Source organism: Acomys minous, assembly GCF_964271855.1.
Source record: "Acomys minous genome assembly, chromosome: 6".
Taxonomy (NCBI): domain Eukaryota; kingdom Metazoa; phylum Chordata; class Mammalia; order Rodentia; family Muridae; genus Acomys; species Acomys minous.
The window spans coordinates 96,455,237-96,516,184 of record NC_140487.1 but is presented as its reverse complement, the minus strand read 5'-3'; the positions used below and the strand labels follow the sequence as shown (position 1 = coordinate 96,516,184).

Here is a 60,948-nt window from a genome sequence, read left to right as displayed (position 1 = left end):
ATCCTAACAGCAAAAGAGATCGATGGCAGAGAAGAAGAAATGCAATTGAGAAAAATAACATGAGGGGTGTTGGGAGCAACCTGACCCCCGCGAAAGTCCACAGCTGAGGTGAGCCCTGGCAGGGGCAGTGGGAGCGGGAGGAAAGGCTGTACTAGTTGCTTTAAAGAAGCAGGGCTGGATGTGAGCAGTTTCCATCCCTCATCCAGCAGGAGGCCAGGAGGGTCTTGCCTGAGCTAGCAGCAATGGAGGGTGAGGTGCCAGACTGTGTCATTGTACAGTGGACTTCCTCTGTGTTGGTAGCTCTGGAATCTGAGTGTTCCTAAAAGTCATTGGCCAGTCACTTTGTTTTCTTGGGAGGTTAGTATGTGCACATGTGCAGGTGGCCGCAGAGGCCAGAGGTGTTAGATTATTCAATGCCAGGGCAGCAAGGTGTCTGCATGGCTGAGTCCTCTCTCTAGTGCCCCGCTGGTTTTGTTTTCCCCTTTTCCCCTTTGTGTAACAGTAACAGTTGTGTAGCAGTGCTGTGGCTTACAGGGAGCAGCATCTGATTTGATGGTGGGTAGCATTTGCAAGTTTGATAGACCCGTCACCCCGCTTGTCAGCTAATAAAATGTGAGGAGATGAACGAGAGGAGGAAATCTTAAGTAGTTCCTGAATTTCTGCCTCAAGTGTGTTGATACACTCAGCAAATTTGGAGGAGAAAGACATTGTTGCTGGTGTTCACCAGATTAAACTGCTCAGACATGGATTTAAGCCAATAGAAAGTCTTTATTAGCTGGCTGGCGACTTGGTGTTTGGGACCCCGGTGTAGCACTGAGCCTTTCTAAGGGTGAGCTTTTAAGTACAAAAGCATGTCCTGGGTTGACATACTTGAGTTAATAAGAACAGTTAGCCAGAAGCAGATCTATAGAAGCCAAAAAGCAGGGTTAGTACATTTAGAGATTTTCCCCAGAACTATGGACTTTGAAGGATTAGGCCTTTGGTTTAGTTGTAGCAGATGGTGCTGTCTGAATGCTGAGGTTTACAGCCTGAATGTACCTCCCCCGCGGAGTCAGCTGTGCTAAGGTCTCAGGCCTACTGAGGTCTGGGCCCGGTTACAGACATTCTGCTGTTTTCTAACATAATTAGTGATCTATATTTGCTTCAGGAATCTACCTTGCTGGTTCTGCCCAGGCTAATGGGGTATGAGCACCGGCTGAGCCCCCTCTCCACCCAGGGGTCTGGAAGAAGGCCTTTCTTGTGTTCTTACCTTCCCAAGTTACTAGTTGGTCCCCAAACATGGATGGTGTTGGGGTCATAGGTGAAGAGCTGACACTGACTAGGGAACTTTTATTCTATCAATATTCCCTTTATATGATTTTAATGTTCATGTGGCCCTACACCCATGAGGTCTGAGAGGGAGCATTTCCAGTTCAGAAAGTGGCTTGTGGCTATCCAGATAGCAATGACCAGTTTTAAACAAGACTGTGTTTGCTTTGAGTCCAGCCATAACTACTTCGGTCGTGTTAACCACACTCATGTTACCTCAGTTTTGTCTTAGCAGGTAGTTCTACAGAGGTGACATACAAAGTGAATGTGGTCAGTGTGGGTGCGAGTCTCTAGTGCACACCTGTACTCCAGCACCTGGAGAGCTTGGCAGGTGTCTGGATGCTCGTTAATACCAGCTTGGCTAGACTGTGTCTCAAAAAAATTGAAAAGAGAGTTAAGTGGCTGGAGAGATAGGCAGAAAATACTTGTTGCATAAACAGGACCTGATTTTGATCCTCAGCATCCATATTTAAAAATCTGGGCATGGTTGCACATGCTTGTAATCTCAATGTTGGCAGGGTGGAGTTCACCGGCTGGCCTAGACTAGTTGGTGAGCCCCAGGCCCCAGAGACTCTGTTTTTAAAAAACAAGGCGGACAGCCTTTCTGAGAATGTGCGCGCACACTCAGCCTCCATGAAACAAGGTGAGGATGTGAGCTACTATGGGGGCAAGTAGAGGAGGTTGGCCAAGGCAGGGAAGTAGCTGCCCTGACATTACACTGCCTTAAGCAAGAGAACCCGTGTCTCCGCCGTTGAAGCCCGTGTGCAAACTTGTGTGCCCAAGGTAAGGCGTGTTACCACAGCTGGCCGGGAGCAAGGAGCCACCAGGAGCCTGGTACGGTTGGTCATGAGCAGATGATTCAGTGGGTCACTCGCTACTCAAAAGCGCTTGTCCTCGTCTTGGTTGCGACAGTGTCCTGGCCTCATCTCCTTCTTCACCTTTCCTGAACCTAAACCTCCTCTGGGGCCTCTCCCTCCTGCATGCTCTAACCCGTCCCCAGGGCTTTAGTGCCCTGAACTACAACTTGCACGTATTCCTAGCTCTGCTCTGTATTCAGGTTCATGCATGGTTGGCCTGCTGCTGTGCTTGACAGCTCTGCTTGACTCAATCATTACAAACTCATGTTTCTAAAGCAACGGAATGCACCCCCAAACCCTTTCACCTCCTCTGCATGCCCATGATCACCTATCTCGCTTTTATTTATTTGGTTTTTTTGAGACAGGGTTTCTCTGTGTAGCGTTGGCTGTCCTGGACTCATTTTGTAGATCAGGCTGGTCTCGAACTCACATCGATCCACCTGCCTCTGCCTCCCAAGTGCTGGGATTAAAGGTATGAGCCACCATGCCTGGCTGTTATTTGGTTAAAAAAAAGCTAAGCCATCCTTGATTCCATTTCTCCTGTATCCCATATTCTCCCATGCCAGTCAGCTCTGCCTTCAAAATTATAGCCCCATATCTGACCCCTCTCATCACTTCCACCCTTGCCTCTTGGTCCAAGCCACCCATGTCTTTAGCCTAAGGCAGTGACTTCCTGGTGGATCCCCATGGAGTCAGCCATGGTTTCAGCCTAACGCCTGTTTCAGAGCATCCCATGACTGTGTGACTCTCCCCAAAGGCAGAAGCAGTGGCGTGGTGGCCCCAGCCAGTTCTTTTGGTTTTCAGACACCTGACTTTAGTGTCAGATTCTTCTCAGGGCTCAGCTCTGTAAGTTGTCCACCCCATCCCCCCACCCTGTTTTCCTGTGTAGCCTTGGCTTCCCGGAACTTGCTCTGTAGACCAGGCTGGCCTCGAACTCAGAGATCCACCTGCCTCTGCCTCCTGAGTCCTGGGATTAAAGGTGTGCGCCACCACTACCACCTGGCGTAAGTTCTTACTTTAATGCCAGGCACTGGGGATTAAGTCTAGGGCCTTTGAACATCCTGAGCAGATGCTTACAATAAAGCCATATCCCCAACCCAGGTCCACTGATGGCTAATGGTGGAGTTGACAGTAAATGAGCTATTTGACCCACCATTTCCTTGAGATGAACAAGACTATGGATACAGTGGCAGGGCCAGGCCAAGTCCCAGGGAGACACTTGCATACAGCCTCCAGCCCAGTGTCTGCCAGATGGCCTCGGCTCCTGCTAGCTGCCCTCCCTTCCTGATTGTGGTGTCACATGGCCTCTCAGCCCCACCCTATCGCATATTCTCTGGGCCCTGGTTACTCTTGTTGCTGCAATTCAGCCTTAGTGAGGTGTGGATGTGGGACAGGTGGAGGGGGACCCTACCTTAGAGAATTACTCAGCACTGCTTCAGTCCAAGGCTGTGGGTGCCTCACACCTGTATTCTCAGTACTTGGATACTGAGGCAGGAGGATCCCGGGATTCAAGGCTACCCTCAGCTACACAGTTTGAGCCAGCCTAGTCTACAGTGTGAGACAGTTTTTGGTTTGGTTTTGGTTTTTCGAGACAGGGTTTCTCTATGTAGCCTTGATTGTCCTGGACTCACATTGTAGACCAGGCTGGCCACGAACTCAGAGATCCACCTGCCCCTGCTTCCCGAGTGCTGGGATTAAAGGTGTGCGCCACCACTGCCCGGCATGAGACAGTGTCTTTAAAACAAAAATGGAAAAGGAAAAAAAAAATTTTTTTTTACTGCCCCATGTGGTGGCCTACCTACATCTTTAATTGCAGCACTTGGGGTGTCAGAGACAGATGGATCTCGAGTTTGAGGTAGGCCTGATCTACAGAATAAGTTTCAGGACAGCCAGGGCTACAAAGAAAAATCTGTCTCGAACACCCCCAAAAGTTTCTTTCCACAGCACACTATCCATCCTACTGCTGCATCCAGAACCTGTCTGGAAAGCTTTCTTCCTTGCTCTCGACCTCCCTCACACTCTTGGAATTTCTCTCACACTGACTGCCTCTCTATTTCCCGACACAGCTTCCGTCTTACTACTTCCTTTACAGTGACTGCCTTCAGAACCACCTTTCGGAAAGAACCTGATCTAAAAATATTTTCTTTATTTTTGGGTCCCAATTCCTCAAGTTCTCATCCCCCTGAGAAATGTTACTATATGTTTACACCACCAAGGTCATACCTGCGTGGAGCTGATATCCATGAGACTCTTCACGATGTGGACCGTAGCCTGCTTTTACAGTCTTCAACTCACTCCTAACCTATCTGTAGCCCCAGGCACCCAACAACGGGGTCTCTGTACTGAGCCCAGGTTCAAGGGGAGGGAAAAGGGAGAATCCTCCAGGCCCCGCCCCTCGCCCCCCACTCAAGAGTTGTAAATTGAAACCGTGGTGCCTCTGTCCAACTGCTCTGCAGCCCCTCCCCTGTCCTCTGAATTGTGAGCTAAGAGCCAGGTTAGGAGGCTGGACCACCATAAATACACTCTGGCTTGGGCTGGACCCTCGGCCTCAACAGCAGCGGGAAAGGGGGGGGTGAGGGGTGCGGGGTGGGCCCAACCCCATCCAGAAATGTTTGGTCCCCAGGTAAGCCTTCCCTACTGATACGGAGCAGGCGCGGCAGGAAAGAGAGACAGGTTCATTTCTGCCAGCCAGCCCCTCCCCTCGTCATCTGACAGACTTGGGTTTAACCGGGTTACCTGGACAACCCATGGGAGGCTGGCGAGAGACCAGTGCTGTGTCCTGTTCTCAAGAGGCCGGGTCTCTGCAGGAGATAGCCTCTGGCCTCCGGGGAAGGGGCAGCAGTGTGCGCGATGAGGACCGACAGGAGACACCACTGTTGCAAAGTGAACCTCCGTTCTCACCGGCCACTGCCTGGTGAGGGAGCCCTCATCGTCACTCAGTCCTCTTTCTAGAAACCCACAGGCATGTGAGCTCTGCGCTGCCGGCAGGGCGGGGTGTTCTCACACTCGCCATCGCTTTCCATTCCTCAGTCCATTTCGCTCCCAAATAGCACAGTTCTGACCCCGCCCCCCAACGGCACCCCCCCCCCCCCCCAGTCACCTGGGGAGGGCCCCAGCTCCGACTTTACCAACTTCACCTCCAATCATCCGTGTCTTGGAAGCCAGGACCTTACTGTATTTTTAATTCTCTTTAGCAACCTTCCCCACCACACCCCCATCCTTAGAGACCCTGTTGAATGTCACCACGTGGGCGAAATTCTCCTTTGCCCTAGGCTTAGATTTTGCTTCCTGGTATGCCCAGGGCCATTGGGACATGCCCTAGGTCACATGTGTCTTCTCAAGCTCCTGAGCATTTCATTGAGACTGTATCTTCCGAGGGTAGCACATGAATCTTTTTCTATTTACCACACAGGGAGGTATCTGGAAAGATGGGGTGACTGAAAGATAAAGATTGGGCTGTGGCCTCCTGTGCTGAAGCGGGTTTCACAAAAAAAAAAAAAAAAAAAAAAAAAGACTCTTCAGAGGCCTCAGTGAAGAGGGCTGCATTCTGGGTATATTAGAGGCAGCGCTCGAGAGGACCTGACTGGTCAACTGTACAACTAACATCGGGTACTTTTATTGTCAGGCCTCATACTTGGCACAGGGGACCCCAGTCTGCAGTCAAGTTGCGTCCCTTCTAGGAAAAAAGGAAGACAAGGTAGGCGAAGCCAGTACAGAATGCCAGGTGTTACATGGGGAGCACAAAGAAGCCTTCCAAGACAGGCACTTAACAAACGCTGCTCCTCAGGGAGGGCCAATCCGAGACCCAAGGAAGGCCCTGAGGGCGTGGGAGCTGGAGAGCTAGGTAGGGCTGCTGTGGGCCTGGATTCGAGAAGCCGGCATATGGCTTCTTCAGGGCAGAGCACAAGCCAGCTTCGGCTCTACGCCTCCTCTGGAAAGCCTCCAGAGGCAAGCCAGCCCCTCTCGTGCTCACATGGCCATGCCTCTTTCTTCTTCCGTGCTGGGTTGCATCCTCTGCGGGACTGCTCCTTGAGAGATCAATTCAGTCATCTCTGTGTCGGCAGTACCAAGCATCAGACTGACCCCTAAGCAAGCATCTGCAGGAGTGAGGAGGTTGCTCTCCATTTCTGTGGACTCGAACAGCCTTTCCTCTCATCCCCGTCCTTTTGCTCCTGGGACCTGTGTGTGCATTTTTTTCCCCCTTTTCTTCCCAAATAGCATCTAGCTGAGAAAGAGGAGACTTAATTCAAGTCCTGACTCTACCATTTCTGGAGACAAGCCCTTTCCCATTTGGAAGCCTTGCTTTCCCATCTGTAAAATAAGGGGCCACTATGAATATAGGGACACCGTGTATGCTCGTGTCTTGTTTCTCTAGACCAGCCGTTCTCAACCTTCCTAATGCTGCAGCTCTTTAATACAGTTAGCTCATATTGTAGTGACCCCCAGCCATAAAAGTATTTTCCTTGCTACTCCATTAACTGTAATATTGCTGCTGTAATGAGCTGTAATATAAATATCTGATATACAGGATCACTGATGTGCGACCCCTGTGAAAGGATTATTCAATCCCAAAGGGCTTGCAACCCATGGGTTTGAGAACCACTGTTCTACCCAGGTAGACTGGCTGTACATTCTTTGAAGGCAACGAGGATTCTCTCAAACTAAGCATAGAGCCCGGCACAATATCCTGGCCTGTTTGTTGGTAGATGGCAGAGTACAGAGGAAAGAAATACTCAAGGCAGAGCCAAGTCTCATTCTGTAATTTCAGAGAGACCTCTTCCGAGGCTCCCCTCTCCGTTGCTTGCCTTGTTTGGGATGTACAAGCAAGGATGAGAACCCTTGCCCGACTGAGCTCACAGGGCCCCTGGGAAGCCCAGTGTCCACGTGCTTTGTGAACAGGTAGACAGTGTAGCAGGTGATTAATCATTAAGACTAAACCATCTGTGATGAGGTAGCATCTGCTTGTTGGGAGCCTGAGCATCTGCTGATCTGCGCTGAGAGGCAGAGACTCGGGGATGCTGTTCTTCTAGGAGATGGTAGATGGGTTGGCAGGTGAGCAGGTACCTGGTCAGGAGCTGAGGTATCTGGTCCCACTGGCCACCTTGACACAGGCGAGATGGCCGTGCGGGTTCATGGAGTGGGATGGTGAAGCCAGCTCTTCTCTTCCACCCCAGCTTTGCCAGGCTTTCATTATTTCCTATCTTAGGTGTTAATCCTGATGGCTTTGGTCACACGGCTACTGATTCTTTAGGCGAACTGCCTATGGGAACAGCAAACCCTGCAGTGATGCCTTGGGGTACTCCAGTGCCTAACCCAAGTACAGTCTTCCAGTCTTGGACATCTTGGCGGCAGGATTTCTTGAAAAAAACATACTTTGACTCGATCCTTTCAAAAAAATTTTTTTGTTGGTTATTTTTGCTTTTGAGACAGGCTTTTACTATGTAGCTCTGGCTGTCCTGGATGTTCACTATGTAGATCAGGCTAGCCTTGAACTCACAGAGTTCCACCTACTTCTGCCTCCCAGGTGCTGGGATTAAAGATGTGCACTGCCATGTAGGAGCTGTCTGGAGGCCGAGCCCGAGCCTCAACATGAATGAAGGGTTTAAAGAGAACGAGAATTTACTCACATCACTCAAGGCAAGGGTTACATGTGTGGCTGATGTGGTGTCTTTACCCCTATTCGTGGGGATTGTCTGTCTCAGAGAGGACGCAAACAGTTATGTGTAAGGAGCACATGTGTTCATGTGTTCGGACATGGTGTGAAAAGAGTCAAGACTGCTTGTGAAGGTGGGTAGACCAGCTGGCTCCCTCCTGTTGTGAGAGATATCATGGATGGTCAAAGGCCTGGACATGGCTGCCCCAGCATGCAGAGGCTGTCTGGCAAGGCCAGCCCAGTGAACCCCTTAGTCCTAGCCCCTGCCTCCTCCTGCTGGGTCTTGACTCGAAGCAGGAACAGCAGCAGATTGAGGACCAAGCAGCTGGCATTTAGTTCTGTTCACTTAGTGCGCGACTTTGAACAGATGTCTCCCATCTGCCAAACTTGCATTTCCTCATTCATAAAATGGGGGAAGAAAGAGTACACGCTCTGAGCTGGCCCAGCCCACGGGTGGGAACACAGCAGAAGTGCTGGGGGAACCACTGGGTGTTGTCACACCCATTCTGTGAGGTTGATTTCCTTCTCTGTTGGAGATGGGACAGTGTTGTGGTATTCCCTGAGGTCCCTGAGGGAGTGAGCCATTGGTCTATGACAAGGCTCCGTCTCCCAGATGGAGGCCTTTGAGGCATCAGGGCTCTTGAGAGAATGTCTGTGCTGTGTGGCCAGGGTAAGGTGAAGGGGATGGCCATGCGAGGTCATCTGCCCCACTGCTAAGCTTTCCCGAACCTTGTCTTTAACTCTAGTGTCTCCCTGCTGACTTGTCTTCTCAATCTAGTGGGTGAGACAGAGCGTGGGGAAGGTGCAGATCTGGGATGGGGTCTCTGGGAGCCTCTTTGGAGACCCCTTGAGCTTGGGAGCCATGTTCACCTCTCTCCTGGGCCACAGGTCAGATCACCATGGACCCTGAGCAGACCATTTCTCAGACGGCTGAATTTTCCTGGAAAGATTTTATTAATGCCCTGGCCCTGGCCCACATGGTCCTGGGGCTCTTCTCCATCTTCTGCAGCTTCAGCAGGTAGGTTTGGGGCACAGCCTGCTCTTAGCCTAAAGCCGGAGCCTATGGCATGAGCAAGCAGGGCCAGGATCCAGAGACCTAGCCACTGTGGCAAAGGACCAGTTCAGGGATGGGGACAGTATAGTGACCTCAAAGTCAGGGACCAGGACACTGGCCTCCATGTTGCTACAATCTGATATGTGACTTCAGCTAGCTTATATTTGAGCCTCGGTCTCTATGTAGTATGAGGAATTTGTGTTATGATTTCTCTTTTCCCTTTAGCCATGGCAAATCAGAATGGCTTGTAGGAGGGAAAAGAAAAGATGCACACTCTCTGTCTCTGTCTCTGTCTCTCTCTCTCTCTCCCTCCTTTCCTCTCATCCTCTTCTCCCTTTCCCTTCCCCCTCCCTCTCCCCTTCTCTTTCCCACCATGTAGCCCAGGCCTTGAACTCATTATGTAGCTTAGACGGTCCTTGAACTTAAGATCCTTTCGCCGCAGCCTCCAAGTGCTGGGACTGTAGGTGTGAGCCACCCCACTTGGCTTTGTTTATGTTTTCTGGTTCTTGAATCAGGACATACGATTTGTCTGACTCTCAGACATGAGCACTGTTTTGGAAATCCTGTCACACGTACAGGTGCCACCAAGAAAGCTGAAACAAGTTATGTTACTATAAGTTGGGTTCTATTTCAAGGCCTTTGGCAAATCCGCTTTTTATTTTAATTAATGTATGTATATATGTATGTATGTATTATGTATGTATGTATACAGTGCTCTGCCTGCATGTACACCTGCAGGCCAGAAAAGGGCATCAGATCTCATTATAGATGGTTGTGAGCCACCATGTGGTTGCTGGGAATTGAACTCAGGACCTCTGGAAGAGCAGTCAGTGCTCTTAACCTCTGAGCCATCTCTCCAGGCCCCAAGTCAGCTTTTTAAAGAAAACCCTTTGTAATGCCTCCTGGTGTGCTTGCTTCTCCATGACCAACATAGGACTTCCTTCTGTTTCTGTTTCTCATCCATAAATATGGAGTTTTAGAGTCTAACAAAGTGGGAGAATGCACATCTGTGGCAGGAAAAACTCAGTTAAACAAATCCTCTGGGAGGGTAGTTTTATGCTACAATTATAGCATAGTCTGTTATTTTCATGTAGCCTCAGGCCCCTTTTGGTCCTCTGGTGTGGTCTACACAAATGCTGGAGCCATTTGGGGAGGTTAGGCTCTCTGCTTCTGCTGGGTCATCTAAGCATTGTAATCCAGTGCAGAGTTGGCAGTGGCCTCTGAGGCCAGGTTTGCTTTGGACTGTGTGTCTGTTCACAGAGGGCCCTGGGAGCACGTGATGGACAAGGTGCAATGGAGAATGTGAGGCCAGAGGAACTCTGGGAAATCACTTAGAGTAGAGGCAGCATCAAATTCCAGAAAATGTGGGAGGCACTGACAGATTCTAACCACACTTCAAACTCCAGAGAACTTGGGGAGACACTGGTGGATCCATACCACAGTTGGAGCTGCCAACACCTCGCGCTAATCCCCAGAAAGTCAGCAAGCATGTTACGCTGGGCAGCACCATCCAGTGTCTGGATGTCATTGACACCTGTGGATGCTTCGCCCAAGAACAGCAGAAGGCATGCTATTTTCAGGCTGTCTTGGAGATGTCACCAAAACAAACTGCATTCTGGGCATATAAAAGACTAGAAGTCATAAAGAAGGCAGTCTCATGTCAAATGGAATTAAACTAAGCTCAGAAACAGAAAGAATGTACAAACTCTGAACTGAGATAGCTCATGGCAGAGTGCTTGCCTATGCTGTGGGAGACCCAAGCTTCAGTCTTCAGTACTGGGGGGGGAAAGTCCTGTACTATAACAAAGGCAGCTTATAAAAGAAAGCATTTAGTTGGGCTAAGGTTTCATAGGATTAGAGGTCATGGCTAAAGTATAAACGTTAGAATTTAGCCAAGTATGGTGGCATAAGCATGCAACCCCAGCCATTAGGAGGCAGAGGCTCAGAGCCCAAGGCCAGGGCTTGGGGAGATAGCTCAGTTGATAAAGGGTTTGTGGGACAATTGTGAGGGTTTGGGTTCCGTTCTCGTAAGAAAGCTGAGGTAGTGTGCACTCAGGGAGGCAGAGGAGGAGTATCTGTGGGGCTCACTGACCATCCAGCCTTGCCAAACCACTGAGCCCCAGGTCCCAGGGAGAGTCCCTGTCTCAAAAAATTGGGTGGACAGATTGTCTTAGTTACTTTTAATATTGCTATGATAAAACTCCATGACAAAACATAAAAGAAAGCGTTTAGTTGGGCTTACAGTTTTATAGGCACAGAGTTCATGACTGCAGAGCAAAGGCATGCAGTAGAAATAGCCGAGAACTTACATCTTGATCTGAAAGCTGGAGAGGGGAACGGGGAACACTGGCAATGGCAGAAGTCTTTTGCAACCTCAGAGTTTGTCCTTGTGACAACCTTGTCCAGCAAGGCCACACCTCCTAAGCCTTCCCAAACATTTTCATCAACTGGGGACCAAGTATTTGGACACATGAGCTTATGGGGCCATTCTTCCCCGCCCCGCCCCCCTGAGACAGGGTTTCTCTGTGTAGCTTTGGCTATCCTGGATTCACTTTGTAGACCAGGCTGGCCTCAACTCACAAAGATCCCTGTCTACCTCTGTCTGCCCAGTGCTGGGACTAAAGGCATGTGCCACCATCGCCAGCTGGGGAACATTCTTTTTTTTTTTTTTTTTTTGGTTTTTCGAGACAGGGTCTCTCTGTGTTATCCTTGGCTATCCTGGACTCGCTCTGTAGACCAGGCTGGCCTCGAACTCACAGCGATCCACCTGCCTCTGCCTCCCGAGTGCTGGGATTAAAGGCATGCGCCACCATGCCTGGCTCTGGGGAACATTCTTATTCAAAGCACCACAGAATAAAAGAAAGGAAAGGAGAGAGGAGGGGGGAAAAGAGAAGAAATAAGAGGAAATCACTTAGAATAAATTCTTCACTTCACAAGTGGGAGAAAAAAGCCTAGAGGGACAAGAAGCATTTTATCTGGAAAGTCACAGTGAGATGGTGGTAGAGGCTGCACCTGGAACTAGGAAGGAACCTGTGCTACCAAACATATCTGGGCCTTAAGAGCTAGAAGGGACCTTGGTGATTACTTGCGAGTGGGGTCAGGAAATTGGCATGTGTTGGGAGTTTGGGAGGAATAAAGTCACATATGAGGGTGTGTCTAAAACAAAGCAGTTTATACCATAAGGGATGTGAATGCAGAGAGTGCACTTGGGTGTGCTTGTGGGGCGGGGGGTGTAGGAATTTGTGAAGGGTGGGTATCGAGTGGGGGACCTGTCCAGCGGATACTACAAGAATCCTGGCCTGCGCTCTAGGAAATCCCACTGTGCTTCCTGGATTCTTCTGATCAGCTTCCTGTTAGACATGGCAATAGGGACAATGACCAGATACCTCCACATCTGCCACAAAGTGGGTGAGTCCAGACCTCAGGCCCCTCTAATCCCTACCTTGCGGAGCATCCGTCTCAGGCTACCTCAGTCACTCCCCATAGCTCGCACGCCCACGGGGGTAGCAGAAGCAGCCATGCCCCGGCGGGAGTCAGGCTGTCTGCAGCCAGGGCTTCGCTGGGTCCTCGCCCCGGTGTTTAGTTCCTGTCTTCCTCGTCTCTCCGTTTTAATTCCCTTTACTCTTCTTTTGATTTATGCCATTTTGCTAAAGGTTTTGTTCTTGTGCTTCTACTCCGTCGTGCACTAGTGTGATCATCTCGAGTGTCAGGAGCTCTGGCTCACTTTCACTCCCTCAGGCGATGTCCTGCTTACCACGTGTTCATTGGGATGGCCTTCATTCTAAGTGAAGAATGTCCTCTGTAGCTTTAATAGTGAAGAGGAGAGGATGGCGAGGGTCCATGAGGAGATGAGAAACAACCCCAGGCAAAGCAGCTGGCTCAGGATACCTTGAAATGTTTCCATAGAAGCTTTTGCCTGAAAAAGGTCCCGAGGCTTGTGAACATGCGTGCTAAGTCTTGCATGTTGAGTGACGAGGACCAGCAGAAGCAGAGCTGGGGTTTGCTCCACAGGCCACCTTTGGGGAGCAGCTGCTGCTCTCCTAGACCCCGGCACCCCAACAGTCACTGCTCCAGGCTGGGCTCGGGTGCAGGACACGCGCTTACGGATTACTCTTGGCCTCTGAAGCAGGACTGGAGCTGAACGACCTGGCTGTCTTCACCACCTTTGGCCTGGCCTCGGCGCTGCTCCTCGGCGTGGACGGGCCTATGAATGGGTTCCTGGCCATCATCTATGTGCTAACTGCTTCTTTCCGCCTGTGTTTTTGTCAGACTGGTGAGTGGAACTCAGTTCATCTTAGGACTGAGGCAGGGAATCAAGGGGCAGGAGAAAGTGCTGGAAGCCAGAAGCCAGGGCTCACTGGGGGACTCCTCTTCTTCTTCCTCAGGAGCCCTGCACTGTTGGGGGTTGAGGGCTGTACTGGCAGGGCCCTGGGCTGGGAGACTGCCTTGCTTCGGCAGCAGCTATGTCTCTCTTGTGATATCTTTGTATGGAGCATTGCTTCATGCCAGTCCCCCTAAACAAAAGAAACTGTGCTAGAGTGAAGGCAGATGCTTTCCTAAGACCACACAGAAAGGAGGTACAGTCCCACCACTGAGCTCAGACTGGCCTTCCAAGGACCCTTTAAGGCGTGGCACTCCTGGTCTACTCTGGGTACCCACTGTGCCCCAGAAACCAGAACTCAAACCTATACAACATCTGCTGTGGACAACCAGATACCTCCACACCCCTGGGCAAAGGGAATGTGACAGCTCAGGGAGAGAGGAGACCCAAAGTGACAGGTGTCCTTAGGGCCAGGAAGCAGCTGGTGCCATGGTCTTTCCCTAGGAGGAGCTCCCTCTGCATACAAGGGCCTGCCCTGCCCCTACGCCTCCTGTGTTTTGGCCTCCACCTGCCTTCTGACCAAGGGCAACACTTTCGTTCTCTGTTGCATGGCTTCCCTCATGATTCTGTTCATGATTGACCAGAGCTGCTACCCACACGATGAAATCCTGGAGTCGGAGAACTGGAAAAAAGGAGTTTACCTGGGAGGTGAGTTGAAGTACCTGCCACCATGTGTATGGCCACACTGCGTCTCACTGTAGCGTTGCCAATGAGCTTTGCTGTCAGGCACTTTTCACCATCGAATTCTGTTGTTATCCAACAGTACGTAGTTGCTGTGTTTTCAATGTCCAAAGACACTAAATGCACTCACCTGCATAGAGGACTGTTTTCTTCATGCTCTGATTTCCAGTACACAGAATTAGGCAGTGCTCAGTAGATCTCTACCTGCCGTTAATGAGTTCAGTAGATGTTAGGGAGTGCGTGTGCTGGGTACTGGGAGTCAGTCTGGTAAAGTAGACATAGCCCTTGTCTACTTTTGGTTACTGAAAACCAAAACAAACTAACAAATAAAAATGGCAAAAATAATTGCAAACAAAGCTGGGGATACGGCTTATGTATATAATCCTGCTTTTTAGAATGCTGAGGCTGAAGGATCATTGCAAGTTCAAAATACAGTGAGTTCCAGGCAAGCCTGAGCCATAGAGTGAGGCTCCGTGACAAAAATAAATAAGAACTACAAATGCCTCTGATGCCCTGGGAAGGCACAGGGTACTCTCCGACCATGAGTCATTTAGACTGTGATGACGTGAGAGGAGCAAATACTCCTAAAGGAGGGATGTTTACGTGAGCTCTGAGAGATGAGCAGGAAGGGTGGTTCAGGCCGAGGATACAGCTTTGTGGTGACTGGAGGCCGAGAAGGTGTTGGAAGCATTAGTGGAGCAATGTGGCTGGAACTTGTGTGGAAAGCCAGTGGCAAAAGCTTAGGCAAGTGAAGTGGGCAGACTGGGCAGATTGGGCAGGATTTGAGATCTGACGGGCAGACTGGGCAGGATTTGAGATCTGATCGTAAAGGCAGGTGGAACCCAGGCAGGAGTGGTATGGTCAGGGCAGCAGCTTCCAGGCATCTCTAGGTCTGCAGTGTGGAGAACAGACAACAGAGTACCAGGAGGGTTCAGGTGGGAGATGGCGGCGTGATGGATAAGAGAAGCAACTGCGTTTGAGAGGTGTTGGCGCTGGACTTGATACTGGGGTGGGGTGGGGCGGGGAACGTTCAAGCATGAGCAGCTGAGTGGAGGTTCCAGCCTTAGGAGAGATCCCAGAGTTCGCCCTGAGGTAGGGCTTCCTTCCAGGAGGATTAGTTTTTCTTTTATAATGTGTGCACATGAACAAGACAAGCATCCCTGGGGACTGGAGGTTCCTCCATTATTCCTTTGCTGTGAATCCACTCTGGGTTGTCACAGTCTGTTTCAGATTTATATCTTAGGTGGCATTAGTACAACATCCATGCCCAAGTTCTGGGAGCTGGCTCTCCTGTGCCCAAATGGCAGAGGTAGAACGGGAGTCTGGGTCTGCAGCTAAGTGTACCTCAGTGAAGCTCTGACCTCTGCACACGACTGCTATATAAACTTGGGCTAATAGCTCACCATTTTGAGCTCAGTTTTCATCATGTATAATTATAGCCCCAAATTCCTTGCAGGTTTACTAGGATTTTTTGTTTTGTTTTGTTTTTTTGTTTTTTTGAGACAGGATTTCTCTGTGTAGCCTTGGCTGTCCTGGACTCACCAGGCTGGCCTCAAACTCACAGTGATCCACCTGCCTCTGCCTCCCGAGTGCTGGGATTAAAGGCCTGGCTGGTTCATTAGGATTGAATGAAGCAATGAGGTGATTCTTTGGTAGGCTTCTGGCCTGTAAGTGGCAATTCCTGGCTCCATCTTTTCCACCTCCCCCCTCCTAACCCATAGCAAGTGTTTCTCTCAGAAGTCATTGCTACTACAGTTGATCCCTTTGCTCAAAATAAACCACGCACTTAGCATGAGACCCCAGGGTTTCTTTGCTGTATGAAACTGCACCTCATAGACGGACCCGTTAATGGCAGGATTGTGCACACTTCAAAGGTGATACTGTTGGTGGTCTGCTTGCCTGGGGAGCAGCGGGTCACCTTAGACCAAAGCCTCTTCCCTGCAGAGCTCCAGGCTTTGAGAAGCTGGCCCATGGCCCTCTATTTTTTAGGATGCTTCTGGCTTTAAGCATCACCCCCTCGCCTCAGCAGATCACTGACTAGTCTTCAGGTGCAGTATCCCAAAAGTCTAGCACATCTCCTTAACTCATTCTTTTCCCCGGAAGTGGCCTTTTGTTAGGTCACCTGTCGTGATCTAACGGGCTCTCACAGAACACATGGTGGTCAGGCTGGGGATGTGGCCCAGTTGGTAGAGTTCTTGCTTAGCTTGCATGGATCCCTGGGGGTTGATCTTTAGTACTGCACACACTGTCTGTGGTGGTGCACACCTGCAACCTCAGCACTTGGGGGGTGGAGGCAGAAGGATCAGAAGTTCAAAGTCATCCTCAGCTACATAGTAAGTTTGAGGCCAGCCTGGGCTACATGAGATCCTGTCATGAGACTATTGATGCACTATATTCTTGTTAACTGAGGCAGAATGTCTCGTTTTTAAAGGTCAGGCCGACTTGGACTTGAATCAGGCCTTTGTGCAGGCTACTTCCCCTCTGTCTCCTATGAGAAAATAGATGTAATCTAAGTCATGGGTGTGTTGTGAAACAACTTGTACTACCTAGCAGAGTACCTAGTACCGAGTAGATGGCACCCAGTAGAGTACCTAGTACTGAGTAGATGTGCCACTGTCTTTGGAGTCCCTGTGCCTGACAGTGTTCATCTGAAATTCAGGCTACCTTGGGAGTACCTGAGACTACATTCAGGCTCAGTGATTTGCTAGGAGGGGCCTCAGGGCTCAGTGCATTGTTGTATTCATAGCTAAGACTGGTTAGAACACAAGCATATGACTGAGTGTGGTGGCGCACACCTTTAGTCCCAGCACTCAGGAGGCAGAGGCGGGCAGATCTTTGAGTTCTAGTCTAGTCTGGTCTACACAGCTAGTTCCAGCACAGCCAGGGCTATACAGAGAAACGTTCTTGAAAAACTAACAAAACAAAACAAAAAACACAAACCAACCAAACCCCAAACAAAAAGCAAACCAACCAACCAAGGATGTGGTTCGAAATCAGCAGAGGGAAATGCTAGCTCCCCAGAGTCCTCTCCAGGTGCGTGAGAGAGTCACACTTAAGTCCTCAGGCCCTGAGCTGTGGTCACTCACAAGAAGCACTGTCTTCCAGGGACGGTCATCAGAGACTCACGTGGACACCCTGTGCCCAGCAGGGACCAAATTCCAAACTAGAGAAGGAAAGAGGTGTCATCACAGACTGGACTTGCACAGTCTGGGCACAGTGAGGCACTATGACCACTCGGTCATTGGTGGGGGAGCTAAGGCCACTCTGTAAGCTGTCTTAGACATTATAAACTCACAATTAGGGAGTTTGTTTTTTTTGTTTTTTTGTTTTTTTGTAGTTGTTTTGTTTTGTTTCCCATTGAAAAGGCTCTGATCTCTGAATTTAGTCTTGGCCAGGACTTGGCTTCTAGTCAGAGATACCAGAATGGACCTGAGATTGCATTAGCTTCCAACTGGGGACTTACATATACTTACTAAACTGAACTTCAACACGAGGCTCCTGCCTCTCTGTGGCTGTTTCCTCAGTTCTGTGAGTGGCCTGTGAGGGACAGCGTTGGGTAGGAACATGTGCAGCCCCACGTGAAGCTGAGTATCTGCTTTTCTCTTGACAGGTATCATCTTGCTGGTTTTCTCCCCATTCTCGCTCACCGCCTTTTACTGCCTGACTTGGTCACTTTCCTACATCTTCTTCCCAGATGCCCTGTGGGGGAAGGAATGTGTATTAAGCTCTTGCACGGGGAAACCATAGCTTCACCCTCTGAGGGTGCTACGCTTACCAAGCTGGACCAAGACCTGCTTACCCTAACTAAAGCTCTTCTGGTGCCTGTATTATCATATGCTTGGTGCACGCCCTCTCTTGCCTGGTATCTTATCGACCCACAGTGGGCCCATAAGCCTTTGCTTCTTTCTCCTTATTAAGGGTTCAGACTACCTTTTGGGTAATACTTGAATCAGTAATGTAGGATAGACTTTTGTTTCCAAGGTAAGTCTTGGGCTGAAGCTCAAACCCAGCCTTGGACACACGAGACTCTATCTCAAAAATATTGATTGATTGTATCAAGTGGTGTATTAGTCAGGAGCAGAGGTGATAGGACGAATCTCTATCAATCATCTATCTGTCCCTCTCTCTGTAATTTATATCATCTATATACCTCTATATTAATATAGTATTTATATAATAAATGTATATCTGTAAGCCTGTAATCCACTCTAATAAATCTCATATATGTACATGTATGTGTATATGTATATGTGATTTATCAGGATGGCTTACAGGCTGTGGTCCAGCTAGTCCAACAATTGCTGTCTACCAACAGAAAGCCCAGGAATCTGGCTTCTAAGATCTATTATGTATATTTTCTAAATTCTCAAACACTAAACTCAGATTTTACCTTTTAAAACACAAACAAGACAGAAATACTGCACACTGTTTTATTGTATAAAGTTGTGACTTATGGAGAAGAACCAGGGAACCCCAGTAGCACTATGGATTCTGCCTTTAGGTGGGACATCCAAAGGACTGTTGGATAATTCTGCCACCTCCCCCACGATGGCACCTGAGCTCCTCTGCAATGTCTGCTTTGAAGGTTTTTTGTTTTTGTTTGTTTTCTTTAAGACAGGGTCTCTCTGTGTAGCCTTAACTGTCCTGGACTCGCTTTGTAGACCAGGCTGGCCTGGAACTCACAGCGATCCACCTGCCTCTGTCTCCCAAGTGCTGGGATTAAAGGCGTGCACCACCTTGCCCGGCTCTGCATTTTAAGTTTTAAGAGAGGTGTATGTGGTACAGCTCAGGGCTCGGTTGCCAGCTCACCATTCAGCGTCTTTATTTCCTGGAAAGCAGCGTTTGAGACTCTTCCTGGGCTTTCAGGTAAGCACAGAGGTAAAGATGACGTGAGAGCACTTTAAGCACAGGAATGAAGGCAGGGAGTCTCGACGGCTTTCTGTCTAAACCCAGAAGGTGGCGCTTCTGCTCCTAAAGCACTGCTCCACGCCTGAGTGGGGTCCCATGAGGAATCCTGCTTTTCAAGGTGTGGTCCCAAGGGCAGTGTTTAGTCTCTACAAAGCCATCTCCTCATGTGTAGCATGGAAGAGCAGCACACAAGCTACGGCGGCTCCACTGGGTTCTCTTGAAGTAAGAACTGGAATGTGCCTGTCACTTTGAGACATCCTGGTCCTGGGGCAGGGATGGAGGAGTGTACTTCTGGGGGGTGGGGGGGGGTGGGGGGGTGGGGGGGGGCTGGAGAGACAGCTCAGCAGTTAAGAGCCTGGGCTCCTTTTGCAGAGGACCTAGGTTGTTTCTGGCATCAACATGTCAGTGCACCCCAGCTTTGGGGAATCTCGTGCCCTCTTTGGCCTCTCTGGACTCATACATGCATGCATTTTTTTTAAAATGTGGGATTTCATATGAAAACCACAATTTTGGAAAACTCAGGTCTACAGCTGTGAGCTTAATTCTTTGCTAATGCTGAGGCATATTCCAGTGGGATCAGCAGGGTATAAAGTACTATGTAATTTTCTCTAGGTTTTTGTTTTGTTTTAGGGAGCCATGTTCAACTTTATTATCAGGAACACCACTTATGTCCTCCAGGTTGTCCGGCTTCATAGGCAAAAATGGTTTGTGTATATGTGTGTGTGATCCTTTTATTGACTTATTTATTTCTATTTCATGTGAATTAATGTTTTGCCTACCTGTATGACTGTGCCAGGTCATCAGATATTGGAGTTAATGTTGTGAACTGTTATGTGAATACTAGGAATTGAACTGGGGACCTTTGGAAGAACAAACAGTCAGTGCTTTTAACTGCTGAGCCATCTCTGCAGCCCCAAGCTGATTTTTTTTGGGGGGGGCGGGGACCAACTTTTCCCTCCTGGATTCTTGAATTTATCATTTAATTGGATCTATATTATGAAGGATGGGTAAAAGGAATAATTTAACAACTTCAAACTTTAAAATACTTAAAAAAAAAAAAAAGATTTCGTTTTAGCTACGCCTGGTAGCACACACCCTATTCCTAGCACTTGCTCAGCATTGCAATAACCCTGCTGCCCTCATGTTGGCATGCATACACTCCGGAAGCATGTCTGAGGCAGAGAACTCTATGCCTCTACCCCTAAAGGAGGCCACTGGGAGATGGGTGTTTGGTGCCTAAAGGCGCAGTCTGAACATTCCGTTCACACACCTTACTCTAGGCCCCAAGATAGAAACCAGAAGGTATCTGGGCTGCCCTCCCAGGGCTGCTGTTGGCGCACTGCAGTCATCCCTCAACCCTAGCTAGTAGCTCAAATGGGAGCAAAGGGTCACACTTACCCGTGTGTAACTGGACACCTGTGGTCAGCAGGTCCTACAACGCTGGAGGCTGCATGTCCTTTTATTTTTTCCTACTATCTGCTCACGTAGGAGGGGATATGCTTTCTGCTTTTTTGAAAGGGAGGGAAGGGAAGAAAAGAAGGGAGGGGGGAGGGAAGGAAGAGAGGTGGAAAGGTCTAGTCTTTCCTGTCCATTGTCACATAGAACAGCACTAACAGAGGGCGGCTCCCAGTGCACAGATTACCTTGTTGCTACCACAGCTACTAATGTTACATTGACTAGAGAGTAAGGGCACCTTTTAATGTGTATAGGGTTTCGGGTCTGAGTCACCGCATAGCTGTGCAGTTTGCCCAGCTCTTAGCGTCTGGGGCAAAAGAAGCAGAAACAGTAACATCCTCAAGACATGAAGACTGCGGCACTAGAAGCCAAGTGACTTGCCCAAGGTCACCTGACAAATCCTGAGATGGCTGGTTCTTTTTTTGTTTGTTTGTTTTGTTTTGTTTTTTTTCAAGACAGGGTTTCTCTGTGTGACTTTGGCTGTCCTGGACCCACTTTGTAGACCAGGCTGGCTTCAAACTTACAGAGATCTGCCTGCTTCTGCCTCCCGAGTGCTGGGATTACTGGATGGTTCTTGAAGATGACTGTCCCAGTATTCTGGCTTCCCAGCCCTTCAGCAATTGACTCCAAAGATCTCTGGTCGTCCATCCTGCCTCGGCCTTCCATAGTAATTCCCCGGGCTGTTATTACCTGTAAGAGCGGCCTCTCTCAGCTCTGTCCCCAGCCTTCTACTCTCTAATTGCTCCCACTATACTTCTGGAAGCTCAATTTCAACCACAGAAACGCTAACCCAGTTGCCTTAGATGCCTTTCAAAGTCGCTAACCCTCTGCCAGTTCTCACTGACTCTGAGTCAGGATCAGTCTGAGGCCCAGGTTGACCTCAGCCTCCCAAGTGCTGGGATTACCTTTTCACACAGCTTGAAGCCAGGCCAGTCACTATAATCTGTGCGCTGGGACCTGGAACCTCCCGCCCTTCTTTGCCTCCACTTTAGCTGCTGAGCAAAGCCCTGGCCCATTTAACTGCAACTCTCCACCTCCTGGGCCTCGGCCAGAAGCCACCCAGGGCTGGCGAACATGTGGTCAAGTGCTGCTTGCAGTCGGGTGTCTGTCCCCAGTGAAGCCTCACTGCCGCCCAGCTGTTGCCCGGCATGCCCCTGGCAACGTCAGTTTCCATCCTCTGGGGAACTAGACTACTATTTCAAACCCATTCCCCTCAAGCCTCCATCGCCTGCGCTTTTCACTTATCGCCCTTTCTTGCTCCCCAAAGAACTCCCACACTTAGCAAACCCACCAACTCGAGACAAATAACGAGCTGTCCTTATCCCCAAGGCAAAGCCACCGTCACTATCTCCATGGACACTGGCTCTCATTCGTCCTTCTCTCGTGTGTGTGTGTGTGTGTGTGTGTGTGTGTGTGTGTGTATTCGAGACAGGGTCTTAGTATGGAGCTTTGGCTAGCCTGGAACTTGCTATGTAGAGCAGGTTGATGTCAAACTCAGAGGTATCTGCTTGCCTCTGTCTCCTGAGTGCTGGGATTAAAGGTATGTGTCACCATGCCCTGCTTTTTGTTTTTGTTTGTTTTTTGAGACAGGGTTTCTCTGTATAGCCTTGGCTGACCTAGACCAGGCTGAGCTCAAACTCACATTGACCCACCTGCCTCTGCCTCCTGAGTGCTGGGATGCTGGGATGCTGGGATTAAAGGTGTGTACCACCACACCTGGCTTTTTTTTTTTAAGACCTATTTTATTATTAATTATGTGTATATTTACACGTATTTATGCCAATGTCTGTCTTTGTGTGGGTGTGTGTATGAGTGCAGTGCCTACAGAGGCCAGAAAATGGTGAGCCTGGAGCTGGAGTTTCAGGTGGTTGTGAACTGGGTACTGGGAACTGAGCCTGGGTCCTGTGCAAGAGCAGCCAGTGCTCCTAACAGCTGGGTCATTCCTCTAGTCCTCACCTCCTCCATCTTTGTTCCATTTCCTGTGAGCAGGCACTCCACTAAAGAACAAATGAACGTTTTGTATTTTATTATTTTTAGGGAAGAGACACAGTTTCACAAGAAACAATGATTGTTCTCAAACAATAGAAAAAAGGTCTTTTAAAAATCTGCTGTCCTAGATGAAAAGTCTACCCAGCAAGCACTGGGCCAGTTCTGAGAGGAGAAACCAGTGTGGAAGTTACCTACAGGAAGTTCGCTACAGAGTCCTCCACAAGTCCTGTCTACTTCTGTAAGGCTCCAGTGGGTCAGCTCAGCGTAACAGTGGGAACAGGCTCACAGACAAAGGCCCCAGGTCCACTGACTGGGATGCAGGCTGGCTCACTCCACAGGTCCACTGATGGTCTGCAGGCTGGTCACTCCACAGGCGGCTGCATCTGCTTACAGAACTCATCGAATTGCTGCTGCTCCAGCTCTGTCATGACTCTGTTGAGAGCATAGATCTGAAAGGAGAAACAGATACATTAGCAATGGAGGCATCTGCTGGGAAATGGAATGGCACCAGGAGGGGCCTGGGAGCCAGTGCCTAGGGCAGGGTGGCAACTTCCGTCTGGGGAATGAAGAGAGCGCAGTAAGGCAAGGGGCCCGGTCTCTAGAGGATGGTACCTGACGGATGTGAGGGGTCAGACAGCACAGGATCAGTTCTGGGAACTTTAAGTGTGCTAATGTGGAGTATGCACGGGGAGGGGGGGTTGGGGGGAGCTGGGGAGCTGGAGAAAGACAACAGTGCCAGGCCAGGGAGTCACTAGAGAGCAACAGACATTGGTATGCAGGGACAACTTGACTCTATCTGTGCTTTGGAAAACATGACTGGCGGCCTTTTCAGGTGGTGGTACAAACAGGGATTATCAGCTACTGAGGAGGCATTTGTAGAAGCCCAGGGAGGAAGCCGTGTGCTACAGAGAAAATATTGAAAACATTCTAAGCTGGTGGAAGTTGTCCTCTGATCCCTACACATGCGTCATAACACACACATAAATGTAGTAAGAAAAAAAAACATGCAGGTGAGAGAGCCAGTCACAGAATATAGTGTCTGCCACCAATTTAAGAACTAGAACGTGGGGCCAGAGAGATGGCTCAGCGGTTAAGAGCACTTGTGGCTCTTGCAGAGGATCCAGATTTGTTCCCAGCACACACATGGCCACTCACAACTGTCTTTAACTTCAGTTCCAGGGGATTCTATGCCCTCTTCTGACCTCTGTGGGCACCATGCACTTACACTGCGCACAGGCATGCATGCAGGCAAAACTCCTAAGAATAAAGATATGAGAGGCACTTGGGACAGAGGCAGGTGGACCTCTATGAATTTGAGGCCAGTTACAGAACAGCCAGGACTACATAATAGAGACCTTGTTTCAGCAAAACACAACAAAAATCTGAGAGGCAAAAGACAGAACTTGGGGCCAGAGAGATGGCTCAGGGTTAAGAGTGCTGCTATTCTTACAGTGGGACTGTGAAGGAGAGATAAACCTGATTTTTAGGATTCCAAGTGGGGGATCGGAACGGTCTCGTGAGAGAACAGGTGAGGTTAATTCACTAAAAGAGCAACCACCTCGTGCAGGAGCTTGATTGTTGCCAGCTGAAAAGATCCCGTGAACAGACTCTGGGAGGAGATATATAAATGAGCCAGAACTGGAGGCGGGGGCGTTTTGGAGACTTGGGATAGATTTGGCTGTTCATGGCTGCACTTCAAGACGCTCCTAGAGAGAACCACTGGAGGGAAGGCTTCAGGGCTCCGACTCCTGCTGAAGTTCTGGGTTCTGGTTACCCCAGGTTCCAGCAGAAGAAATCCTGAGGCTCACACCCAGAGAATTGTTCCTCGGAACAGATATCCTTAAGGTTTTGTTATTGTGTCCATTAATCCTCATTTCTTACTGTTTTGGCTAGTCGGGTTATAAGTGACATATGCTCGGTCACTAAGTTGTTAATAAAATATATTGGTTAAGAAAATTGAGCCTACAGGACTGGGGCTCAGTTCCCAGCACCCATCCTCTGAGGGTACACATACACAAACACAAATAATCATTTAAAAAAAAAAAGGGCCGGGCGTGGTGGCACACACCTTTAATCCCAGCACTCAGGAGGCGGAGGCAGGTGGATTGCTGTGAGTTCGAGGCCAGCCTGGTCTACAAAGTGAGTCTAGAACAGCCAAGGCTACACAGAGAAACCTTGTCTCGAAAAAACAAAACCAAAAACCAAAAAACAAAAGGCTGGGGGTGGCAGCTCACACCTTTAATCACAGGACTCAGGAGACAGAGGCAGGCAGATCTCTGTGAGTTTGAGGCCAGCTTGTCCGACATGAGGAGTTCCAGTCTAGTCAGGGCTATAGAGAAATCACATCTCAAAACAAACCAAAAAGAACCTGCAGCCAGACCCAGTGGCAAACTGAAGTGATTTGCTTTGCTGTGAAATACTATTCAGGACTACATACTTCAGACGCAGTGAGTTCATACAGAACAGTGGCAGAACGATTAGCACAACAATTAAAGTAGCTTATGGTGAACAGGCACATGACCAGAAGTGGGTATTGGAGCCTTCAAGGTCTATTCTCCCCAAGCCTGCCCCTTTGCCTGTCGGTCTGTCTTCCTTCCTTCCTTCACTCCCAACCCCCTTGTTTAAGACAAGGCCTCGCTAAGTTACTCAGGCTGATCTTGAACTCATGTATACTCACTGATCTACTTCAGTCTCCTTAGGACTTCAGGTGTGTGCCACTGGGCTTGGCTCCAAGTTGAATTTCTTAGGCTGAGTGGCAGATATGAGGATGTTTATTATTCTTTAAACTATACATGATTACACATATTTTATAATATATTTAAAAAGAAGAAACGTCTCTTCTGTGTATGTTTGATACCTGCCAGCCTTTTATGATCTGTATATTCCTTTCTGATCTAGGACTGGCAGGATACTAAGTAACATTCTGGAGACTTCCCAGTCAGAGGCAGACTGTAGGAGAAAGCAGAAAATAAACAGGGCAAGAAAAAAATGTAAATGTCTAGGGTGCCTGAGCCAAGCAGTGAGACTTCTGGTCTGCAAGTCTTCGGGTCCCAGCGGTGCTAGGATAAGCAGACAAGCTGCTTCAACTGTGAAATGAGCCTCTATGGCCACGTGTCCCTCTCAAGTCTCCTTCATGGCTAACTTTCTGGAATATGGCATCTTTATCCCTTCCTCCCTGTGAAGGTGCTGGCACATTCCTATGGAAGATTCCATTTCATTCCAGGAACACAGACAAAATAGCAAGACAGCTGTGGGGAAGCAAATGGCAGGCTGGGGCTGGGGGTATGGCTCGGTGGTAAAGCCCAGGCACACACATGCTCTGGGTTCAAGCCCAATACCACAAAAACAAAACCAAGAAGCCACGAACTAGAAAACACTGTTCTGACCGCAGGCCTGCCCTCATTCATGGCTGGACTCTGGTCACATCACTTCTTATTCCAGAAGGTTTCACAAACGGTAAGTGGGAAATGGTGACACCTACCTCAGTGTTTGCTCACACGTGTGCAGGCCCAGCTGAGGCTGGCATGGTAGGAGCTAACAGGTGCCGGCTGCTACCAGCATGCACACCCAGTCTGACACCTCAGCAAGAAAATATGGACACAACCAGCTGGTCTCTCTTAAGTCCACATGATAAAAGCACAGCAGCTGCTTGGAAGCATGGGTGACTCCAGACCGCGGCCACTGCTGGTTAGCAGACACCTGTGGTGTGCTAGGCACTTGTGCAATTCATATTCCTTGTAACGCTGTGAGGCAGAGCCCACCACCCGCATTTTACCAAAGAGGCATCTCGGAAGTGACGTTCCCAAGTGCACAACACATGGAAAGAAGAGTGCCTGCCAGTACGACAGGAACAATGCCGTCCACATCTATCAGTGTGCACAGAGCAACTGAGGGGCGGGGGCTCGCTCTTATAGCATTCCTCCAGCTGCCGGCTCAAGTACAAAGCAATTAAGGTCTCTGGCTTGGGTCTGGGTAAAGAAAGGGCACATGTATTCATAGGATGGAGGAACACAGCTTTCAGATGACCTCTGAAATTACTATGGTTACGGGAATGCATCTTCTGTGAAGGCAGAACTGTTCTCTGCCTTGTCCAGTCACTGGTCCACAAACTGGTGCTTGGTCACAGTGGCAGCTGGATATTTGTTTAATAAACGGACCTGATAAACAAACCTGGACACTATCAACTGTCAGGCCAAGAGGAACAAGGAAGTGTCTCACACTGTCAACTGGAGTGCACGCTGGAGGAATCCCTCCGAAAGCTCTTTGGCAATGTCTAGGAAAATGGAAATAGCACCTGGTAATTCCTCTGGCCAAATGCCTGACAGAAATTCTAGCACAGGTGACAAGGAAGTGCCTAAGAGACACCCCCCCCCCCAACACATACCACAGATGTGTGTAAAAAGCAAAACTGTAAGTAATTACATAAGAGGAATGATCCAGAACCCTAAACAAGGTGGTTCGGGGGCTGGAGGAAGGGCGCAGTGGTTAAGAGCCTTTGCTGCTCTCTCAAGGGACCCTGGTTCGATTCCCAGCACCAATGTCAGGTGGCTCATAGCCACCTGTAACTCCAGCTCCAGGGCATCTGATGCACTCTTATGGCCTCTATGGGCACCAGAGCTCATGTGCACATACCCACCGCACACACATGTAAGAACAAATCTTTTAAAAAAGGTCTCTAAGGCAGACAATATAACAGACAAAGGAAACAGAGTCTTAGAGTAACACGGCTATCTCTAAAGGGCCCTTTAAACAAGAAGTAAACGCACAGATAATGTATTCATCCATTTGAATGAAAACGCATCAGACAAAAGAGCTCACCCAGAGGGGGAGAAAAGGTGTAAGACAAGAAACAGTCAAAGGGGGCATCAGACATATACGTGACTTTAGGAAAATTCTAGGAAAATGCGACAACAGTGCTAAGCAATCTGAGAAGCCAAATATCTGTACTTTAAAATGTCAAAAAAAAAACAAAACCCAAAAAACAAAAAACAAAAAAAAAACAAAAACAAAAACAAAACAACTCAACGAAGAGGCAGAAACCACCAGCAGGCTTTTTACTGACACTAAATACTAAAATACTCACGTTTGGATGTGGTTCACCAGCCATGTCAACATTCTAAAGCTTTTTATTCTTAACATGATTAGAAGTGTGGAGAGAAGAAAGAAACCCATTGGTGGGCTCCAAGCTTGGGCCTTCACACCGTTACAGGCAGACGCTTAAAATAATTGCTGCTGATGCTGGTAGTGGTGGTGGTGTGTGTGTGTGTGTGTGTGTGTGTGTGTTGTGTGTGCATGCCACAGCAAGTGTGGAGGACAGAGGGCGGGTTTGTATGGTCCTTCCCTTCTTCCATCTGCATATGGATTCTGAGGCATAGGCTCTGGTCGTCACGGTTCTGCAGCAAAGCACTTTCCCCATCCCACCCACCAACTAGCTACTTTTTGCACCAAAACCACACATGTGTACTGGGTCACGGGGACACACTGGCTCTTCACGCACGTTCGTTCATTCATTTATTCATATTCTCCTCCCCTCTCTGATCTCTCCCGTATCCACAGCTGCCTTTCCTCTTTTCATGCGTCCCTCAGATCCTTAGCACAAACGCTCGCTCGGTGCCAGGAGTCATCTGGAGACCTGGAACAGGCTGGAATTCTGACACTAAGCTGGCGAGAGACTCTGGGCTTCCAGCCGGGACCCCTAGTAAAGTTTTCTCTGTTGTTTTTCCTTCCAGCACCTTCTCCAGCTGGCTCAGGCAGGCATACATACTGAGCCCCCTTCCTCATCCTCACCTCTGCTCTTTGTCTTTGTTTCAGCTCCTGCTGGGCAGATTTCTGCTTAGCCTTCTCCACTCTGAAGGAGGGTTCTTTAACTTTGGATTTGTCTTTCCGGGCAGGTGGATCCATGGTTTGGCTTCTGAATGTTTCTTGGTTAGCTCTGACCTGATGGTACAAAAAAAGAGAACCGCTTGCTAGTCTTCCTCCCAAACTCGCTAGCTTGGCAGATGAGGCAGAGTGCCCTGGGGTCCCCTGCCAGCACCTCGCTGTGCGCTCCTAGCCGAGTCTCCTCACTTCTGAGTCTCAGTTTCCTGCACAATGGGACAGCAGTCATTTCCTGGGCCTTTCCCTACCAACGCCGAGTGAGCAGCAGATGAGAAGGCCCGAGAAAGCAGCTCCAACCCGGGGGCTTACGGTACGGACCGGGTCTCAGAGGCCGAGGGGCAAGCCTCTCGGTCCGCGGCAGCGCCCTCTGCCAGCCCCGCCCTCCCGGCCCCTCCGCAGCAAGATGGCGGCTCGGGGGTCCGCGCCCTTTCCTACCCGGCCTCGGGCTCCTGGCCTCCGCCACGTCGCAGACCAGCCCCCACGCGGGGCTCACCCTGGCCTTCCCCTTCCGCGGGACCGGAGCGCCCAGCCCGCCGGCCTAGGACTGGGCGGGCCGCGCCGGGGAGGGCGGGGCCGCGGCCTGGGGTGTCCCTCCTGCAGAAGGCACTGCGCGCGCGCAGAAAGCACGCCTGGGCGTGGCAGGACCGGAAGGGCGGGGTTTGAGGCGGGCAGGGGGCGTGGTCTGAAGCCGGAGGGGCGGGGCCTGGTGCCGGGACGTTCTTACAAGTAACCAAAGCTTTTCCTGGCTTCTAGTTTCTGGGACAACTGCGAGGCTTTGAAAGGCAAAATCTGATTCCTGGGGTTGGAATTGCTTAGCACTAGAATTGTGAGCATCAGGTTCTAAACGCAAAAAGTCATTGCTGATTGCTTTCTTCCTGATTTACGGATCTATAAGGAAAATCAAATGTGGTATCCTGTTTTGCCACTTGCTTTGACAGCTTTGAAGTGTGTGTGTGTGTGTGTGTGTGTGTGTGTGTGTGTGTGTGTGTGTGTGTGTTAATGCAAGGCCCCTACCATGGCTTGCATGCCTTTAATCCTAGCACTAGGGAGGCAGAGGCACAAGATCTCTAAGAGTTGGAGACCAACCTGGTCTACATAATGAGTTCCAAGCAAGCCAAAGCTACACCTGATTCACAAAAACAAAACACACAAAACAAATCCAGGGCCCCAGGCATGTGCTAGGAAAGCCCTATATTTCTGAGCTCTACCCTCAGCTGACAGAAATCATGACAGAACTATATACAGCCAATATACAGAGAGAAGAAGAGAGAAGGGGGCGCGGCTGGAGAGATGACTCACAAGTTAAGAGCACTGACTGCTCCTCCAAAGGTCCTGAGTTCAATTCCCAGCAACCACACGGCGGCTCACAACCACCTATAATGCGACCTGATGCCCTCTTCTGGCCTGCAGGCGAAGTGAAGTTAGAGAAGAGGGCATCAGAGCACATTGTAGATGGTTGTGAGCCACCGTGTGGTTGCTGGGAATTAAACTCATGACCGCTGGAACAGCAGTCAGTGCTCTTAACCACTGAGCCATCTCTCCACCCCCTCCAGGCACGATTCTTAGAGCATTACATTATTAAGCCCACTATTCCTGATAATAAGGATGTGTTATGCAAACATGTATAACGATAAGATATAATGCATATTCTATACAGGAACAGGCATTGAAAAGTTAACTGACAGCTAGGCAGTGGTGGTGCACGCCTTTAATCCCAGCACTTGGGAGGCGGAGGCAGGTGGACTTCTGTGAGTTCGAGGCCAGCCTGGTCTACTTAGCAAATTATAGACCTGTCAGAGCTACGTATTGAGCATCCGGTGGGAATCCTACATGGATACTCAGGAGCTTTCAGTCCAAGTGTGAATTGTGATACTCTTTTGGGAGGCCAGTTCTGCACTAGATCTCAAAAACCTTAAAAATGGGCATAATCACATGAGTGCACGCACACACACACACACACATACACACACACACACACACACACACACACTCATGCTTCCATTTATACAAGGTATCAAAATTAGTTGAACTTTAAGAAACATAAAGTGGCTGCCAGGACCAGTGGGAAAGGGGAGTTATTGTTCAATGGATATCAGAGTTCATTTTGCAAGACAAAACTTTAGAGATATGATGCACAGCAATGTTAACGCTTTTGTAGATAGATTTTTTTAAATGACTAAGGTTGCTGTGTCTCTAATCTCATTTACTGGAAAAGCTGAGGCAGGAGAATCTCAAATTGAATGCCAGCCTGGGCTACATATAGAGTGCTTTCAAGATCAGCCTAGGACAACTCACGGCGGCGGCGCTGTCTCAGGAAAGTAAGGAGAGGGTTAGGGGTGTAGCTCAGTGGCAGGGCGCATGCCAAAGTGTGTGTAAAACTGTAAGTTCAAAACAAAGCAAGAGCAAAAACAAAAAAATGGACGAAAGGGTAGCTATGATAGATTTCAACACAAGCATTAAAATAGCACAGAAGACAGTTCCACGATGTAATAAAATGCCTTTTAGACAGACAGCTCCCCAGAGCATGACAACAACCAGGCAACCTAAGCACTTCAGTGGACCCAGGCTCAGTAAGAGACTCTCCCTCAAAATACAATTGAGGAAGACATTTGACATCAACCTCTGGCCTCTACACACACACACACACACACACACACACACACACACACACACACACACACCCCAGTGCTTTAGTATATTAAAATTCAAAAAGCCATGGGGTTGGAGATTTAGCTCAGTGGTGGAGCGCTTGCTTAGCAAGCTTTTGGTCCTCAGCTCTGGGAAAAAAAAAAAAAGACAAAATAAAATTCAAAAAGCCACAAAGAACATATATTGTCCAGCCTCAGTGTCTGTTTTATAGTTTCAAGACAGAAAACGGGAGAAAGCACACCCCAAATGACTAATACATCATGTTTTATTATCAGGGATTATATTTGTCTTGTTTAAATTTTTTGGTATTTTGTGAAATTTATACAGTGGATATTTATACTTCAACAACCAGGATCCAGGCACTGGGATGAGCGTTGGACTCACAGCACTCAGGAGGACCTCAAATGTGAGGCCAACTTGGACTACACAAGCAGACTCTGCCTCACGCCAAGGAGGAAAGACAATAAATGTTCCCTAAAAAGTCTAGCATTGGGGCTGGAGAGATGGCTCAGTGGTTAAGAGCACTGTCTGCTCACCCAAAGGACCTGGGTTCAATTCCCAGCACCCACATGGCATCTCACAGCTGTCTGTAACTCCAGTTCCAATGGATCTGACACCCTCACACCAATGCATATAAAATTAATTATTTTTTAAAAGTCTAGCATCTAGGGGCCTGGGGAGGTGTTCAGGAAACCATATTTAGTTAGCTGAAAGTTGGCTTCTGTTCACTTCCCAATTAAAGTGAACGTGGTGGGGGCTGGAGAGATGGCTCAGAGGTTAAGAGCACTGACTGCTCTTCCAGAAGGCCCAGCAACCACATGGTGGCTCACAGCCATCTATAATGTGATCTAATGCCCTCTTCTACCATGTACTGTATACATAATAAATAAATCTTTTTTTAAAAAGTGAAACATGGTGGGGCCTGGTTTTGTAAATGGCTGTAATCCCATCACTCAAGAGGAGGATTATAAATTTTGTTTTGTTTTTTAAAAGATTTATTTATTTATTTATTACATATACAGTATTCTGCCTACATGTACACCTGAAGGTCAGAAGAGGGCACCAGAACTCATTATAGATGGTTGTGAGCCACCATGTGGCTGTTGGGATTTGAACTCAGGACCTCTGGAAGAGCAGGCTGTGCTCTTAACCGCTGAGCCATCCCTTCAGCCCAGGATTATAAGTTTGAGGTGAACCTAGACTCTGTAGTAAGATGCTATCTGAAAACAAAACTATTAAAACTCAGGGGAAGAGCCGGGCGTGATGACACACACCTTTAATCCCAGCACTCGAGAGGCAGAGGCAGGCTGATCTCTGTGAGTTCGAGGCCAGCCTGGTCTACAAATTGAGTCCAGGACAGCTAAGGCTACACAGAGAAACCCTGTCTCGAAAAAACAAAAAACAAAAAACAAAAAACCAACAAACCAACCAAACAAACAAAAAACACCTCAGGGGAAGACACAGAGACATAGCTGAATTATGACTGTCAGCATACAGTTAGTCAGGAGAGGTAAGCTCTAGCATTCTAAAGTGAGCACATTTATGATACTGTGTATTCAGGATAACTAGGAGAGAGGGGAGTAGGAGGTTGCCTAAAACAAATAAGTGATGATGGTGATGGTGATGATGGAGTGTGTGTGTGTGTGTGCATGCATGTGTGTGTGTGTGTGTGTGTGTGTGTGTGTGTGCTGGAGATGAAACCCAGGGTCTTGCCAGGTGCGTGGATTAGTACAACTCCACACCTAAAGCAAAGTGTGAAACAAGCCCTTCTGTGCAACAGGTTTCAGGAGGAGACCCAGGACAAGTAAAGGGTTTCTGGCATCCGGGAACCAGTGGGAAATCTTGGAGGAGCCATGTAGTAAAGATGGCTCAGAACTGTAGTAAAGATGGCTCAGAATTGCTTGTGCGATGCCTTAGGGATGGCCCCAGCTGAGAAGACTGTTGGGCCTTTGCCCTAGACTCTCAGTCAGTAAGCAAAGAGCTGCTGACAAGTGCTACAGATTGCTGACAAGTCTTGGCTACACTGAAACTGGGTGACAGCTCAGTGGTCAACAGGGAGGCAGTGCAGGCCACCACTAGAATCTGCTAGATTGAAGAAAAAAAAAAGAAAAAGAAAAAAAAAAAAAAGAAGGAAACCACAGGGGCAGTTCTGTATGAGGAGCACATCTTCATGAAAGTCACGATGAGCTATTGTTATAGTCACGGGTAGTAAGTATGAAGGCAAGTCGGTTGGGAAGGGTGTAACGTAAGAGGGGGGTGCGCGCAGAAGCAAGCTTGCGAGTCTGAAAGCAAGCATCAAGGTGTAGCTGGAGATAAAAACTGTGTGGCTTAAAGAATGTGGCTCCTTGGCGGGTGTCTTGAAACCAACCTCCTAATATGTTAAAAGTTACCATGCAAAGTGATGGGTTTCTGCATAGCCTTTTCATATGTATATGCCATTACATTTTTTTCTTATTCACTCCCACCCCCAGTGCCTTCTCGCACACTCCCCAGCCCCTTCCTTCTGTCTCCCTCCTCCCCAGTAGTCCTCCCTTCTGCTTTCACACTGCCTCCTGTACTACCTTACTCTCCCCCTACCTTTTATGATTTCATGGTTTCTTTCTCTTCTTTAACGGTCTCTTTTCATAACACACACACACACACACACACCCTCTAAATGTAAATCCTGCATATAGGAAAAAACATGCACTATTGTCCTCCTGAGTCGGCCTTATTTCCCTTAACATACGGGCTACAGTTCTATTTACGAATCTCCTAATTTGTGCTAGTTGAGAAGTGAGGGACAGCGAGCCTTTAGCACAGGGGCGATGGGATCAAATTGCAGGAGTTGGCACCAAGCCCTGGGAAGGAAAGAGAGTTAGGGGAAAGGCCCTTTCTTTGCCTGGCAGTAGACAGTTCCCTCGCTTTTGGGGAACCTCCTTTCGGTACTCTTGCTTTATCAGGGATGGGCAGACAGGGCGTTGCTTGTTTGTTTGTAGGGAGAGCTGGAGGCCATCTGGGAGGCCGAGGGAGCCCTTGGCTTTGAGACTCTGGTCATTAGACTAGAATATGAACTTTTCGCAGATCCGTCGTCTCTTGGGGTCGTCTTGCCTGTGGGGAGCAGATGTTCCCAGCTAGGAGGCTCCGGCTCTGCCACTAAAGGACAAAGGTGGTAAGTTCTCTCCCGTCTCCCTTCTTTTCTTAATCTGTTTAGTTCTTTAAATTTCTCAGGATCCTCAAGTTCAGTAGGGGAACCATCTTTCTTTTTACAAAGAACATCTTGAAGGACAGAACAGGACAATGGTTAGCTGTCATTAAGGAGCCCCAAATAGAAAATGTGGTGAGAGGGCTGGGCGGGCACTGTCTAAAGACCCTTACTTAATGTTATAGTGATGACTGTTAATGTTACAGGGGGCATACAGTTTGTCCTCGCCATCTGCTGGATCCTGAGCTAATCATTTATAGATGTGTATGGTCTTCTTAAATTGCTTGAGATTGGAAAAAAATGTCTTTTGGAATCTTTAAAAAATATATATATATATTATATATACAAATATACATAATATATTATATATATTTAGATGCTTCAAAAATCAAACTAGCTCAAACTTAAAATGTAACTGACTATCACTTAGGCAAACACTTCCAACTTGTGTCATGGGGAAAAATTGGTTCCTATATGAAGAATTATACGAAGCCATTAAGAGACAAATAAATCAACGAGAAAAGCCAGCAAAATACAGAAGTCAAAGACAGGGACCAAATAAGTGAATAATCAAAGAAATACCAATTAGCTAGAGGACCATCAAATTCTAAGAAATATCATTTTGTTATCAAATTGATAAAAACTTCAAAAACCTGATACATTCCACTTAAGGCAAGGCTGTGGGGAAACAGGAAATTAATTAATTAATTTAGTCTTCCCTTGGGACAATTTGGTGGTGAAATTTTAAAACATTCCCGTTTTATATTTTTGGTGGTAAGCCATCTCTCCAGCCTAAAACATTCCTGTTTTAAAATTAGGACGCTTAAGGCCTAAGAGTTCCAGCAGCTTGCTGTAACTTACAGTCTCACTTAGTTGGAGACTATACTATGACCCCAAGACTAAGCTCCTAGTTCCAGCTGCCAACCACTGTCACTTGTAGCAGTGTTCAAACAGCCTACCATATGGAGTTATTTCTAAAAAATTCTCACAGGTCTGTGTTGGAACACTGAAAGCCGTCAGGAGGATTATGTGGTGACATGGAAAATGTGTGTAATGCCACACTCGCGGAAGACATCAGGTCCCAAAGCAGCACCTGCCTTACATTAAAAAAAAAAAAAAAGATGTATTTGTTTTTATTTTATGTGTGTGCGTGTTTGTCTGCATGGATGTATGCATGTCAGGTGCATGCCTAGTGCCTCTGGAGGTCAGAAGAGGGCGTCGGATCCCCTGGAACTGGAGTTACTGATGCTGGTGAGCTGCCGTGTGGGTGCTGGGAACTGAGCTGAGGTCTTCTGGAAGAGCAGGCAGTGCTCCTAACAGCTGAGCCGTCTCTCCAGAACTCCCGGATTTGTTTTCCCGATAACCAAGGTGATGCAAAGGATGGGAAATGCTGGAGAGACATTGAGAGCTTTCTCTCTTCCAAAAGTGTTGCCTTCTCAGCTTCCCCCTCAGTGTGGCATGAGAGCAAGTGGGTGGGCAGAGCTTCGTTAGGCAACCCTCTGGGGTCCCCCACTTCTGGAGCAACCCTCTGGGGTCCCCCACTTCTGGAGCACTCAGTGGTTTGCACTGCTGAGCTATGACTATCCCTTCTGAGTTTAGTACACATTTGTCAAGCACTTGTCCTCCCACCTACCTGGGAAGAAGCTCCGCCCCCATAGATTAAGGATGTGGCAGGACCGATATTTACACAACTTAGCAAGAGAGATGTGGCCAGAAAATAGGACTAGGTAAGACCTGAACCCTGGTCTAGTCAAAGCCTGTTTGAAGTGTTGCTGCTTTCATGATGGCGCATGATGAGGACCTTGCAGCCGTGGGTGGTTATATGTAAACTTGAAAGGCTGTCAGGAGGCCGGGCGTGGTGGTGCATGCCTTTAATCCCAGCATTTGGGAGGCAGAGGCAGGTGGATCTCTTGAGTTCGAGGCCAGCCTGGTCTACAAAGTGAGTTCAGGACAGCCAAGGCTACACAGAGAAACCCTGTCTCGGGGAAAAAAAAGAAAAAGAAAAAGAAAAAAAGAAAAAAAGAAAAAGAAAAAGAAATGAAAAGGCGTCAGGGAGGCTGGAGAGGTGGCCCAGCAGTTAAGAGCCCTTGCTGCTCTTGCAGGGGGCTCTTCTAAGTAGCCAAAGTAGGCTTTCTCACAACCACCAGCATCCCTAGTTAACAGGGGAACCCACACCCTCTTCCAGCCTCTGAGGGCACCTGTGCTCACATGGTGCTGTGCCTCCCCCCCAACCCCTCCACATAGACATATAACTAAAACAGTATTTAAAGATGAGGAAAAAGCCGGGCGTGGTGACACATGCCTTTAATCCCAGTACTCGGAGGAGGCAGAGGCAGGCGGATCACTGTGAGTTCGAGGCCAGCCTGGTCTACAAAGCGAGTCTAGGACAGCCAAGGCTACACAGAGAAACCTTGTCTCAAAAAAAAAAAAAAATGAGGAAAAGAGTTCACATTGTCACATGAGGGTAAGGGTTGTGTCACAAGGGAGAGGCTAGTGGCACTGGGTTGAGCAGCTCAGGCCCTTGCTCCTCAGGTAGGGCCATGTGACCTGGGTCTCAGCCCCAGTCCCTAGCTTCCTCAGCCCAAGCCCATCAGCCCTCTTCCGGTGTCTCTCCTAGTTCACATGGAGAGACGGAGTCCCTGTGGTTCCTGGCTTCTCGGCGGTCTCCTCACTCTAGCCTTCTTCCAGCTGCCTGCTCAGGCATCAGGTAGGAGTTTGGGATCTTTCTTATTTATTTATTTATTTATTTATTCATTCATTCATTCATTCATTCATTCATTTATTCACCTTAGTCGTGGCCCCATCCCTCCTCACTGCCCAGTCCCACCTTCCTTCCCTCTCCCCCCTCCCCTTCCCCTACTCCTCAGAAAAGGGGAGCCCCATGTCCAATTCACCCCAGCTCATCAAGTTGTATCAGGACTGAGCGGGTTCTCTTCCCCCTTAGCCCTGGCAAGGCAGTCCCACCAGGGGGAAGTGATCAAAAAGCTGGCAACAGAGTCCACGTCAGAGAAAATGCCCGCTCCCCTTACTGGGGGACCCACACGAAGGCTGAGCTGCCCATTGGCGACATCTTTGTAGGGGGCTTAGGTCCAGTCCATGCGTGGTCCTTGGGTGATGCTTAAGTCTCAGCAAGCCCCTCTGGGGCCTGGTTAGTTGGATCTTTTGGTCTTCTTGTGGAGCTCCTGTCTCCTCCAGGTCCTTTAACCCTTCCCTCCACTTTTTCACAACACTCCCTACATATTGTTTGGCTGTGAGTCTCAGCATCTTTTGGATTTTTTTTTTGTTTGGGGGATTTTTGTTTATTTGTTTGTTTGGCTTTGGTTTTTCGAGACAAGGCTTCTCTGTGTAGCCTTGGCTTTCCTGGACTTGCTTTGTAGACCAGGCTGGCCTCGAACTCACAGAGATCTGCCCACCTCTGCCTCCCTGAATGCTGGGATTACAGGCGGGCGTCACCGCTCCCCTCTGGGATCTTTTATGCGTGTAGATCTAACGAGGTGAGGCATGATGCTGGACCTTGGTTCTTCTTGGCTTCTGTTTTCCATGGTCCTTCCCAGGTTCTGCCCTTCCCTAAGAACCCCTCCCCCACCTCCATTCCTCCTTCCTAAGTCGTCTCTTCAGCATCTTTCTCCCCTCTTGGTCTTTGTCCACACAGGGGGTGCTGGCAACTTCTACCTGGCCCCACTCGGGGGCACAGCCGAGCTGCCCTGCCCTCTCTTGTTCTGGCCCAGCATGGTGGTCAGCGAGGTGAAGTGGCATCGGCTGTCACGCCCGCCTCACACCCAGGCTGTCCACGTGCTCCGGGATGGGCAGGACCGTGATGAAGACTTGATGCCGGAATATAAGGGCAGGACGGCGCTGGTGAGAGATGCCCACCAGGGAAGCTACACTTTGCATATCAGTAAAGTGAGGTTCGAGGACCGAGGGCCATACCAATGCCTAGTCCGGGTCGGAAACTGGAGCCGAGAGGGCAACGTGACCCTGCAAGTGGCAGGTTAGCATGGGTCGGAGGGCCTGCGTCGTTTGTGGCAGTCACTTTGTCAGCTCTGTCTTGTCTTCTCCAGTCTGGTCTGCTCTTCTCAACAAAGCCCTAACTTTTCATTTTGAGGGGGGCAAGGAACCTGGACCTTGGGAGACACGGTCTAGTTCAGGACCTGGATAAATTCAGTTGGTGACCTGTAAAGCTTATTGGCTCGGACAACAAAGGCAGCTTTCTCTTCTCCTTTACCAAGAAACTCATCACCAGGGCTGCAAGGAAAAGTCCCCAAGGCCCAGAATTCCCAGTGTGACAAGGATTTGTTGCACAGTCCTTTCCCACGTTCTTGAGTATATAAAGGGCCAGAGGCGGATGCCGCTTCTCAAACTAGCTTCGGTGTCTTTAGAAAAAATCAGTCTACTTCAGACCCAACTCAGCTCCACGTGATCACCATTCATCACCTTTTTAAAGGTGTATTTATTTCTATTTTATCTATATGGGTGTTTTACCTGCCAGTATGTCCGTTTGTACACCATATGGTATGTGGGGCCCACAGACCCTGGAAGGAGAGTGTCCGGTCTCCTGTGGCTAGACTTACAGACAGTTGTGAGTTGCCATGTGGGTGCCGGGGAATCAAACCTGGGCCCCTCTGGAAGAGCAGCCAGTGCTCTTAACCCCTAAGCCATCTTTCTGGCCCCTGATCATCTTCCGATTACCATTTAGTTGCATACCCCCAGAGAGATGCTTTCCTTTAAAACACGCAATAGTTGGTAGATGCTTTCCAATCATGGAGTCCTGGGGGCGGGGGGGGGGGGCAAGTCAATTTCAAGTGGGGACTGGGGTGCCCAGAGAAATCAGGTTAGTGCGATACTCGGACTGTCGTGACTGTTTTATCCCGTTGTGGTTGATGGAGCAGCCGTGGGTAATGTAAAAAGGCAGATGCTCTGGTTCTGGTAACAGCTGTAGCTGTTCATCAGAGGAAGCCGGGGGACGGAGGACAGGACGTTGGCTAGGACCGTGCCCTTGCCCTGCTGGTGAACCAGGCAATCTGTCCTCCTCAGTTTTAGGTTCTGATCCCTACATTCACGTGAAGGGCTATGATGCTGGGTGGATCCAGCTGGTGTGCCAATCAATGGGATGGTTCCCAAAGCCATGGACGGAGTGGAGAGACACGGATGGTAGAGTGCTACCATCCCTTTCGGAGACCCACTCCCTGGATGAAAGTGGGTTATTCCGAACAGTGGTGTCCAGCAGAGTCAGGGACAGCGCTCTGGGAAATGTGTCCTGCACTGTCCGAAATGAGGTCCTTGGCCAAGAGAAGACCACAGCCATGGCTATTGGAGGTAATGCTGGGGTGCTAATCAGCTTGATGCTCCTGAAAGGTCTGGAGGAACTGCCTACCTCAGCAGAAACTGGCTCAACAGCTGGGGCACCAGGCGCACACATGATACACAGACATTCATGCAATTAAAACACTCATATACAACTACAATTTTAAAACTATTTTTCTATTTTCCACAAATTATATCATATTATAGCTCTAGGAATGTATATTATTTTTTAAAACTTGAAAAAAATTGAGCATTTTAGAGAAATAAAGACAATGGTATAGAATCTCATAAATTATAGAGAAATAAAAATAACGGCATAGAATCTCATAAATTATAGAGAAACAAAGACAATGGTATAGAATCTCATAAATTATAGAGCAATAAAGACAATGACATAGAATTACATAAATTATAGAGAAATAAAAATAATGACATAGGATCTCATAAGTTATAGAAAAATAAAAACAATGGCGTGGAATTTTATAAAATATAGAGAAATTTAAAAATAGCATAAAATCTCATAAATTATAGAGAAATAAAAACAATGGCATAGAATTTCATAAAGCATAGAGAACTGCTGCTAACATTTGGGGGGTTTGGCTCTCAAGATTTCCATGCTCATACCTCTGAGGTGTGTGTACATGCATATGTATACGTATGCATATTTATACCTCATTTCTTTTCTCACTTCCCAAGTCAAAGTTTGTTTGTTTGTTTGGTTGGTTGGTTTTTCAAGACAAGGTTTCTGTGTGTAACAGCCCTGGCTGTCCTGGAACTCTCTTTGTAGACCAGGCTGGCCTCAAACTCACAGAGATCTGTCTGTCTCTGCCTTCCAAGTGCTGGGATTAAAGGTGTGCGCCACCACTGCCCAGCACAACATCCTTTTCTTTATTCCTCTATGTCTCTTCCCTCTTACCTCTGCCATTGCCTCTCCTTAGCTGATAAGAGTTTAAGGCGACTGACTTAAGTCCTTCTCCTTCCCTGCCCCAGGGAATTAGGACTCCTACCCCCTCGGTTTCACTAATGAGTTAAACCAGGTTGGGAGAGGCTAGGTCTCTTGCCTGGAGCCACCTAGTGGCTGAACAAGGACATACAGCCAGCAGGGACTCCTCACTCTACGCCTTTCCTGCCTCCTGGCATCACAGCCTTGGAGTGCCACACTGTGCACTCTTCTTTTCCTGCCTGGGCTTTCTGCCTGCTGCTGTGGTCCATAGACTTTGTAATGCCACTGCTGATGATGGAGCAGAGAGGCTGGTCTGGAACACACTGTTGTAGCCGAGCCTGCGGTTGCACAGCAGAAAAAGTTTGAGACGGCAGGCAGGACTCATAAGGGACTGTAGGTAATTAATTTTTTTGTTTTTGTTTTTTTTTTTTGGTTTTTTGAGACAGGGTTTCTCTGTGTAGCCTTGGCTGTCCTGGACTCCCTTTGTAGTCCAGGCTGGCCTCGAACTCCCAGCAATCCGCCTGCCTCTGCCTCTGCCTCTGCCTCTGCCTCCCGAGTGCTGGGATTAAAGGCGTGCTCTACCACGCCCGGCTGGTAATTAATTATTAAGGAGCACACATTCAGAACTATGAGGTCCCTGGGGTATTTGTGAGAACAGGGTAAGCTTGTGGTTGAGGAGCCTTCATGAGTTATGAACACCTCATTTCTCTTTGTCACCCCAGAGTTTGAATTCCCAAGAGAAGCAAAGAGCCTCGTCAGTCTTGCCAGGGTTCTCCCTAGGGCCAATGGAGACAGTTGGGTGTGCCTGAGCCATCTACCCTCCGAGGCAGGGGGCTGCCCTCAGGTGTCTTCCTGAGGGTGGGTCACTGGTCTCTGTTTCAGACCCAGACCCAGGAAGTCTGTCCTCTCCAGAAGTGGCTCTTTCCGTGGTCTTGCCTATCTTGGGGCTCCTCATCCTTCTCGGCATTTGGCTCATCTGTAAACAAAAAAAATCAAAAGGTAAGTTGGTGGTAAAGGAGGCGTGGGCACAGGGGTGTGGGGGTGTGGGGGACTGTGATCACTCTAGGGTGTGTAGGGGTGGGTGTGGGGGTGTGGGGGACTGTGATCACTCTAGGGTGTGTAGGGGTGGGTGTGGGGGTGTGGGGGACTGTGATCGCTCTGGGGTGTGTAGGGGTGGGTGTGGGAGTGTGGGGGGACTGTGATCGCTCTGGGGTGTGTAGGGGTGGGTGTGGGGGTGTGGGGGACTGTGACCACTCTGGGGTGTGTAGGGGTGGGTGTGGGGGTGTGGGGGACTGTGATAGCTCTGGGGTGTGTAGGGGTGGGTGTGGGGGTGTGGGGGGACTGTGATCACTCTGGGGTGTGTAGGGGAGGGTATGGGGGGTGTGGGGACTGTGATCGCTCTGGGGTGTGTAGGGGTGGGTGTGGGGGTGTGGGGGGACTGTGATCACTCTAGGGTGTGTAGGGGAGGGTATGGGGGGTGTGGGGGACTGTGATCACTCTGGAGACAGACCCACAGAAATAGATGTGGACGTGGCATTGGCTCCAGGTGGGAGGCTCTGCATTGAAAGCTGGGGGAACCAGCCATTTACCAGGGACTCACATGGCAGAGGGAATGGAGTAAACTGTGGAGAGGCTGTGAGTGGAGCTGGGAAGTCTCAGCCCTTAGAGGAATCGGACTGGAGCCGCCCTGGCAGCTCTCTAATTCACTAAGAAATCAGAGCCTTCGAATCAGGAAATCCAGTTACATTAATCTGGATAAAACCCTCATTTAAAATGGTCACATTTCTCGGGCTCCTAATTGCAAAGGATTTGGGGAGTTACACAAGCTAAGCCTGCCCCCCCCCCCCCCCCCCCCCCCCCCGTCTCATGGTGGGAAGGCTGTGCTCTTTTCAGATGGCCATACACATGTATTGGCAAGAGGGTCAGTCCTACGCTGACAGCTTAGACCATGTTTGGGTGACAACATCTGTTAGCTGTTAGAAAAAGCACTTCTTGAGCCAGGAGTGGTGGCTTGCATCTTTAATCCCAGCACTTGGGAGGCAGAGGCAGGCAGATCTGTGAGTTCGAGACCAGCCTGGTCTATACAAAATGAGTCCAGGACAGCCAAGGCTACACAGAGAAATCCTGTCTCGAAAAACCAACAACAACAAGAGAGAGAGAGAGAGAGAGAGAGAGAGAGAGAAGAAAAAGCACTTCTCTTCCCTCCCCCAACCCTACCCCCACGACAGGGTCTCTTTGTGTTCGTCTTGGCTGTCCTGGACTTACTTTGTAGACCAGGCTGGCCTCGAACTCACAGCGATCTTCCTGCCTCTGCCTCCTGAGTCCTGGGATTAAAGGCGTTCGCCACCAAGCCCAGCGCCCAGCGTTTGAAAAAGCACTTCTTAAACTGAGCTCTCTCTCCCCTCTCCCCGCAGAGAAGCTGCTCTATGAACAGGCAATGGAGGTAGGTAAGTGTCCTGGGCAGGGATGGGGTGGGGGGCTTTTGTTTTGTTGTGCCCACAGAGCTAAACTCTGGCCCTGAATGTTCCATCACCCTCTGTTTGTGTGGACGGAGGAACCCAGTCTTTCTCCAAAAAGAGATGGCAGGGCGCTGAATGGGGACATCCTGCTCGGGACCATGCTTTGACATGTGCTCTTTGGCTACTGTGTGGTGAAGGGACCAGAGGAGTAAGACAGGACATGGGGGGGAGGGTGACAAATTGGCTTCCCATTCTTGTTGTTCAGAAGAATGACAAGGACAGGCTGGATCAGGTTGGGTGGAGCTGAAGATGGCGGAGCTGGGCAGCTCAAGGGCTGATGAAACCAATGGGGACTCAGCACCCTCCACAGAATGGCTGAGAATCTCATGTGCTTTCCCTTTTCTTTCCCTAGAAAATCTTCTGGAAGATCACGCCAAAGAAAAAGGTATGTTCAAAGCGTGCTCTCGCGACAGGAAAAAAAAATGACATTCTACTGGCAGTTCTAGTCCAGAGTACTAGAATTTAGCTTCCAGCGTCAGGGGGTGATGGAGTTGGTGACGGAGGATGAGGAGACGCCACTGCCCCACATGCATGCATCCGGGCTGTCATGTGCTCCCTCCATCAGTCTTCCTACCAGTCATGTTAAAAGGAGGCCTGCATGTGACCGAAACATATATGAACACGAATCTCGGGAATCTGCATGACCTTGCCATGGAGAGCGATGGTGTGGTGCCATGCGAGGACCGCAGGCTCTGGGCTCAGCAGCACTTGACCCGACTTGCTGCTCTGCCACAGCTTGGCCTTGCGTAATCCAGTCTTGTCCAGAGCTCTGGACTCCTCATCTCTAATATGGGTGTAGTAAGTTCTCCGTGTTAAAAGATCTGTCTGTCACAGGGTCTGGGACACCTTTTCCTCAATGCCACACCACCATTGTTAATTGAAGGATGGGTGCTGGGGCCCTCCCAGGGCAAATGTCAAAAAGACGACGAGCTTTCGAAATCTTGCTTGATGGCTCCTAGCTCAGTGATGTTGGGATCTGTGCATCACCCCCTACACTGCCATCACCCCGGCTGTTCCGCTCGAGAGCGCAAGGAGACAGTGCTGTGTTGCGGCAAGGGACGCTGTCTCAGAACTCAGACAGCCTGGAGCCAGAATCCTGCCTTCTTGGTCACTTACTGGCTAGATGACCTTGAGCACTTTGCGTGTCCTTCTGAGCCCCAACTGCTCTCTGCAAAGCAGGACTGATAATTCCATGCGTGTCACTGTTAAGAGGTGGTGCGGCACACTCTGCGAAAGGGCAGGGCATGGAGAATGGGAGCAGTTAGCCGTGGAAGTGACAGCCATAAATCCTAAGCTCCTGAGGGACCTGTGACATATTCTCCTGTGTCTAGCCCTTAGCTGGCTGGGGCCTCTTGGATGCATAACTTCGGTTCTCTGGCGGGGATAGTGCTAGGTGGGGAACGTATGGGCCAGGTGGGCTCTCTAGAGAAACCTGAAGCAGCCCTGCAAAGCATAGGAATCCTAACTTCCGGGGATCCCGAATTCTGGAAACAGAGACTTTGGAGAATTGTGAAGTCATGCCAGTGACTCAGTGCGGGCCTTTAGCTACGTTTACACCTTAGGTACCGTAAATAGGAGGCTAAAGAAAGGCTTAAGGCACACACATGCGCACATGCACTGGTATTACAAATATGGAAACAGACAGGGGAAGTGAGATCAGGACAGATACAAAGGGATAGGAGAACCAAGGTGGTGGGGGGCAGCTGGCCATCAAGGAAGTGCCACAAGCTCCCTTGGACACCTGAGTCTGACCTTTGGAACAAGGTGTTGGATTAGAGACTGGAAGCGGCCCCACCCCTCCTTTTGTCGGGTAGTGGAGTGATGGGCCTTCTAGGGCCCAGGGATGAAGGGGGACAGGCTCTGGTCGCTCACTCCTCTCTCTGTCTCTCTCTGGTTTTCAGGAAGACTCCACAAAGCCCTCAGTAAGTTTGTTGAGTTCTATTGCACTACTTTCTTTATGCTGCCATTTTCTGCTTCTGGCTGAGTGATTCATTTTCACTCTCTGGGTAGGGGGTATAGAATAATTCAACCCACAGTGACTGGGGGTTTCCTGGCTCTTGACAGCCCCTTTGAGAATGTGCACTTTCTCTTTGCTGCATCACACTTACGTAGCCTCTAAGTGGGAAGTGTTTTACCAAGATACGTATCTCTTACAGGTGGAGGAATCTGGGTGGTCTTTATACCCAGGCATTGCATTTCTTTAGGTAGAGTCTATGACAGATCTCTACTTGAATGTGACACAGTCCCTTGAATTCACAGTCACTTCAACCATGGGAACCAATTTTTTTTTCCTTTTTTCTTTTGGTTTTTCAGACAGGGTTTCTCTGTTTAGCCTTGGCTGTCCTGGACTCGCTTTGTAGACCAGGCTGACCTCGAACTCACAGCGATCCTCCTGCCTCTGCCTCCCTAGTGCTGGGATTAAAGGTGTGTGCCACCACGCCCGGCCAGGGAATCAATTTTTAACATTTAAATAATGGGGGAAAAATCCCCACCCTGACAGAAAATGGTGGCACATACTTATAACCCCATCACACAGGTAGAAGCAGGCAAATCTCTGTGAGTTCAAGCTCAGAATGATCTGTATATCAAATTCCAAGACAGCCAGAGCTGGAAGTGAGACCCTGCCTCAAAAACAAAACAAAACTCAACAACAACAAAAAACAAAACAACCCCTCCCCAAGAAAATAAAAAAGACAGGTGGCAACAGCTATATATTTTACATGGAGAAAATATACATGCTAACAAGATCTAGTAGGGAGTTAGTGATAGTTTTTGTTTTTGTTTTTGTTTTGTTTCCAGGGGAAGGGGGTTCGAGACAGGGTTCCTCTGTGTAGCCCTGGCTGTCCTGGAATTTGTTCTGTAGACCGAGCTGGTCTCTGAACTCACCCCAATGCCTCTGCCTTGAGTGCTGCGATTTAAGACCTGCAGCCCAGCTAACATAGTTGCTGCTAATCTGCTATAGAAATGTGGATGGGAGGGAACCAAAGCCCGGCGAGTGGGTAATTGTCCAACTGTTTTTATTCTTCAGAGAAACTCCGGAGTGAACTGAGTAAGTGTCTCATGTTTTTATAACTTCCATACTGCCTTCTCCCCTGCGCAGTAAGTGCAGCGGCAGATAGCTCACCCCTGTTTCTTCTTCCTCAGAGTTGAAAAGAGCTGCCGCCAACGCAGGTGAGCTGCTCTCTCTGGGCTGGGGTGTGGGGTGCGGTGGAGGGGTGGGAGTGGGGTGACGGGTGGTGTTGGCTCCACTCTGTGGGCGTCCTCTGTTTTGACTTTAACAAACACTTTCTTTGCCTTTCAGGCTGGAGAAGAGCCCGGCTGCATTTTGGTAAGTTAATAACCAGTTTCCATTTCAAAGTCTCGAGTTCTCAAACTCTGCCACTTAAGTTTCATCCTGTTCCATTTGGATGCAGACTATATAATAATAATAATAATAATAATAATAATAATAATAATAATAATAATAATAATAATAATTATTATTATTATTGTCACTATGTAGCATAGTTTGATTAAATCTATGATTATCCAAGTTACTTTTGTTTGTCATGTCTCGTCACAGCAATAGCAACCCTACCTAACACAGAAGGAAAGGCTCTATTTGGCTTACTACTTACAGGCGAAGCCAAAAGAGGAATATGGGGGGGGGCAGGAACTGAAACAGAGACCATGGGGGGGGGCAGGAACTGAAACAGAGACCACGGGGGAATGCTGCTCACTGGCTTGCTCCCCATAGCTTCTTCAGCCTGGCTTCCTTATACAGTTCAGGAACATCTGCCCAGAGGTGACGTCACCCACAACGGGCTGTGCCCCGTCACACCAATCATTAGCCAAGAAAATGAACCCAACAGATTTTTCCTGCTGGCTAATCTGATGGAGGCATTTTCTTTTTTTTTTTTTTTTTTGGTTTTTCAAGACAGGGTTTCTCTGTGTAGCCTTGACCATCCTGGACTCACTTTGTAGACCAGGCTGGCCTCGAACTCACAGCGATCCGCCTGCCTCTGCCTCCCGAGTGCTGGGATTAAAGGCGTGCGCCACCACACCTGGCCTGGAGGCATTTTCTTAATTGAGTTTCCCTCTTCCCAGATGACTATTGTTCAGTGGTTCTCAACCTTCCTAGCACCGTGACCCTTTGATTCAGTTCCTTATGCTGTTGTGACCTCCAACCATAAAATTATTGTTACTACTTCATAACTCTAATGTTGCTACTGTTATGAATTGTAATGTAAACATCTGATATGTGACCCTCCCAAAAGGGCCACGACCCACAGGTTGAGAACCACTCTAGCTTGTTCTCAGATTGACAAAGAACTAACCAGCACAGGGTCTAACATCCCAGTCTGGACATTTTTTTGTGTGTGTGTGTTTTGGCTTAAAAAAAAATTTTTATTTATTTATTTATTATGAATACAGTACTCTGCCTGCATGTACACCTGCATGCCAAAAGAGGGCATCAGATCACATTAGAGATGGTTATGAGCCACCATGTGGTTGCTGGGAATTGAACTCATGACCTCTGGAAGAGCAGTCAGTGCTCTTAACCTCTGAGCCATCTCTCCAGCCCCTTGTCTTTTTTTTTTTTTTGAGACAGTCTAATGTAGTGCTGGCTGGTTTCGAACTCTCTAATATAGCCAAGGATGACTTTGCACTACTGATGCCCCAGCTGCGTGCTCCAGCACTGACTTGAGTAACCCCACCTGGTTTTTGTAGTGCTGAAGGCAGAACCTAGACTTTAGACGCAGCAGGCGAGCTTTCTGCCTGCGAGCTAGAAGTCTTTGGCTCCAGTACATAGGTGGAGCTGGTCAGGGAAAGCCATGAACTAAAACACATTAATGATAGACAGCAGCCCTCCAGAGTATTTTTTTTCCCCTCCAAATCTACCTGAAAATACCTTAAAACATAACTTTCCCTTCTCATCTCTCTCTCTCACTCTCTACAGTGGCGGTCACCCTGGACCCCAACACCGCACACCCCAAACTCATCCTGTCTGAGGATCGGAGATGTGTGAGGCTTGGTGACAGGAAGCGGCCTGTTCCTGACAACCCAGAGAGGTTTGATTTCGTTGTCAGCGTCCTGGGCTCTGAGCACTTCACAACTGGCTGTCATTACTGGGAAGTGTACGTGGGTGAGAAGACCAAATGGATCCTTGGAGTGTGTAGTGAGTCTGTGAGCAGGAAAGGGAAGGTCACGGCCTCGCCTGCCAACGGCCACTGGCTTGTCCGACAGAGCCATGGGAACCAGTATGAAGCGCTCACGTCGCCGCAGACCTCCTTCCGCCTCAAAGAGTCCCCGAAGTGCGTGGGGATTTTCCTGGACTATGACGCAGGCATCATCTCCTTCTACAACGTGACTAATAAGTCCCACATGTTTACTTTCGCCCACAGTTTCTCTAGCCCGCTTCGCCCTTTCTTTGAACCTTGTCTTCATGATGAGGGAAAGAACACGGCGCCTCTAATCATTTGCACTGAACTTCAGAAATCAGAGGAACTGATTGTCCCCAAAGGAGAAGGAAAGGGCCATGCTAACGGAGACGTGACCCTGAAGGTCAATCCGTCCTTACTGTCTCCCCAGGGTTCTGAGCTTTTCCCAGTCAATGATACCTGGCCCTCTAACCTTAGCCCTGCCCTTCAGGGCCTCACGGTTCCTTCTTTGTAGGGCTGTGTCCTGGGCTCCACTCCCACGAGCAGACAGCCTGGAACCCTGGGCCAGTTTCGCCAGTACCGCATGCATCTCCTTGGCTCAGATCCAGGACTTTCTGTGGTTTCTCTTTGTACCTACCTTCCTCCCAGGGATCAGTTCTGAGCTCAACCATTTTTCTAGAGGCTGGACATTTCCATTGCTCTGGTGGACGACTTCCTGAACTAAACAAAGCACTAGGGAGGGACTTAGTAGGAGACATTGGCTGCCACTTGGCAGGATTCAGTGTAAGCTCAGGGCAAAGGTCTCTCTACCTGGGGAACAGTTGACAGTGACTTCTCAGTGTCAGCCTGCTCAAGGGGTTTTCAGTTGTGAAATTATAGCCCCTGGATCCTGATTTCTTCCATCAAAGGCTGTTCTTCTCTTTTCCCTCAGTCAGGCCTCTAACTCCCAAATCAGCTTTGTTCAAATATATGCCTTGTGAACCACACACCCTCCCTTCTTCGTTCAGGATTAGTGACAGAGGTGTAAACACCCCGTGGTCTTCTATTTCCTTCATGCTGTTTGCAGCACAGTTTGGAGACACCCAGAGCACATGTTTTCAACCTCGAATTTGAAAGGAGCCATCCAGAATGCACATGTTTAAAAAAAAAAAAATTAACCTACGTGATGACCAGGAACTATAATCGCAAGAAATGTGTCAAGAGAGGCTGGCGGGCACAGCTTTAACCAAAGCAGTCCAGCTGTGTAGCCCTGAGCCGATGAGTCACCTTGCAGTCTGTGACATTCAGAGAGGCCCAGCAAGGAAAAAGTGACAGTTTGAGCCACTCACATATACCCACAAGGCCGTCTTGCTTCAAGATGTGACAACAGCCTCCGGGTCAGAAAGGATTAATCTCAAGAAAGTTGGTCTTATTTCAAATCTTATTGCTGGGTATGGCGGTGCACAGCAGGTGGAGGTCTGTAAGTTAGAGACCTGACTGGTCCACATAGTAAGTTCTAGAACAGCCAGGGCTATGGAGTGACCCTGTTCCAATGCCGCCTCCCCCGCTCCCCAAAAATCAAAATCAAATAGAACATCCTGTTTGAAAGCTGATAAGGTGAGGCAATAAGACAATGCCTTCAGGGCTGGAAAGATGGCTTCATCAATTAAGCCCTCATATTGCTCTTGCAGAGGAGCTGAGTTTGTTTTCTAGCACCCACACTGGGCAGGTCACAACCGCCTGTGACTCCAGCTCCAGGGGATGTTTGAGACTTCCTCTTCTAGCCTTCAAGGTCACCTGCAACTCACTGCGCACACCTACCTGCACAACACACACACACACACGCACGCACGCACGCACGCACGCACGCGCGCGCACACACACACACACACACACACACACACACTTCTAAAGTTACGTATCTAAACAATACATCCAAATTTTGGATGTGGGTTGGAGAAAGAAGGCAAGGCAGTTTCAAGTCATACCCCTGTGTGTGAGTTGCCCTATTTATGGAGCCATTAGCTACTGATTTGCAGATGGGAAGGAACTAGATCTGGGTTTGTTACAGGCTCTTTCCAAAAGTGTCTGTAATTAGTCAGGGTTCCCTAGAGAAACAGAGCCAACAGTGTGTGTGTGTGTGTGTGTGTGTGTGTGTGTGTGTTCACGTGTGCACATGTGCGTTCTCGCACACGTGTCGCGTGCGTGCGCAGGCCCCAGCACCATGAGTGGCAGGGACAGAAAATGAATAAATATCGAGTTGGAGATCTAGAAAGAGTCACTGTTTTAGTTCCAGTCTAAGGCAGTGAGAGAGCTGCTGCCCGCCGGAAGCCCGAGAGGCAGCCACACTCTTCTGAGACCCTCCTCTGAGTGGACGACTCCCCGCTGGAGTTAAGGGGGGGAACTGCTTTACTCAGTTTACTGATCGATGCTAATTGTATCCAAGCTATGGTCACAGAGACACCAAGTATATGTCTAACCAAGTGTGTCTGTGAGCGTTGTGACCTGGTCAAGGCGATATGTAAAATTTGCCATTACAGTGCCCAAAGGGAATATTTTGTTTGTCTTTGTACAGTTATTAAATACAATTTAAAAAAAATTATTGTTTGGCATGTTGTCTTCATTGTGAAAGAGGCTGTGGAATGGGCTGGAGAGATGGCTCAGAGGTTAAGGGCACTGGCTGCTCTTCCAGAGGTCCTGAGTTCAATTCCCAGCACCCACATGGTGGCTCACAAGCCATCTATAATGTGATCTGATGCCCTCTTCTAGTGTGCAGGTGTACATGTAGGCAGAGCACTGTACGCATAATAATAAATAAATAAAACTTAAAAAACACAAAGAAAAAACAAAACAAAATAAGACGTTGTAGAGAAAACATTATGGGGTTGGTTTCTGAATAGCTCGGCCTCTGTTCAAGCAAACTTTAGGCATAGATCAAAGTAAGCACAGTTTTACTTGAGTCTACCTTCTGGTGTTTTATTTTTATCAATTTATAACCTATAGTGTATAATAGATAATTATATTTCACACATATCTTTAGCTCTAAACATAATTGCCTAAATAGGCAACCCTAATACTAACTCACATCGGTCTTACCTATTGAGAGAAGTTTCCAATAGAAAAGAGAGCTATTTGTGGAGGCAGGAAATATCTGTCCATCTGTCTGTCTGTCTATTCACTCACTTAATCCTTAAAATAGTTGTACCAGGCACTTTATGAAGGAGAGAGCCGGGATTATAAAACTTGTTGCTTTCTTTTTCTTTTCAGGTTGTGTGTGTGTGTGTGTGTGTGTGTGTGTGTGTGTGTGTGTGTGTGTGTGTACTCCAGGAGGCCAGAAGAGGGCATTGGATCCCTTGGCTCTGGAGTTACAAGTGATTGTAAGCTGCCTGGTGTGGATGCTATGAATCAAACCCAGGTCCCCTGAAAGTGCTATAAATGCTTTTAACCAATGGTCCACCGCTAGCCCTCAAGATTTTCCAGCTCTAAAGACAAGCATTGAAAGACCATGAAAACAGGAAACGCTTGTAGTTAGCTTACACATCAATTAATCTTTATCCTCCTTATCTTGCAAGCTCTTAGTCTTTATTGTTTTTCAAAATAAAACCCAAAATCCAGCTCTGGATAACTTACTGGGCTATTGTATTCAGATTGATGAGAGATTGTGGGGTTAACAGAGGATCACGTAGGACGCATAAAAATCCCTATGCTGGGCCACAGGCCGACCTGGCTGGAGGTCAGTCCTTGCATTGGGGGGAACACTTAGCTTCTCGGACAAAGAGATCGGATTACTTTATCTTTAAACTTCTTTCCAGGTACATGCTCTTTTATTTCTAACCTATAAACATTAAATGAAGTGCGAGGTTTCTATCGAGGTCCATCATTTAAAAAGAGAAAAGAAACCTGATGACTTTAGAAATGAAGTTTCACAGCTGTGTTCTGAAGTGGGCAAACGGCTTTAGCGAAGCAAACCGCCTCCGGACTACAACTCCCAGCATGCCGCGCCCTAGGCCAATGTTTATTGGCCATCCCGCCTAGGTCTCTGAAGCGTGGCAGTTAGAATAGCCAGTAGAAAGGAAGAATGTTCCTAAGACCCAATCCTAAAGCTGGGAAGGCGGGTCCTCTCCGGGTTCCGGCTCCGGCTTCTTACCCCGCCCACCGAGGCGGCGCTGTCCCTGACCGAGCTGCGGGAGCGAGGTGGGTTGCTGCAGTGTTGAGGTGACGTGGGGGGGAGGCGGACGCGACGCGCGGGGCGCTTTGCTCTCGCGGACGCCTTGGAAGCTGCTGTTTTGCTCAGCCGGCTTCAGAGGCCGCAAAGGGCCGTGTGTCCCTCCGCTGCGATCCTGTCTGAGTCCTCGGACGGCCCAGCCTTACTCCCCTCCCTCCCTTACTGTTGGCCTTGGACCACTCCATGTTCCTCCCACACACGGCGCCTTTAGGGTTGCCCCTTGTGTTCTTCCACTTCCAGCCCCAAAGCCCATCGACAGCTCCAAGCCCAGCCCCGGTCCTTCGGGAAGCTATACCCTGACTCCTCCAGCTTGCCCCTGCCCTCCCCACTCAGCCAGCCTCTTTGGACACTGCTGCTACCTCTGTCCCCTTTCCCTGACCACCTCAGATTCCTTTGATGTTCCATCTCTGACCCGCTATGTAGCTCCCGTGGTTTTCTACCCCTTGTCCCTGGTCCTTCCAAGTTACTCCCTCCCCCGCGTCCCCCGGTGCCCTTGACTTGTACCCAGATCTAGAACTTTAATCTTTCAGACCACAACTTGGCCTCTCCCCTCTAATCCAGGCTCTCGTCCTTTTCGTCATCTGTGACCATCAAGCCTCATCTTCTTGCCTCGTTCTTAGAACTGGTCCCTCTGCACTCTTGCTCCCGACTCTGTGCGAAAGAGCTCCTGGGCAGAAAACCCAATATGCGCTAGGTCTCTTCTCCCTCAGACCTTTGAAAAGCAATGTCAGTATGGCTTTGCATTTTAGCTGCGTTGCCTTTCCAGTCAGCAACGGGCTCCCTGTCCCTGCCAGTGTTGGTCTTGCTCATAGGTCCATCTTGCGGCTCATAGTTCAAATACCTCGTCTTCCGTGGAGCCGCTTCCCTGCCCCTTTCAGAGAAATGTCTGTGTGCGTCCTAGCTGCTGTAGCACCTTTTCCTTTTAGGCTTTTTCTCCCTCCAGTACTCGTGGACTGGTTAAAGCCTCAGCTTTGCAGGGGTGAGCATCGGCTGCAGTTTTTGCCACTTACTATGTGCTCTTGGGCAAGTGACTTAATTCCTCCGCGTGTCAGTTTCACCATTTCTAAAATAAGTATAAAAAAGGACTAATTGCTCCAGGTGTAATGGCATATGCCTTTGATCCCAGCCCTCGGGAGGGAGGCAGAGGCATAAAAATGAATTGAGATGCGTTAATGCATATGGAGCGCTCAGACCTAGGCCCAGTGCTTTGTGGGACCTTTAAAAAATGTTGACTATTACTGTGTAATGTGGCCTGTGCAGGGTTGGGCCGGGAAGAGCGGACACACACTGTCTAGTCCCTGGAACTTAACCTTTTGTATTGTGTTAAGGCATGGTCACTAGTGTCTTTACCTACTGAGTCGTTTTTCCAGGTCAGTTTTAAAAAATGCATTATGTGTATGTGTGTGCACCTGAGTATATGTGTGTGCAGCACATGTGTGCCTGTAGAGACCAGAATAGGGCATTAGAACTGAATTTGGTTGCTCTGGAAGAGTAGCAAGTGCTTTTTTTTTTCCTTTCTTTTTGGTTTTTTGAGACAAGGTTTTTGTTTTGTGTGTGTGTGTGTGTGTGTGTGTGTGTGTGTGTGTGTGTGTGTGTATGTGTGTGTGTGTAGCTCTGGCTGTCCTGGACTTGCTTTGTAGACCAGGCGGGCCTTGAACTCACAGAGATCTGCCTGCCTCTGCCTCCTTGAGTGCTGGGATTACTGGTCTGTGCCACCACTGTATCAAGTGCTCTTAACCACTAAGCCAAGTCTCTAGCCTCCAACTTAGTCTTTTAAAATTTTTATTTATTTATTTTACGCTTTTGAGAGGGAGCCTCGTTTTATGGCACTGGCTGTTCTGGAACTCACTATGTAGACTTTGGACACACAGACATCTGCCTGCCTCTGCCTCCCAATGGTGAGATTTAAGGCATGTGCCACTATGCCTAGAAGTCTTTTTACTCTTAGATTTACCCAGCATTTAGCCCTGGATAGAGATTTGGTAAGTTATAAGGTCTCAGCAGATTTAAAAGAGAATTGGCAGGCTGGAGAGATGGCTCAGTGGTTAAGAGCACCGCCTGCTTTTCCAAAGGACCCGGGTTCAACTCCCAGCACCACATGGCAGCTCACACCTGTCTGTAACTCCAGTTCCAAGGGATCTGACATCTTCACACTAATGCACATAAAATTAAATAAGCTGTTAAAAAAAGGGGGGGAGAATTGGCATGTTGGTATGTGCTTCTAAATCCAGCACTCAGGAGGCAAAAGCAAATGGATCTCTGAGTTCAAGGCTAGCCTGGTCTAAATAGAGACCAGGTCAGTCACAGTTACATAGGGAAACCACACACACACACACACACACACACACACATATATATATATATATTTTTTTTTTTTTAAAGTGGAAGCCACATAACTTTTTTTCCCCCCGAGACAGGGCTTCTCTGTGTAGCCTTGGCTGTCCTGGATTCATTTTGTAGACCAGGCTGGCCTCGAACTCACTGTGATCCACCTGCCTCTGTCTCCTAAGTGCTAGGATTAAAGGTGTGTGTCACCACCACCCGGCTGCTACATAACTTCTTGTATATTGACCCTAAAGTCCTAGGTAGAGTCAACTGGGGCAGAGATTAAAGTTCTTATCCATTTTTTCTCTCTCATTCAGAAAAACATTTGAGCACCAGCCTTGTGCTGCAGAAAGTTGCTACAGTGAACCCATCCCTAAAGTTGCTTATAAATGACTATTGAGAACCTATGTGTGAGAAAGTAGTTACACAAACAAGCACAGCTTCTGTTACAGAGGAGAATGTAGGCACGCATCAGAAGATTGCTAAGGAACCTTAGCAGTGGGTGAGAGAAGCCACAGAGAGCATGACAAACATTCTGGATATACTTGCTGGCCTTGAATTGAGTTCACTGTATGTGTTTGTGTGGTGTGTCTATTTTGTGTGGCTGTGTCTGATACGGGTACATATGTGGTCTGTATGGCTGGTGTCAGTGTGTTGGCTGTATGTGTGGTATGGATCGCTGATGTCACTGTGTTTGGTGATGTGTATGGTGTGGTAGATGGTAGCTGAATGTGTTTGGGGTGAGTGTAGCTGTGCCACTTAAAACTATAGCTGTGTGTGTATATGAGTCTGTGTGATGCTGTGTGCAGAAGCTGGCACTGATCCACAATGACAGATAGAGCTCAAGCCCAGCAGGAGGCCTGGGTATCCAATTGGTGGCTTGTGGAAAGGTCTAGAAAGGAACAGGTCAGCAGAGTGTTGGGCCTTTACGTGACCACTTCTAGTTATTTATGTTCATCTCAGCGTCAGTGAGTAGATGGCTGCCTGACAGGAGAAGCCGATTCATCTCTGAGTGGAAGCACCTTTGCTTTCTTACAAACTATAGCCTAGCATGCCATTGCTTGGTGGCATTAAGAACAGTGGCATTCCAATTGCACAGACCGCATCTGCTATGGTGGGTAGCCTTAAATGTCTGGGAAAGTTTGTCGCTTGGAATTTAAGGCGTAAATAAAGGCTTTCTGTGAGTATTCCAGTTATTTGAGGTTATCCCTGGGAGGTATACCCTGTGTCAACCCGAATGCAAGATTGCCTGCGGTCTGACGGCCTGATACAAGCAGTAAAGGTGCTGAACACTGTGTTCGTTCTCAGGGTTCGGAGATGGGCAGTGAGAAGGAGCCGAGGCCAGAAGCACACCTGCCTGAGGAAGGGGAAGGGCGGATGCCTTGGAGAGTGGATGGCTCCGAGGGTTCTCAGATCGCATCTGAGGAGGGACATGGCCAGGAGAGCCTGTCGCAGGGGCTCCAAGGGACACATCCAGAAAAGCCATGGCTGAAAGTCCCTGCCCAGGCTGGAGGCCCTGGGGACCCCATTACATTTTCGAGCCCAGAGGCATATGGGAAGCCTTTCATATGTGTGCAGTGTGGCAAAACCTTCCACAATACCTCCAACCTCAGAACACACCAGCGGATCCACACTGGCGAGAAGCCGTACAAGTGTTCAGAGTGTGGCAAGAGCTTCTCCCGAAGCTCCAACCGCATCCGGCACGAGCGGATCCACCTGGAAGAGAAGCACTACCAGTGTGCCAGGTGCCAGGAGAGTTTCCGGCGGCGCTCGGACCTCACCACACACCAGCAAGATCACCTAGGCGAGCGGCCACACCGCTGTGACATTTGTGGCAAGAGCTTCGGTCAGAGCGCCACGCTGGCCGTACATCGCCGAACCCACTTGGAGCCAGCACCTTACATCTGCTGTGAGTGCGGGAAGAGCTTCAGCAACAGCTCCAGCTTCGGGGTACACCACCGTACCCACACTGGCGAGAGGCCTTATGAGTGTACTGAGTGTGGGCGGACTTTCAGTGATATCTCCAACTTCGGTGCACACCAGAGAACGCACAGAGGGGAGAAGCCGTACCGGTGCACCCTGTGCGGGAAACACTTCTCCCGGAGCTCCAACCTCATCCGCCACCAGAAAACACACTTGGGCGAGCAGGATGAGAAAGATTTTAGCTAAAGGAGAGCCCTGCTTAGAGAGGGAGGGAGGGAGAGCATATAGCCCACCTTGATGGGACAGTGAGGCCTTTAGTACCTGCTGTGGCCGCCTGGACTACAAACTCTTCACTCTGTGGAGCTGTCCCTTGTTGCCTTTGAAGTCCGGAAACCCTGAGAAGAGACCAAGTATAATCCCGCCTCTTCCCGGTAGTTTCTTGCCTTGGAAAATGAGAGTGCCCAGTCTTCTTCACTTCCTCAGGGTGCGGGGAAGTGTGATAGGCGCAGGACATGCTCTTGTCATTGGAGCATCTGTCCCCTGGCTTGGGAGTAGTACCCAAGATGGTGTCACTGTCTGTAGGTGCTCCAAGGTTGTCAAGCTTCAGCACACCGCTGCAGTGGCCTGAGTTCCTACCTGCTGTGCCTCATCCTGTGTCAGCTTCTAGAGCGCTAGGCTGGGAGGCGTGGCGCTCCTATTGAAGGGGCCTCTTCCCGTCTGAGAAGAGGCTAGTGGTCCTTCAGTAGGAATGAAGAGGAAGCCTCAGGGATCCACGACCCAGGGACCCCCATGTCTGGTACCTCTTTTTTTCACTTCAACTTGCGTTTGTCTCCTTGGCAATTACCAGTAAAAGACTTCATTGAAAAGGACCTGTGTACTTATTTGGGGATGTGGGGAGCTGAGGAGGTTGTTCCAGTGCAGGGATTCTGCAAGGGAGTTCAGTTCTGAGAGGAAAAGGATGAGCCTCTGGAGCCTTTAAAGGGGACAGGGAAAGGAAATGAGTCACTGAACATCCACTGGAGGCTGTTGGTTGGACATGCCATTCGTTTTCTCCCTTGGTTGCCACAGAAACCCTCAAGGGCAGAAGATGAAACAATCCAAAGGAAGGTCAGCAGTGGGTGTGTGGTGGGGCCTTTTCACATAAACCTTGTTGGCCTCTGGAGGAGGCTAGTCTAGTAGTTTGTCTGCATGTATGCCTACACACCAGAAGAGGGCACCAGACCTCATTACAGATGCTTGTGAGCCACCGTGTGGTTGCTGGGGGTTGATTAACCTCTGAACCGTCTCTCCAGCCCTAGCATGGCCTCTTGATACAACCTTGACCTCATTGCTTTCTGAAGTCGTATCAAGATGAGGACCTTTTAAACCCCAGACTACTGACTGAGCGCTTTTGTGGCTAGGAAGAATGGCAGTGCGAGGGAGTAGGGGGTTGGGAGTGGGTAATATAAAACCTGCTCCTCCTCCTCTTCCTCCTCCTCTTCCTCCTCCTCTTCCTCCTCCTCTTCCTCCTCCTCTTCCTCCTTCTTTTTAGTTTTTTGAGACAGGATTTCTCTCTGTAGCCCTGGCTGTCCTGGACTCACTTTGTACACCAGGCTGGCCTTGAACTCACGGTGATCCTTCTGCCTCTGCCTCCCTGAGTGCTGGGATAAAAATTCTTAAAGCCCAGGATGGCGGTGTGCTGTTAGTAGCAGTCGATTCGTCCCTAGGGCTTGGAATGTAACGCTGCCTGGTTTCCTGTCCTGATTTAGGCCTGGCTTCACATGCCAGTTTCTCGCATGGAAGGTTAGTGTTCACCCAGCTTTCCTTTATCAAACAAGCCACCCACTCCTTTCTCTTCTGTTAATCTGGGGCGGTGCCTTCCTGGATAAGGACTCCAATTACCAGAATGTGATCTTGGCACCAGAGTTGACGTTGGTATGGCCCCATGGCTTGACTTAGTAGATGGGGACCCTGCCACTCAGCCTGGATGGGATTTATCAGGAACTTTACACTCATATGAATTCTCACAGGCACCTTGGGAGGTAAAAATGTATCCACATTTCACCTACATGGGCATAGTGCCAGAGGCAGTGACTTGTCCAATATAATGGAGGCCATAAATGTCATGACAGCATATTAGTTCTACTGCCCAATGCTTGTAAATGTGATTTAAACTGTAGTAGACAGGGCTGGCAAGATGCTTCAGTGAGGAGCTTGCTCCCAAGCCTGATGACCTGAGTTTGACCCCCAGGACCCACATGGTAGAAGGAGAGAGAGGAGTCCCATACATTGCCCTCTGACCTCATGCATACCATGGCACTTGTGTACACACAGAGTAGGTAAATGTAACTTAATAAATGGAAGCTTTAGAAGAAGTCTCAGATGGTTCCCTGGTGTTTGTAGAGCACTTGTGTTTCATATACCTTTCCTCCCCTCCTCGCTCTCCTTCTCTCCCTTTTATTCTCCTTCTTTTTCCCTCCCACTTCTTTTCTTCAACTGTGTGACCAGGCTTACCTTAATTTAAAAGACTTGTAGCCCAACATATGCCACACCTTTAATCCCAGGATTTGGGAGGCAGAGGCAGGTAGGTCTTTTTGAGTTCAAGACCAGCCTGATCTACATATCAAGTTCCAGGACAACCAGGGCTATATGATTCATGGGATGAAAAAGTAGACATGTAATTTGGCATAATTTGAATGCCTGTTGGCCACAAGCATGTTGCTGTCCAGAAAGCCTGCAGGACTGAAGTGAACACCAGGGGGCGTAAGAGATTATGAACTCCTAAAACCTCTTGAGAAGTGACTTCTGGAGCCAAGCATGGTGTCACATGCCTTTAATTTCACCTCAGCACTTGGGAGGCAGAGGCAGTTTGTTTGAGTTTGATGCCAGCTTGTCTACATAGGGAGTTCCAGTACAGCCAGGGCTATGTGGAGAGACCCTGTCCAAAAAAACCAAACCAAACCAAACCAAACCAAAATCTTCATTTAAATCATTGGAAGACACATGTCTCACCCCAAAATGGACTGGGCTGATTATTGAAGGCATTCCCCAGTATGAATGGAATTTACTAAAAGTCAGAAAAATGGCCAGACATGGTGGCACACACTTTTAATTCCGACACCCAGGGAGGCAGAGGCAGGCAGATCTCTGTGAGTTCAAGTCCAACCTGGTCTACAAAGTGAGTCCAGGACAGCCAAAGGCTACACAGAGAGACCTTGTCTCTGGGGGTGAGGGGAGAGGGATACAGGAAGAATCTGGGGGTGTTAGTAGAGAGGAGCTTTGGGGAGCCAAACAAACAGTCTGAAATGGAAAAGTATAATAACTGAAATTTTACTAGAGGCTTTTAGTAACTGACTTGAACAAGCAAAAGAGTCTGCAGAGGCCAGGGATGGGCACGTGTCTGACAGCTGAGCTTGATCCCAAGCTCCACAGTAAAAGGGAAAATTGAGTCTTGAAAATTATCAGCTGGGGAGATGGCTCAGCGGTCAGGAGAACTTCCTGCCCTTGCAAAGATCTGGATTCGGTTCCCAGCACCCACGTCAGGTTGCTCACAACCATCTCTAGTCCAGTTCCAGGGGATTTCAGGAGTCACTGGCCTTTATAGGCACCTGAAACATACGGTCCACAGAAACTCATGGAGGCATGTGTTTAAAAATTAATATTACGTCTGGGCATAGTAGCACACACCTTTAATCCCAGCACTTGGGAGGCAGAGGCAGGTGGATCTCTGTGCGTTTAAGTCCAGCCTGGTCTACAGAGTGGATTTCAGGGCTGCACAGTGAGACCCTGTCATGAAAAACCAAACCAAACCAAAACACCAGAAAGAAAGAAAGTTGTCCTTTTGCAGATGTGTGCCACAACATCCCCTATTGAAAAAAAATAAAATGAGATGTTTAACATGTTCTGCGTTGGGAAACATTATTTTTTATTATTATATGTGCACACGATGTGCGTGCAGGGGGTGGGTGCATGTTGCCAGAGTTCGCATGTGGAAGCTAGAAGAAAACTTTGCTGTCAGTTCTCTCCTTCCCTCACATTGGCTCTGGGATCCAACTCGGGTTGCCAGGCTTTTGAGACGAGTGCCTTTCCCCACTGAGCATCTCACCAGCCCAAATGATATCAAAAAGGATCTACAAACTATGAGTCAGTGGGTCATTTGAAATTGCCAGATCAGAGAAACAAACATTAAGAGCAGGGCATGGCAGCTTCTACCTGTCATTTCAACTCTAGGGAGACCAGAAACAAGGGGTTGCCAGAAGTTACAGGCCAGGCCTGAGCTATATATCAGGCTAGCCTAGCTACCTAGTGAAAGCTTGTCTCAAGAAAAATGAAAGTGGGCCAGGTGTGGTGGCTCATGCCTTTAATCCCAGCACTTGGGAGGCAGAGGCAGGCAGATCGCTGTGAGTTCAAGGCCAGCCTGGTCTACAAAGTGAGTCCAGGACAGCCAAGGCTAAACAGAGAAACCCTGTTTCAAAAAACCAAAAAAACCAAACCAAAACAAAACAAAACAAAAAAACAAAAACAAAAACAAAAGCAAAAGCACACACACACACACACACACACACACACACACACACACTAAGTGATACAATCCTAAGGGACTTAGAGGACACC

General features: G+C 48.8%; 4 protein-coding genes and 1 long non-coding RNA gene across 10 annotated transcripts; 3 read left to right on the top strand and 2 right to left on the bottom strand.

Moving 5' to 3' along the window:
* Window positions 1-4,699: 4,699 nt before the first annotated feature.
* Window positions 4,700-19,122, top strand: TMEM269 (transmembrane protein 269). 5 transcript variants are annotated; one of them, XM_084787415.1, is made up of 7 exons: window positions 4,700-4,788; window positions 5,791-5,862; window positions 8,707-8,836; window positions 12,183-12,280; window positions 12,999-13,145; window positions 13,698-13,901; window positions 17,545-19,122. In XM_084787415.1, exons 3-7 carry the CDS (start codon window positions 8,718-8,720, stop codon window positions 17,679-17,681), a joined length of 705 nt encoding a protein of 234 aa, XP_084643541.1. In that variant the 5' UTR covers window positions 4,700-4,788; window positions 5,791-5,862; window positions 8,707-8,717; the 3' UTR covers window positions 17,682-19,122. The 5 variants fall into 5 exon arrangements, with proteins under 5 accessions (XP_084643541.1, XP_084643542.1, XP_084643540.1 ...); XM_084787412.1 differs by lacking the exon at window positions 4,700-4,788 and adding an exon at window positions 4,809-5,079; XM_084787413.1 differs by lacking the exon at window positions 4,700-4,788 and adding an exon at window positions 4,812-5,079 and having other exon boundaries at window positions 13,002-13,145.
* LOC311600581 lies at window positions 13,159-17,537 on the bottom strand. The gene is made up of 3 exons (XR_014780283.1): window positions 16,910-17,537; window positions 14,065-14,138; window positions 13,159-13,386 (listed from the first exon to the last, which is right to left on the bottom strand). It is a non-coding gene; the product is annotated as an uncharacterized lncRNA (long non-coding RNA).
* Window positions 19,123-22,306: 3,184 nt separating the features above from the next.
* SVBP (small vasohibin binding protein) lies at window positions 22,307-28,763 on the bottom strand. 2 transcript variants are annotated; one of them, XM_084787425.1, is made up of 3 exons: window positions 28,599-28,763; window positions 28,074-28,223; window positions 22,307-22,735 (listed from the first exon to the last, which is right to left on the bottom strand). In XM_084787425.1, exons 2-3 carry the CDS (start codon window positions 28,185-28,187, stop codon window positions 22,649-22,651), a joined length of 201 nt encoding a protein of 66 aa, XP_084643551.1. In that variant the 5' UTR covers window positions 28,188-28,223; window positions 28,599-28,763; the 3' UTR covers window positions 22,307-22,648. The 2 variants fall into 2 exon arrangements, with proteins under 2 accessions (XP_084643551.1, XP_084643550.1); XM_084787424.1 differs by lacking the exon at window positions 28,599-28,763 and adding an exon at window positions 28,321-28,563.
* Window positions 28,764-33,917: 5,154 nt separating this feature from the next.
* On the top strand, window positions 33,918-49,685 carry ERMAP (erythroblast membrane associated protein (Scianna blood group)). Its single transcript, XM_084787409.1, has 12 exons — window positions 33,918-33,963; window positions 36,614-36,703; window positions 37,649-37,987; window positions 39,031-39,312; window positions 41,126-41,242; window positions 42,658-42,690; window positions 43,115-43,147; window positions 44,664-44,684; window positions 45,791-45,811; window positions 45,907-45,933; window positions 46,064-46,090; window positions 47,702-49,685. The coding sequence occupies exons 2-12, from the start codon at window positions 36,619-36,621 to the stop codon at window positions 48,415-48,417; spliced, it is 1,701 nt and encodes a 566-aa protein (XP_084643535.1). The 5' UTR covers window positions 33,918-33,963; window positions 36,614-36,618; the 3' UTR covers window positions 48,418-49,685.
* A 2,333-nt stretch (window positions 49,686-52,018) lies between these two features.
* On the top strand, window positions 52,019-57,224 carry ZNF691 (zinc finger protein 691). The gene is made up of 2 exons (XM_084786841.1): window positions 52,019-52,076; window positions 55,741-57,224. Exon 2 carries the CDS (start codon window positions 55,750-55,752, stop codon window positions 56,599-56,601), a length of 852 nt encoding a protein of 283 aa, XP_084642967.1. The 5' UTR covers window positions 52,019-52,076; window positions 55,741-55,749; the 3' UTR covers window positions 56,602-57,224.
* The last annotated feature ends 3,724 nt before the right edge of the window (window positions 57,225-60,948 follow it).

Excerpts from the sequence above, each read along its gene's own strand:
- ZNF691 (XM_084786841.1), top strand. The coding sequence starts at position 55,750 with ATGGGCAGTGAGAAGGAGCCGAGGCCAGAAGCACACCTGCCTGAGGAA.
- ERMAP (XM_084787409.1), top strand. The coding sequence starts at position 36,619 with ATGGAGAGACGGAGTCCCTGTGGTTCCTGGCTTCTCGGCGGTCTCCTC. Across the intron at positions 43,148-44,663 it reads AGATCACGCCAAAGAAAAAG|GAAGACTCCACAAAGCCCTC; the intron begins GTATGTTCAAAG and ends TCTGGTTTTCAG. Across the intron at positions 45,934-46,063 it reads AAGAGCTGCCGCCAACGCAG|GCTGGAGAAGAGCCCGGCTG; the intron begins GTGAGCTGCTCT and ends TTTGCCTTTCAG.
- TMEM269 (XM_084787412.1), top strand. The coding sequence starts at position 5,016 with ATGAGGACCGACAGGAGACACCACTGTTGCAAAGTGAACCTCCGTTCT. Across the intron at positions 8,837-12,182 it reads ATCTTCTGCAGCTTCAGCAG|GAAATCCCACTGTGCTTCCT; the intron begins GTAGGTTTGGGG and ends CCTGCGCTCTAG. Across the intron at positions 13,146-13,697 it reads CCTGTGTTTTTGTCAGACTG|GAGGAGCTCCCTCTGCATAC; the intron begins GTGAGTGGAACT and ends GTCTTTCCCTAG.
- SVBP (XM_084787424.1), bottom strand. The coding sequence starts at position 28,392 with ATGACTGCTGTCCCATTGTGCAGGAAACTGAGACTCAGAAGTGAGGAG. Across the intron at positions 28,224-28,320 it reads GGCTAGGAGCGCACAGCGAG|GTCAGAGCTAACCAAGAAAC; the intron begins GTGCTGGCAGGG and ends TTGTACCATCAG. Across the intron at positions 22,736-28,073 it reads AACAAAGACAAAGAGCAGAG|ATCTATGCTCTCAACAGAGT; the intron begins GTGAGGATGAGG and ends TTCTCCTTTCAG.